The 62,628-nt window shown below is 39.3% G+C and overlaps 5 protein-coding genes and 1 long non-coding RNA gene across 10 annotated transcripts in view; 2 read left to right on the forward strand and 4 right to left on the reverse strand.

The window, feature by feature from the left end:
- Nucleotides 1–3,632, forward strand: part of LOC113461674 (uncharacterized) — a 6,991-nt gene extending 3,359 nt beyond the window's left edge. The window contains exons 2-3 of the long non-coding RNA XR_005509878.3: nucleotides 3,029–3,097; nucleotides 3,260–3,632. This is a non-coding gene — a long non-coding RNA (uncharacterized LOC113461674). The remainder of the gene's footprint in view (nucleotides 1–3,028; nucleotides 3,098–3,259) is intronic.
- A 1,912-nt stretch (nucleotides 3,633–5,544) lies between these two features.
- LOC103699099 (Leucine-rich receptor-like protein kinase family protein) lies at nucleotides 5,545–9,619 on the reverse strand. Its single transcript, XM_008781152.6, has one exon. The coding sequence runs from the start codon at nucleotides 9,230–9,232 to the stop codon at nucleotides 5,702–5,704; it is 3,531 nt and encodes a 1,176-aa protein (XP_008779374.5). The 5' UTR covers nucleotides 9,233–9,619; the 3' UTR covers nucleotides 5,545–5,701.
- Nucleotides 9,620–18,337: 8,718 nt separating this feature from the next.
- LOC103699619 (lysine-specific histone demethylase 1 homolog 3-like) lies at nucleotides 18,338–32,958 on the reverse strand. The gene is made up of 9 exons (XM_089929691.1): nucleotides 32,706–32,958; nucleotides 29,760–32,608; nucleotides 28,473–28,614; nucleotides 25,515–28,037; nucleotides 25,320–25,413; nucleotides 20,887–21,368; nucleotides 20,036–20,752; nucleotides 19,476–19,550; nucleotides 18,338–19,175 (listed from the first exon to the last, which is right to left on the reverse strand). The coding sequence occupies exons 1-9, from the start codon at nucleotides 32,877–32,879 to the stop codon at nucleotides 19,110–19,112; spliced, it is 7,122 nt and encodes a 2,373-aa protein (XP_089785817.1). The 5' UTR covers nucleotides 32,880–32,958; the 3' UTR covers nucleotides 18,338–19,109.
- Nucleotides 32,959–35,407: 2,449 nt separating this feature from the next.
- On the reverse strand, nucleotides 35,408–45,747 carry LOC103699632 (3-oxo-5-alpha-steroid 4-dehydrogenase family protein). 5 transcript variants are annotated; one of them, XR_015976394.1, is made up of 7 exons: nucleotides 45,424–45,747; nucleotides 41,717–42,069; nucleotides 39,131–39,365; nucleotides 37,537–37,632; nucleotides 36,849–36,935; nucleotides 35,922–35,993; nucleotides 35,408–35,806 (listed from the first exon to the last, which is right to left on the reverse strand). XR_015976394.1 is itself a non-coding variant. In XM_008781654.5 (6 exons), the coding sequence occupies exons 1-6, from the start codon at nucleotides 45,574–45,576 to the stop codon at nucleotides 35,719–35,721; spliced, it is 1,014 nt and encodes a 337-aa protein (XP_008779876.3). In that variant the 5' UTR covers nucleotides 45,577–45,747; the 3' UTR covers nucleotides 35,408–35,718. The 5 variants fall into 5 exon arrangements, 4 of the variants coding, with proteins under 4 accessions (XP_008779876.3, XP_088574596.1, XP_008779870.3 ...); XM_008781654.5 differs by lacking the exon at nucleotides 36,849–36,935 and having other exon boundaries at nucleotides 35,905–35,993; XM_088718470.1 differs by lacking the exon at nucleotides 36,849–36,935 and having other exon boundaries at nucleotides 35,468–35,806; nucleotides 39,131–39,193; nucleotides 41,848–42,069.
- A 1,640-nt stretch (nucleotides 45,748–47,387) lies between these two features.
- Nucleotides 47,388–54,210, reverse strand: LOC103699650 (cell growth defect protein). The gene is made up of 3 exons (XM_088718473.2): nucleotides 54,000–54,210; nucleotides 52,036–52,206; nucleotides 47,388–47,830 (listed from the first exon to the last, which is right to left on the reverse strand). The coding sequence occupies exons 1-3, from the start codon at nucleotides 54,150–54,152 to the stop codon at nucleotides 47,747–47,749; spliced, it is 408 nt and encodes a 135-aa protein (XP_088574599.1). The 5' UTR covers nucleotides 54,153–54,210; the 3' UTR covers nucleotides 47,388–47,746.
- A 3,035-nt stretch (nucleotides 54,211–57,245) lies between these two features.
- On the forward strand, nucleotides 57,246–57,944 carry LOC103699667 (histone H3.3). Its single transcript, XM_088718472.2, has 2 exons — nucleotides 57,246–57,404; nucleotides 57,499–57,944. Exons 1-2 carry the CDS (start codon nucleotides 57,333–57,335, stop codon nucleotides 57,835–57,837), a joined length of 411 nt encoding a protein of 136 aa, XP_088574598.1. The 5' UTR covers nucleotides 57,246–57,332; the 3' UTR covers nucleotides 57,838–57,944.
- The last annotated feature ends 4,684 nt before the right edge of the window (nucleotides 57,945–62,628 follow it).

Below are 62,628 nucleotides of genomic sequence, written 5' to 3' on the forward strand. Positions count from 1 at the left end.
TTCGTATAAGACAAACATAAGTGTGGGAGAAATATGGGCATAATTGGGTATACAAAAATATGCAAGTCCACACAAAATACATGACGTGCGCTTAAAAGTTAAACAAAATATGGACTTAATCATTAAATTACATTCTAACCAACAAGATCATGTATCTGCATGCATATTTGGATCCCTTTTAGCTATGTTGCTATATCCTAAAATTTGAGGCTTGGATGGATTTTACTTCGAAAGACATAATTAGCCAACAACCATACCAAAAGCCATGTAAGATAGCTGAGGATGTTGAAGTTATTTTGTCTTAGCATTAAATATGTACAATTCGATTGTGATCACTGTAGTCAATATTTCCTTTGTTTCTGTAGATCTCATAGATTTTAAGAGTTTAACAAGTTTGTTTTCTTTAACTATTTTTCTAAGTTGAGTTGATTATATGTTTGTAAAAAAAAAAGGCGGCCCACTGTACAAGGCTCCTGTCGTTGCAATATCTGGAGAGAGTCAGATGTACGCATTCTTACCTCTGTGTGCAGAGAGGTTGTTTTCATATTTCGAACCCGTAACCTCCGAGTCACAATGGAGCATCCTTTTTATTGTGCCAAGGCTCACCCTCTATCGTATCATATAGCACAATCTTCATATCAATGATTCTAGTAGTCATTTGCCTTCCTTCAAAACTAATTTATATCAACTGAACAAAATTTCACTTTAATATTATGGCATTCCTTTTATGCCATTGTGGAAGATAAGCAATTGATGATATCTATGTATTCCTTCTCATTGATCATTGTTCATCCTTTTTACTAGATGTATTTTGGAACTCTATTGTTGAATTGTATTCAAATAGTTGTCTCATAAGTAATTTCAAAATTGTATTGCATATCATTTTTTTGAGAGAAAGGGAGAGAGACCCACCCGCATTATAATTTTCTAGGTCTCAATACTTAGAGATGCACCACCCAAGACTTGAACACATAACCTCTGGATACTATAGAGAGAGGTACGGCCACGGGGATAAACCCTAATTCATAACTGTATTGGGTATCATTAAGTTGGGTTATTTATTCTTCTTTTAAGATTTATAGCATTCAATAGTACCATGTCGATCAAAGATGATTTAGAATATCTATAGTACCACATTGATCTAAACAACCACGTTGGGAGAATGAAAGTTTCAGAGAGAGAATGTAATGTTCCAGATTTGTGATCCTGAAAGGTGGAATGTCGTGTGTAGTGAGTGATAAGGAATATGCTGTTGACATGTGCATTAAAGTGAAAACAGCAAGGTGAACTATTATTATAATAATGAAAACATAAAACATAATTCGAGCTGATTTTTATCAATAAGCGTATACTAGAGTGTAGCTACGTGCAAGACTCAAGGATGTAGAGATGGAAAAGGGTTTGCGCCGCTTGTTTCATTCATTGGAGGACCTCAAGATATGAGACATTGTTATCTGGATCTAGTGGTGCAAGTCAATCAGTTTGGAAAACCACTTTCGTCATTACCATGATAAGCTATGATGAATGGGAAGAGATTGTTCATTGTTCAGTTTGGGATGATATACTTATAAAAGGGCTGATGTCACCACGCCATTTAAAGTAAAATGAACGATCCTGACCATAAAATTATGTGAGAAACTTATTTGGTTTTGTTATAGCAGGTCCATGACACTGAATTTGAAAAATGAGGCTTGCCACATGCCTCTCTTGATCATTGTGGATAATGAATGTAAGAAATAGCGATGACTTTCAACAAAATTGTCTGTATGGAAACATTGGACCAGTTTGATGATCCTATATTATATGTTACGATTAATCATACAATCAACAGCCCTCGGAAACATTGTTGTTAAAATCTCACGATTCACAATCCAGATCCCATCCTTGGATCAAGATCAATGTAGGATCACAAGATTTAGATCCATATGATGGAAGATACATTCATTTGGATCATAGAATCCAACTTGATTATGCTAAATACAAATTAAATCATGGGTGCACCCATTTTCTATAATTTATGCGACTATATGGCTTTTAGATTAGTTATCAACAATAAATCTCGAGTAGGAGAATTAGCAAGTATGTTATTGAAATTCTTAAGAGTTAAAAATAAAATGCAAATTTATCAAATTTATGGCGAATATGTTAAGGTCTTAACCTTTTTTTTCTCTAAAAAAATATACCTAAAACAATAACTAAATTGACAGATGGTATATAAATTATTGAATAACCAAACAAGTATCTCTTTCTATAGACTTGCTACATATGGGCCTATATTGGTGAAATCTAGAATTTTTTTATATGTATGGCTTTCTATTCACCATTTACCTACTTTATAGCTGACTCATATTTTGATTTTCATAATTCTTTTACATTTAGAAAGTTTGCAAAAATAAGAAAAATCTAGTCCCCTCTATGAGTTACGAATCCCAATCTTAACAACAGTCCTTGGGGACACCAAAGGCCATCACAATCATGTCTTGTTAATAGATAATGATATAGCCCATGTTTACCTTTTAGTTTCCTCGTCAGGTTTGGATTCTGATCTTTCATGAATGCAACTCCAGTCCAAGACAATTATATCTCCAGTCAATCCACATGATTGTCAAGTATTATGCAAGTGTTCCTCAATTACTTGATATTTTACCTGTTCCGTAGAGTGATTTATTTGTTAATTTTTAGACACAGATCCTTAACTGTAAATTCAAGATGCAAGGAGTTGCCATTTCATACATAGATATGTTTCTAGTTAAAAATCTTGATATCAGACTCTTTTCTCAATGAGATATAACCTGATTTTGTTGTGTAATAAATTGTTACTGCCAATATACAAGTACTATAAAAGCCAAGAGCTTGGGATGTACTTTGCAGAGGGTAACTAGAACCTCCAGTCTTTCAGACGGGAAAAATTAGATGTATGACACCTTCAATAATTGTGTACTTTGTATGTCATGTGAATTCCATTCCAACAGTCATGGAATTTATCATGATCATCATCTGACATCACCCTTCTTCCTTGTTTTTCTAGAATGTAATTGCTGTACGTCTGCCTGGTTGTATGAAGGGTTAAAAATGGTATTACCACTGCAACAATCAGGTCTCTCTCTCTCTCTCTCTCTCTGACACGCACACATACATCTTTTGCCTACACTATAGAAGATAGCAGGTTCCACTGCTCTCATGAATCTAAGAGTTTGTAAGTAGGTGGGTTCTTGTTCTTTGCAAATAATCTTCAAGTTGTGTATTTCGATGTCTGCAGATGGTTCATCAGATCGGCTCTTTCTTCTTTTCCAGCTTGCAAGCCAACCCAACTTCCCCTTAGGTGCTGCTTCCGTTAGTTGGTGAGGATGCTGTATCACCTTAAAGAGAAGTAATGTCAATTATGTGCAAGTCCTATTTCTCCGCAGGGCTATTATTTCGGTGTCCTACTATTCATTTCCGAGCATGGCAGTAGCACTTGGCTTAGCCCCTGCAAAGCTGATCAGCATCATTCTGTATAAAATTCTAGGCCCATTTATTCTCGCTTGTTGATCTTAATCTTTCAGTGTGCATAGACTGTAGCATTTTGGGTATGTATGTTTTTGCCGGGATCCATATATATGAGCAGAGCGTTGGAGTTTCTTACCCTGTGAGATGTCTTTTGTTTGTTTCTGTCACATGGGGATGAGTTAAAAAGCCGCAGTGGTCTGAAGCCATGCAATGATCTGGTCTCTCTGCAGCGTTGTTTTATCCCACGGGTGACCTTTACCGATGCTCCTCTTATTTTTCACCCCTTCTGTTTCTTACTTTTGGTTGCTCTGTACTCGTACGGTCAGCAAGCTAATTGATATCAGTATCGCAGTTATCCAACTTGGAGTCGTGGTCTCCTTGTTGGGAAATGTTGTTTGAGCGACCGGTGAAAGACATTTGGATCATGGCACTTTGTGTCGAGTATTATCTACCTCCTCTGTGTTGGAGATATTTGTTCTGTGAGTCCTGTTGATATGAATCTGGTTTCAGAAGTGCTTTGATGAAATGGACATCTCGCGCCAAAATGCTTGCACAGGTTGTGCTATTCTCCAGTTGCTTCTTAATCCGACAGTTTATGCAATGTTGTTAATTTGAAAGCCATCTTCTGATTTTTCTTTTGTCTCCATCTCGTCCCTAAATGGTTAAGAAGTTCATATATGAGATGGATAGGGTTTCATTCTACCACTAAACAGTTGAACGAGATGCCATTGATGATGCATCTCTGCTGCTGAAGCTACATGAGTTGTGAAACAACTGACAATGATTTTGTGAGAGATCTTAGCGCCGTGCATTCGGTTCCTCAACTGTGCTGTGCATTCGGTTTCATAGTAACAAAATTCAACTCAAAACATTGTGCGAGCTCGGCCGCTTGGCCCATCTAGCTAGCAGACCGCCTCGTTGAAAAGGGTCTACTTGTGTCTTGAGCGCGGTCGATGTCAACCTATTAACTTGACTCGTAAAGCACATTTATACGATGTACTATAATACAGAGTAACTTTGTCATATGGAGGATGTGTAGTTTCTTCTTCTTTTCTTTAAGATATATATATATATATATATATGTTTGAATACCTAACGGTAACATTGTGCTAGGGTAAGATCAGATAAGCGTACCAGGACAGGTCACACTGGTCGAGAGAGATTGGAACCGGACCGGGGGCTTCAGGACTTGATTCTTCTTGCTATCCTAAAAGGAAGGCGGAGAAGAGAAGGGATGATTAAAGCAACGGTCACCTGTATCGGGTTTGTCGCTTCGAGCTGTCCAGCTAATCCATCAAATTCCCAAACAATAGTCTATGAGAAAAAAATAATAAAAATAAAAAGAGCCGCTACTCGGTAGGCCCTGTTTCGGAATCTGGGGAACCAAATCTGGATGCCTGAAAAGATAAAAACAAAACCAAGAGGCAAGGCCAGAGAAAGATTGGAAGAGAAAGAACAAATGATACAATTCCAATCAATAAAGGTTTCAGCACCTCCCACCCCCACCAGCAGTATTACCTCCCGTCCCCATCGGCATACGACACAAATTGTTATACAATTAATTGAAAAAGACAAATCTACGGTGGGCCCCCATCTCACCCCCTGGTACTCGTCGATTCCAGAAAAGCAAGCCGGTGAGATGGAATCCTACGATCCCAACCCTCAACCACCATTGGTACGGTACTCGAAGCCGGCCTGACCACTAGGACAGAAGCTCCCTCCACCATCACCACCACCACTCGCTAGGAGTGCGCGCATAAAAAAATTTAAACACAGGAACGCAGCGCCTGGGCCGGGGGCTGCCCCAACGGCTACTTCACGAGGCCCTCGCCCTAAGTGGCCCTCTTCCTTCCGGCGGGAGAAAGGTTCCGAGCGAGCAAGAGGCAGCCGATGCGGGGGGCCCCCACAGAAGAGTCACTTTGACCATGCCGTACGTGCTTTCCTGCCCCACCTTCCTCTGCGGCGCCGTTCGGCATCCGATCCGTTGGGGGCTATAAAAAAAACATATTAAAAGAACAAACAAAGAGGGAACAACAACGGAAAAACCGGAAAACGGGAAAAATCCTACAAGGAAACGGAAATAATTCCTTTTTTTTTTTCAGAGAAAATGCGAGAGAAGGGAAGCCCCCCTCCCCCCCCAAAAAACAAAACAAAACAAAACAAAAAAAAAACAATGGCCGGAGAAGAGGACGCGAAGAGCCGTAGACCGGTGTCAGGCGGGGGAAGGCTGGGAGGTGGGATCGGCGGAGGAGGGGACGTCCGGGCCCACCCGGCAGCCCTCGAGCATGAAGACGATGTCGGCCATGGAGGGCCGGTCGAGGGGATCGGGGGCGGTGCAGAGGAGCCCCACCTTCACCCCGAGGAGGAACTCCTCCCACTCCGTCGACTCCGGGTCCAGCTCCAGCAGCCCGGGCTCCAGCAGCTCCGAGATCTGGCCCCGCTGCAGCTGCCGCTTCACCCACTTCACGATGTCCTCCTCCTCCCCCGCGAACATCCCCGGCCGCCGCCCCGTCAGCAGCTCCAGCAGCACGATCCCGAAGCTGTACACGTCCCCCTCCCTCGTCGCCTGCCCCGCCGCCGCCGCGTCCGGCGCCACGTACCCCAGCGACCCCACCGGCGTCGACGACGTCGACGCCACAGCCGCCGCCTCCGCCGCCCCGGCCGTCACCACCATCCGCTCCAGCCCGAAGTCCGACAGATGCGCCTCGAAGTCGGCGTCGAACAGTATGTTCTGCGGCTTGACGTCCCCGTGGATGACGCCGGAGGCGTGGAGGAATGCGAGGCCGCGGGCCACGCCGAGGGCGATGAGGTGGCGCATGGGCCAGGTGAGGACGTGGCCGTCCTGGTGGGACGCCTCCTGGAGGAGCGTCGCGAGGTTGCCGTTGGGCATGTAGTCGTAGACCAGCAGTCGAACATCTGGCGGCGGGCCGGCGTAGTAACCCCTTAGCACTGTGAGGTTCCGGTGCTTCACCTTCCCCAGCGACTCTGCCTCCTTCCGGAACGCCGCCTCCTCGATCACGATCGCCCCGTCGGCCGAAGTCGAAGGCAGGCGAAGGATGGATAGCACGGTGCCGTCGTTGTAGCAGGCCTTGAACACCAGCCCGTGGCGGCCGCGGCTGAGCACGTTCTCCTCGTCGAATTGCCGCGTCGCTTCGACCGTGTCCGCGTAGGTGGTCCGGTTGTCGAACATGACCAGCTTCGGCCCGCCACCGCCATTCTCTCCACTCCCACTCGACCCGCTGCCCCTCCCTGGGCTCCGCTTCTTGACGCCGGCTCTGCTGGCGAGGAAGCGGCTCCGCCACCTCAACAGGGTGATCACGAAGCAGCAGCAGAAGAGGACCAGAATAAGGACGGCGCCTGCCACCAGGCCGATCAACAGGACCAAGTTGCGCCGCTTCCTCCTCCGCGAACCTTTGCATTCCGCTTCCAGCGGCGGCCCGCACAGGTCCGGGTTTCCGGCGAACGCCGACGGGTCCCCGAAGCGAGAGCTCAGCATCCCAGGAATCTCGCCGCTGAGGTTGTTCTCCGAGACATTGAGCCGTACCAGCCCGGAGATGCGAGCCAAGGACGAAGGGACGGGGCCGGAGAGATCGTTGGCAGATAGGTCGAGCGTCTGGAGTTTGGAAAGATTGGAGATGGAGTCGGGGATGTCACCTGAGAGATGGTTGCCATCCAGCCGGAGCGTGACCAGCGACGAGCAGTTGGAAACTTCCGGCGGGATCTCGCCGGAGAGATTGTTCTGGCCGAAGTCGAGCTCCACGATATTGGAGAGGCGGGAAAGGTCCGCCGGAATGCGGCCGGACAATTCGTTGGACCGGAGCTGGAGAATGGTGAGATTGGAACAGTTGGCGAGCTCTGCGGGGATCTCGCCGGAGATGTGATTGCCGGAGAGAGACAGGACTTGAAGGGACTGGAGGTAGCCGTAGGTCGCCGGGATCGGGCCGGAGAAGGAGTTGGCCGTGAGGTTGAGATGCTGCAAGCTCCACAGGCTGCTGAAACCCTCGGGGACTTGGCCGGAAAACCAGTTCTCGGCAAGAGAGATCACCTGAAGGTCCGGCAGCCCGAAGAGCTCTGCCGGAAGATCGCCAGAGAGGTTCTTCTGCCCGCTGAGATCCAATGCCTTTAGGTTCAGGAGGCTCCCGATCGCCGCCGGAATGCTGCCGGAGAAGCCGTTTTTGCTCAGGTTCAGGCTCTTCAACCCTGCAAGATTCTCGATGCCGGACGGGATGTCGCCGGAGATTCCGTTCCCGGAGAGGTCCAAGAAGGTCAGGTTGCTCAGCCGCGTCAGCTCCTCCGGCACGCCGCCAGTAAGCCGGTTCTTGCCGAGGGAGAGGGTCTCCAGCCAGGAAAGATTGCCAAGACTCGCCGGAATCCTCCCGGAGAAGAGATTCCCGCCGAGATAGAGGTTCCTTAGCATGGCGAGCCCTCCAAGAACCGCGGGGATCTCGCCGGAGAAGCGGTTCTCCTCAAGATCAAGAAACTGGAGGGCGCCGCATCGCGCGATCTCTAGCGGGATGGGGCCGGCCATGGAGTTGCCCCCGACCCGGAGCTCCTGCAGCGCTGACAGCCGCCCGATCGCTGGCGGGAGGGCGCCGGAGAAGGCGTTGCCGGAAAGATCCAGTACGGCGAGGCCGGAGAGATCGGCGAGCCCCGCCGGGAAGGGGCCGGCCAGCCGGTTGGCCTTGAGGTCGACGACCTGGAGGGCGGAGGAGGCGTTGGCCGGCGGCGGCGGGGAGAGGGCGGTGAAGGCGTTGTCGGCTAGCTGGGCGATGCGGAGGGAGGAGTTGGAGAAGAGGGAGGAGGGGAGGGGGCCGGAAAGGCGGTTGTGGGAGAGAGAGAGGACCTGGAGGGAGCGCATGACGGGGAGGGCGGCGGGGAGGATGCCTTGAAGGTCGTTGCCCTGGAGGCCGAGGTGGAGGAGGGAGGAGCAGTTGGCGAGGACGGCGGGGATGGGGCCCTCGAGGCGGTTCCAGTCGAGCCAGAGGTAGAGGAGGGAGCGGAGGCGGACGAGGGAAGGAGGCAGGGTGCCGCGGAGGCGGTTGAAGGAGAGGTTGAGGAGCTGGAGGCGGGGTGCGGCGGCGGAGAGGTTGCCCGGGATGGGGCCGGCGAGGGCGTTGGAGGAGAGGTCGAGGAAGCGGAGGGGGGCGGGTAGGGCGGTGGGGACGCCGCCGGTGAGAAGGTTGCCGGCGGCGTCGAAGACCTGGAGGTCAGAGAGGTTGGCGAGGAGGGAGGGGGGAAGGGGCCCGGTGAGCGAGTTGAACTGGAGGAAGAGGGAGCGGAGGCGAGAGAGGCGGGAGAGGGAGGCGGGAATGGGGCCGGAGAAGGAGTTCTGGCGTAGGCTGAGCTTTTGGAGGAAGGGGAGGCCAGCAGCGAGGCGGTCGGAGATGGGCCCGGAGAGGCGGAGGCGTGGGAGGCGGAGCTCGACGACGCGTGGGGGGGCAGAGGTGGGTGAGCAGAGGACGCCGCGCCAGGAGCAGGGGGCGGAGGGGGAGGAAGGGTCCCATCCGTCGAGTGCGCCGAGGGGGTCGTGGAGGGCGACGCGGAAGGCGGTGAGGGCGTCGATCTCCGCTTGGGTCTCCGGCGTCCGGTTCCCTGGCAGCGCCGCCGGTGGCGGCGGCGTGGCGGAGATGAGGAGGGGGAAGAGGAGGAGGAAGAAGAGGGGAGAGGATGCCATAGTGGAGCGCAGACAGAGAGAGTGAGCTTTCTTGAAGGTGGGCTCGAAGGGACTTACGGTTTTATCCATGCATATTCGTTCATCAAGAAACGGAGAGAAAGTGGTGGTGGGTTCGTTCTTTTCTCAGATGGGATTTTTTGGCCCAGAGAGGGGAGGTGGCCAGTGTTTTCAGTGCGATGAAAGAAAAGAGAGAGAGGGAGGGATCTTGGACTGGTTTCCCTCCTCTCTCTCCGTCCGAGGCTCTTTTTTTGAAATAAAAAAAAAAACTGTGGCATTAAATAATAAGTTAAAGCTTAAAGCGAGATAAAAAGGTAACTTCCTCGATGGAGGCTGGCCAAGGCTAATGTATGCTGTAACTGGTCCGGTTTACTTCCCTTTTTTCTTCTGGGGTCAAGAGAGTTACACAACGGGTCGGGTAGGAGTTCAAAATTTCGGCTCTGTCGTTTTCTATGCTTTCTAAGTCAACCGAGACAGGGCCCCTTTAAATTAGACCTGGTTGGTGATGTATTTTACTTCTTAGCTAGACAAAAAAAAAAGGATTCCATCACATTAAAAAAAAAGCATTGCGATAGATCAAAATTATTTAGTAAAATTTCTTTTCAATCAGGTATGTTTATGATTTTTATCAACAAATCGAGCTAAAATCCATAAATTAATTTTTGATTTAGTTCAACCCATGTTGCAATAGTAAGCGAAATTGATCTACCTAGTGTTGCCCAAACTTAATTACTTGAGTTTGGCTTTATTCTTCGCTCGGTTCTTCAATCCTATGCAACGGTGAAGGATTGAAGGACAACTCAAAAATTATATAAATGCTAGCAAGGATCAAATCATTGCTAGACAATGTCATTTATTAATTGTCACATAAATAATAAGAGATGGAAGATAATGCGTAACAATTCAATTTATATTATTTGGCATCTCGGGTTTTTTATTTAATCTAGACATCTAGTTAAATCACTCACCATCCTGTTAAATTTAACTAATCAGTCAATAGCGAGTAACTAGCTAGGATAGTGGTGAACTTCATTGAGCGAGTCTAAATAAAAAAATAGACTAAAAAGATAAAAATAATTACTCAGCAAAAATACTTATGGTCGACCATATGAAAAATGCCGGATACTACATAGAGCTAGCATATGTGCAACTTTATTTGCTATTTTGCGGTTGGTAGCTTTTCATGCTCCATAAATATAAATTTAGCAATTGTTCATATTTTAGAATACACAAGAAATAAGTTTGCCATCAATGAGGTTACGTATACGAGCACCAAATAAATTAATCCAACCGTTACCTCATACCTCGCTGCCAGTTAAGAATAACCATTACCAATTTAAGAAAAGAGGCTGTCTCAAATAAGATAAATTTTAGAACACTCAAGTTAAAAATGAAAAGAAAGAAATGTCTCATGAACGTTATTATAGGAAGGAGTGGGGAGAACGGCGGTGTACATCCGTTTTCTCATGAATATGCAAAACCTCCTAGGCTCTTAATTAAATAATAATAATTTTATTTCTTAAAAAATAATAAAATTTAATCAAATAAATAATGATGTCATAAACTTCTGCAGGAGAAAGAGTATTTTTAGATTGTCTTTCCCCTACTTTGATGTGATGCTAACGAAGTATTGACATGGAGAAATCGTCCAACCCCACATCACCATCTGCAACATTTTGCACAATAAAACCTCATCAGTCTTCTTTGGATTGCGAGTACCAAAACGTAGGCCCACATTTCTGTTGCTTTTTTTTTTTTGGTCAATAATATTTTTTTTTCTTTTTTCAGGCTTCTAATTTAAAATAACACTCTCAAGAGGCTTGCATAAGGGCATTCAAAGGATAGTAAGCTTGAAAGCCGTTAAAAGTGCAAATCTACATGGAACAAGGTCCAAAGGTAAGGCAAAGGACTAAAGCAGAGAATATGGTGTTTCTCATAGGTATGATCCTCTGGTGCAGTATACTTTGAACTTAGAACCAGCCATCAAACGATTGATTGCAACCTCAGTCATAAGTTCAGCATTAGGAAACAATTCGGCTGCATCAAACGATCCACAACTTAGAAAACTTAAAAATTAATCATAAGAGTTTGGATAACAAAAATTGGAAGCAAAAATATCGAAGTTTTCTAAAAAAAAGCTGAACATTCTAAATATTTATAATTATTTTATTAAAAGTAAATTTAGGAGAGGTTAAAAATTACAAATCATTGATTTGTCCTATATATAAATATTTATAATAAATATTTTTAAATTCATATATAGCTTGAGAATAATCGATCTGGATTAAATTTAAATTTTTTTAGAGAATAATCTGAGAATCACTTGATCAACAGAAAAACTAAAAATAGTTTATAATTTATTAATAATTGATAAAAAGATCATAACTATGATTCCCCGGTTATAAAGGTGGGGGTCGGCAATGCGTAAGCGCCTAAAAGGAGGATGGTCGAAAAGTAGAGCCACAAGGAGGCCAGCAGGCAAGAATCCGACCCGAATTCAACTTGGCCGTCACATGCATTCCTTGGGATCCATTCCTGAACCTATTCTTTCCGTCAAGTCAGATTTGTATATGATCGAGAAGAAAATGTTTTGCTGATATGACTCATATGAAAACAAGGTCTACAGAGTTATTGATTTGATGTGTTTCTTTTATCAATTTGACGTCGATCAGAATTCATAACCTAATATTATGATATAAATTTTTGCAAATCTAATTAATTTAAGGAGATAGCTAGTATGTGATATCTGTGGTGTAATTTGATTATGATTAATTATTTGACCATAGCATGTAAGGCTAGATTGAACTCGAGCTCCTACTCAACTAAGCAACTGGGTGCAGTTTTTTGAATGGTTTGAAGTCTCGTAGCCATCTAATAATTAACTAACGGGGGCTCAAACTATATTTGAAGGTTTGGCATTAATAAAAGACAATCTAGTTCCCCAAAACAGTTGGCACAGAAAATATTTTTAATATTTTCTCTCAAGATTGCGTTTATAGAGTGATGGATCATGTGCCCTGGAGCAAAATAATAATTTAATGTAAGGCAAAGTTTGAAGTGATTGTTTGTCACCTTTTTTTTTTTGTTTTTGTTTTTCGTGATGTTCAATCATCTCAAGCGACTTGATCACATTAGAAGGAAACAATTGTTCCAAGAAAGCAGAAAAAAAACCGAAGGGGGAAATGAAACTCGGCAGAGTGCAAATTCTTTGTCAAGAAGAGATGTTACCCTCCTATATGTGCATGCCTTGGGTCCATATGCTGGTCCACATGGACCAATAGCAATGCGTTGATTAATTATATGCATATCTTCGAGATATTTGAATGATGGTGAGAGAGGGTGTTACATTTCAAGCAACGCATGTATATCGTGAAGCTAATAGGGCGGGCGACTGGGTGGCGGCATATGTAGCAAGCCATTCAGGAGGCACTTTATGAACTAGGGAGGGTGAGATACGCAGAGCACTTCGGAACCTTTTGTTTTCTAATTTCATTGAATGTATTCGTACCCGTAATATATGAAATGCCCGTTTCAGCCTAAAAAAAAAAAAATCCTTGGCCAAAAATGTGAAACAATGTTTTTTTTTAAAAAAAAACACTTCAATGTTGCATATTTTTTCGAGCCATTCTTCTCTCTAGCATTATAATTATATCAACATTTCATATTTTGTTTGAAAAATTATATAGTCTACGTACATATTTTTAAAAACTCATTTAGTTCACGAAAAAAAAAATTTACTAAAATATTTTCGTTTCTCTTTCTCAAAAATTCTAATGAAATAAGAGATTTTTTAATTTTCTGATGGACTATATTTTTCTCCTTTTTTTTTTTTTTTTTTGCGACCCAGACAAGCTTTTAATTTTGTCCCAAAAACAAAATAAAGAACCTTCGGAAAAGTCCTACAACTTACTGGGTCATATGAATAACAAAAATATAATTGGTTAAGTTAAAAAAAATCCCAATCTTGCATGCCACATCTGCATCAAACATGCTGTAACTCTGGTAATGCATGAAACTGATAGAACTTGGCGACCGCTGCTGATAACTTTGGGCTGCGCTCTCTCTCTCTCTCTCTCTCTCAGGAATGATTCTCTTGGTGTCAATAAAAGATAATTAGAATGCATCTGAGAAGCTGTGTGGTGACGCAGCCGATTCCACATTTCGGACGCAAAGCCAACTGAAAGAGTGGCATCCCGTGCATAACGGCAAAAGAATAACGAGATTAAAGAGAGCACCATTCTCTAAACCAGGAAGCAGATAAGGTGGGCGTGGGCTCCAAGGCTTCAGTAATTAGACCTGCAAGGATTCGGCAATTGAATGGCATTAGCTGAAATAACGGTCATTATTTGTCTAATCCAATCTTTATATATATATTATAAAAGAAAAAGTTGATGCTGTACGACTGGTGTTTAGCAATTGCTTTTACTGGAAGGGGAATAATGATTAGCAGCAATGACATTATCTGACTAAAATACTGTTCATGAATTATAATCTGAATTGAAACAACGTACGGAGTCGTAACTGTAATACATCTCCAGTTTGAAAAGCTTTTAACTTCTGGCTATGTTTGGCTAGACCCTTCGTTTATGTTCCTTTTTTTCTTTGACAGAATCATACTCTATTTTCTCCTATTTTTTTCTTGCATCCTCTCCACTTGTAAACATTCTGTTGTTTACTCAGAAATTATATTGGCCATAGAAATATATACCTTTTTTTTTTTACATTCTCTCTTCGAAATATATTAGCCAATAGGCTCGATAGGTAAAATCAACGGAGTGACCTGGGTTTAACTTATATAGGCAATAATGATGATTGAATTTTTTTTCTATTTTTTCAAAAAAATAAAAAATAAAAAAATTATGTAATCAATTAAGACTTGAGAGATCACAATCTTGCAAACTTATCTATTATATAATATAATATTCATTACACAGGGAAGATCAACTAACTACTGGTACAATAATTATATATATATATATATATAACAAATAATTAGAGGCACCCAACACTGGTACAATGTTATAACAGCCGTTATTTCGGAGGAGGATGGGACCTGCCGCGGTCCCACAACTGGTAGTCGATGGAGGCTGGGAAATTCCGATCCCTTTACCTCATCTCATCGTGTTATATTCTGCTCTCCACTTGAAAACGAGGCGCAGGAGGAAGCCTCATTTCTCGTAGTCCGGAAGGCATGAGCTGCTACAAAAGAGTTATGGTTTGTGAACAATAAATGAGAAGGATGGGGGGAGATCCGCCTGATTTCATTACAGGAGATAAGAGTTCACGCAGTCTGCATTTGGCGGGAGATAGGCTTCTTTATTGTATTCTTGCACAGTGAAGGAAGGGTGGAGGACTGCTGTTTCCATTAAAATCAAGGCAAGTGAAACCCCACCATTATATTTTTGAACTTCTCATCTAATAAGCCACTTCCCTTGGGTTCTAAAGGTCGCAAGAGTGCTCGAGATTCTATGGTTGCAGATGCAGTGAATGCTCATGAGAAGCTTGGATTTGACAATATTAGGACTTGTGTAGGTAGGTAGGTAGGTAGCTAGGAGTGGAGCAAATTCTGCACCTTATCAAAAAACGCCCTTAGATTTTTAAGCTCGTTCCCCTAGGGGGAAGAAAAAAAATCGAGCTCATTTTATTAGAAAACAAGCCTAGCTCAAAGTCACATATCTAGGCTCGGTGCATATACTTCTAGCATGGTTTTATACATGTGCATGATGAACCAAGCCTAAATAGCTGTGGCCGCGCTCCGCATGAGCACAAGCTGACCTTGGTCACCTTTTCCCGTGACCAAGCTGATGCTATGGATACAGGATTTTAGTTGATGTAGTTAGTAGAGGAATGACAGAAATTTCTCGGATAGAAAGCTGGTCATGTTTGAAAGTTGTCACCAAAGCCTACTTTATGATCAGAAACTGGAACCCAGTTTGCATTGGACAAGTTGATGATTTTGAAATGAATTAATACGGAAAACTAGACCAGAAGCCCTTTTTTTCTTTCTTTCTTTTGGTTTTTTTTTTTCCGGGTTGAAATGCGGCTATGTTGATGGTGAATGACCCAAACGACAGTGGGAGGAGGAAATTAGTGCATCCATTCAACAGCAGTGCTCAATAATGCATGGAAATACTGCTATCAAACGGTAGTATGTCGGAAGCTGAGGATAAATTTTAGGTATTGGTTATCTGGTAGTTGAACCCCTGAAGTTTAGTAATGCGTATGGCAAGGAACTAAGAATTCTATCATTCCATCAAATACAAAAAATGTTGAAAATAGGCCCCGGCGATGATATTATATGAGCTAGAAATATATCATATGAAATCACCACTTCTACTGATCTCGTCTGTATGGCCTTTTCCAGAGTTCATTTTGGATAGATGATAACAAAGAGGGCCCCTTTGGATGCTCTATTGGCTTAACCATAGGGAGGGTTAGTAGGTCGAGAACTACATAGCGCATGCAGCACATATGGATAATTTGGACAAAAGATGCCAGTTTTTGTTCTTGCCATTCGGAAGCAAGAAAAATATGATCATCTTTTCGGCTCATCGCTCATTAAAAAGCAAAAAAAAACTATCAGATTTATCCATTATTCAGTTATTAGATTTATTACTGCTTGCAAATTAAATGAAATAATACCTGTCCAACTTCAGAAATATGTAAAGCTGCACATCAAACTTGGGCCTCTGCTCTCTTTAATCCAGAAGGGGTTTGCCTAGTGCAAGGAGAAAAGAAATGACTGATGATGAAATACCTGGAGAAGAAATAAGAGATCTGAAAGTATAATGCAGAAGAAACAGCATGAGTAGGCCAGGAAGATGTGATTGCTTGCAATAGTGGAGAGAATCTTAGGGATGGAAACAAGGAGGATGTCTCCCCTAATAATTAATGGAAAGATAAGACATTGCGTCCCCCACACGAGATTATAATATAGAGTTTGTTAAACAATAATGAGCTTGCTTGTTTTAGGCCCAAGACTTCATAAAGTTGCTGGTATTATGGGATTTCATGAGAATGCGCCTGCTAAAGCAACCCACCACCTTGTTTATTCTCATAATCTTTAATTGATGCAAACTTTTGGAGGTTTTAACTATCATAAGTAATGGTCAAATCCTGACCTAATCTTTAATCAAGCATGCTCTTTCAGCATCTTTATGATATCGATCTTGGTGCTAACAGACATGTTAACTATATTTCAAGTCTCCACTACACTCAATAGATAAGCCATGATAACTGTCCATGGATAGGTCCTTTTTGCATGCACTTTCAAGCATGTAGACCCCATCAAAAAGACCTCCGAACCATCCGGCTGATGTTTCTTATTCTTTCTCTCAACTGTCGGACAAATCATATGCACTCGTGATGAATGCATTAAGGTTCACACGCAGCAGTGGAGCTAAAAAAAAGAAAAGAAAAGAAAAAAACCTTCTAGATGGAAGAAAGGGAGAATCGTGGAAATGATGACAACAACTGCGGCACTCTGACCAACATGAACTCACCCTACAACTGCAACGAACAACAACCCTCTTCACTGACACCAGGCAAATAAAGCTTCCAGGTGATCCTTTCCAGCTCTTGGCTCAACTTTAGAGGATCAGTAATGAGATCAAACTATGATGGGTGCGTTGCTGCAATTGATAGGAGTCGGAGTTCGTAAAAGTCGAGAGAGAAGCCGATCTTTACTCTCACTGTAACCTCACTGTAACCTGACCATTTTCTCAAGGAGGGTGTAGTCCCATTTTTACCGGACATCAAAACAGAGAACAGGCTTCTAGCTCCTACAAAACAACAGAAGGATGCTATTAAAACCTGAAACTTTAAAGTAGTTATGTACTACGGCCATAAATTTCTGTAGTTCATCCACGGGATTGCATTCCATCACGAAATAAAAAAAGAAATATCAAAAAAAAAAATAGAATATTAGAGATGCTTGCAAAGTTTCTCAACTTTCTTTTTTTGAGACGAAACTTATCGACTGGCATGGACAAACTGAGATCACTTGCATATTAGCATGAGCTGCAAACTCTCCTGCAACAAAGGAAAAGTTTGTCAGTAAAATAAACACCAGAATGAGTAGTCAAACCGGCACTAGCACCTAATGCAGGCATGCTTATGTCACCAGCGAACTGGCTTGTGCACTGCTCATAAAACCACAGGAGTAAAATGCTGGGCCAAAGGTAAAGGCTTACAGCATCAGAAGAGGGCATAAAATGGAGAATAAGCCTGTCTTGCACACATAGCTTATCGTTTATCTGAATGTCAAAATATTACGTGAACATTTTCAGCATTTTACTCAGAGATTGTGAAGCTTTACAAAGGCAAGCATATCTCCGACACACAGAAAACTTTCGGGTATTAGTATTGGGATAATACTCACCATATGCTGCCTCAACCAACCAAAGCACCAGTGCCATGGCAAAAGGTTTCACAGAAGGCTGCAAAGACGAGCCATATCATGGTGATGGAGGTATGGAGAGAATTCAGTGCTAGGGCCTACAAGGAAAAGAACTGAACATCTATTTAAGAGGACACAGCCAGCAGAAGAACACAAGAAATTATCAACACCAAGTTTCATATCAAAACACACGCGGAATGAATTCCAACATTACCGCAAACTCAAAATTTTATATTGTAAGTACTCGAGACAGCAAAACATGGTCTAAAAGAAACAGATTCACTTTGGCCAGCTCCAGAGCCCCCATAATATGAAGACAGCGCAGCGACATTGCCGACTGTAAGCATTTTTCAAAGTCCACATAAACAAACATAGTAAGGTAAACCATATAAAAGGATGGGCATTGCAAAAATCAAACTCATTTTAGGTCCAGAATCCTTGTTGCCAATTATGAAATGGCAGGTGAATGAGATCCATTCACTGGGGTTGTGTCTGGTTCATAAACTACATTTATAAAAAGCCAGCATCACTGGAATAAACACCAAAAAGTTTAAAAATTTCAGCCTGAAACCTACCTTTCAACATGTTATTTGCAATGTTGCCATTATCACTGTTAAGGAGGAGGATGACCAGAACAAGCCTGTTCCCAATATTACTATTGCTGCCACATGTTATGCAATATATTGTTTAGGATAGGATCCATTATTCAATAAATCAGAACAAAAGAGCAAAAAAGCTGGCAAGACCAAAATATCTAACTTGTCAACCAACATAGGGTATGAGAAACTGCTATCATCAATGACCATTTGCATGAAAGAAAGAACTGAGGGGTCACATCTTATAAACCTGCAACAAAAAACAATGAAAAGTTGCAAGGAACTTCTTTTTCAATACAAAACTAGATCAATGAACCGCTACTTCAGGTGAAGGATGAACAGGTTATGTAAGTTGTCAGTTTTAGAAACAACCAAAACTGTACAAAGATTGACAAAGAGGAAAAAGATCTGGTCTCATGTATGGGATCCCCTGAACAAAGAATAGGGTTAATCTGTCTTCTAAAGAATACAAGCTCCAGACGGTACTCAATGGAACAACTGCACCTGAATCCAATTGATCCTCCAATACCACCAGTGCGCTCAGTCAAAAATCTGTTGCTTCAAGCCCAGCACCAAAAACCAATTGGTCACCAAAGTTCCTGACTTAAACTTGATTCTCTTTCCTCTTGAGCATCATTGTGAACCAAGAAGCACATGAAAGAAAGATCGATTTTCCAAGAATTTTAGAATGTTGGTGGTCCATAGATTTGCTCCATACGGTTTGACAACTTTCAACTACATGCTTGTGCCATATCCTAGTGTGTTTCAGCATTGACAATTTAAGTGTTCTGCATGAAAATTAAAACAGATGAAATCAATTGGCAAGCATTCTTCTGATTCCATCCACCACTGTAAAACGAACTTGTAAGCCATTTTGATTCCTCACCCAGGATGCAATTTATAAATAACAGGCATCACTTGCAAATGATTTGTTTCCAAGACAACCTTGAAAGCATCAGGACTGTGCTTTTTGATTCATTGCCATGTATCTTTCAATCAACTTGTCCACAAAAGATCGAATCTGCAACAATAAATGTAAAGCAGACAGAGTCAAAAGATGAACTAGAGCCACCAAATATAGTTCACTTTGGAGAGGAAAATGTACAACAGGTCAAAGGACAAATTTCAGATGACTAGCACGAGGGAAATAATATAACTACACCAGGAAAAAGGGGCAAAGCAATGGCAACATAGACAAAAACAATGACCACAGCCAACATAAATAGTTGTTATTCTGGAGGTCAAAAATTTTTAGCATGATTTATTAGGTTTCTGCATGAAGCAACATGGAAAATATCTGTATAAGATCCAAAGTGCAGACCTTATGCTTCCTCTTAGAATCAAGAAACTCAAAAACTGCCATCACTTTTTCTGCTTCTGTACATTGTTCCATGACCTGACAAAATTAAAGCAAAGAAAATAAACATAAGACATGCCAGAATTGCAATTTTGAACTTATGAAAGAGGGAGGGGGTGTTTCCAACAACCTCAATGTTTGGACACCTAGTTCCCAAATGCTAACTAAGTATGAAGAATCTAAATGCCATGAACATTATGACCTTTGATGCTCGTACTACTTAACTGCAACTCATCTAATGAACTAGCAAAGTTGGCAGAAAAAGTACATGACAGACAGAAGCATAAGTGGACTATAAAGACAGTCCAATCAGAACTTAACCAGAATCTACAAGCATGCTCACAAGAAATAGAATGAAATGAAGAGGAGAATTTAGCAAGACAAGGACTCTTCTCCCAGAATTTATAAACGATGAAATATGAAATACTAAGGAGTCTGTACAACTAACATATGCCAGAACTGCAGGTGCCAATCCTGACCTAAATCCTCCGAATTTTATGGAAAGATAAAATACAAGAGTTTACCTTAGTAGCAGTTTTCTTCATTATAGACTTGTATCCTTCTCTGTCAATCTTCCTAGTTTTATACAAGGGCATGAGTAATGATGTCACATAGTCCACCACACCTTGTTTAATATGGTCTCCTCCTCTAGGTTGACCATCTAATGATGATCTGTTGTCTGCAACTTGTGAGGCAATACTTCCTCCCATGTGCCGTTGGTGCCTTAAACTGGATACAGTTGACATTTTATTTGAATCTTCCTCGTCCCTTATGTGCATCTGGTGATAAAAATCAGCATCTGCATCCATTGCTTGAGACTGCCACCTCTCAATGGCAAGTGAATCCTTGACACCTCCACTACCAGCTGTATCTGTATCAACCCATGCCTTTGTCAATCTACTATCTATTGCTCCACTTTCTCCAGAATGTTCTCTTAGATTTGAAGGGCATGCTATTTCATTTGAATAACTCCTTTGTGTATAGTTATCACCAGACAATTTTGAGTTGTCGAGACTGGCACAGGTGGCAGTAAAATCAACAGTCCAATTTCTGACCCTGCAGTTTCTTGAGTCTATTTCAGCTATACAATCTTGCCTTCCAAGAACGCCACCAGACCATTTCTTTCTTATGTCAGATTCTTCCATCTGGGAATATTGTTCGCGTCTTGCAAATTTATGAAATGATGGTATCTTTGGAAGCTCGCGCAATGCACTGACCTCTGCTTCTGAAGAAGCAAATGCCTACAAAGAACCACCAATATCTAAATTCAGTCCAGTTGATGTTAGAACAAGAATATTGACAAGAAAACGAAAATATTTCTAATTGATAATATAAAAGAGATAGGCTAGTTGAAAAGAGGGTTTTTGATACAGACCTCAGCAGCTTTCAGAGCAGCAGAACGTGCAGCTTCAGCAGCAGCAAAGGCTGCAGCTTCTTCATCAGACATTACCACATTATCCTCCAACTTAGATTCCTGTATCACTCTCTGAGAGCGTGACAAGTTAACCTCAGAATTTGTGTCCGTTATGGGTTCTAACTTGGCTATCCTGCTATCAAATTTCTTATTATTTGCTCTGGAAGGTGAATGGGTTGTAACAGATGGAGGAACCTGCAAATTGCCTTTACTATCCAATGCTTCATTAGCCATACGTAAAGGTGGCTTTCCTGATATTGGTTCTTTAGATCTGACCTTTGATGATTCTGATGCTGTTGTTTGCCTCAATAGTTTCAGCCCACCATTTGTGGCCTTTTCCCTACGGAAAACTTCAATCCACACGCTGACCAGCTGACTTGCTATGGCACGGATATCTCGACTAGTGTGCACACAGACCTTCTCCTTTACAGTCCTTCCAATACCTACAACAGGGAAAACACATTATTTGTACAAAAAATTGACAATAGGCTTGATGATCATTAGGATGCAAACCAAAACAAATTTAAAAAGAAAATCATCACATAAATGTGCTTCATAGTTCAAAATGCATCAATACCACCATTTCAAAATCATGCAACAGAAAATGCTAGAAATTTGTACTATATATACACATATATATAGTGACACAAAAATTTAACGCTTGTTAACTAAAATGTACATTTTGCATATTAAAAAACAAAAAAATACATGACATCACACAAAAATATGCAAAAGCATGCATAATAAGTTTTAGAATAAATTTGGCTGGTTCAAATGAGAAAAATATACACAACTTGAACATATTAAAAGAACATGAGGTTTCCAAATGAAGCCCAGTATTTTAGGTCAAAACAAGCAATGCATGCTCCCTATTCACAATTACTACTGATAACACTAGTATTCAAAGACAAAAATCCTCACTAAATTCAATGCTGCACATCAAATAATGAAAAAGTACATCAAACAAAGAGAGATCAGAATCACTGTCCTCGATCCAAGTCACATTACTTATTACTGCTAGACATTTTGAAGATTCTCCAACAGTTGCGCATCACAAGATTCCACATTTAGACACTTTGGAATATCTGTGAGTGATACTGATACTAGTTGAACATTCCCTGATGCAGAGTATGACCTCTGTACCCTACTTGTGATCCCTAAGGTTATATGAGCAGAAACAGAAGCACCTCAACACATAATGCTCATGTCGTCATAACTCTCAACCTTCCCTTTATGTACTTGCGTCACCATAAGCATTTTCACTGATATTCATGAAGACTAACAGCTTTATGTCTCAATCAACCAGGCACATTTTGTACTACCCAAGTAATATTGTCATGTGGGGATGGTCCCACTTTGGAAAGAAAGCTATCCTGCCACCTATATTCCTTCACTTACAACTTTCATAAGGTAGAAAAGAATGCATGAACCATCAAGAATTATCCCAACAACTCAGAATCAGCATTTGAAACCCTCATTTGCCAATCATTTCCATAAAGGCAGCCTTTGAAGTTACTGCAAGTTTTTTCAAATTTTTTATCACAACTTCCATCTATGTTAGTTTGTGTCTCCCCACCTCTTTCTAGACCCCAAGTACATTCCCAAGCACCTCTTCTAACCTTTGCCTCCTGTAAACTTCATTGCACATAAATTTCAATAACTATAAAAACTATTGTTCACAACTTTTTATAATGTAATACTATCACTTACTGGCACGTATTCTGTTTTGTTTTTTCGGTTATCAATCAAGACATAAGGATCTAATAAGTAATAAACTTATGTGGCGATAGAAACTTTTAAGTGGCAACTGGAATACTGAACATATTTTGATGCATTTATGCAGGTATACTCTTTCAAGAGTAACAACCTAATTCTTACCCTAAATTAAGTGAGCTTGTATATGTCCTGGTAGTTGAAATAAAGATACATATAAATAGATTAATTTTGTAAACTTGTGTTGAGGTGTGTTGCAATGTACTGGCTATGTTTAGGCTTGGAATGATATTGGACCTGTGTGCAATATGCTCCATGTACGTGGGTACCTTGATAGCAGCCTTGATAGCATATAGTTTCCCATATGATACATCATTAAACATATAATAACCATTATTGTCATTCATAGAAATCTTGAGAAATGAACCAACGAATGCCTCCTATGCGCATTTATGCTGATGCATGAACCCATGCATGTCCACTCAGTAGTATAAAGTAACATCTCATGCAATATTACAATAAAGAGAAAGAGGGAATGGGTATAACACATCATAGTGTCCAGAAACATAAATCAACATTGTTAAAAAAAAAGGTAAAGATACTTTAAGTTGCAAAACAACATAACAACAACGTCAAATGCCTTTTGCTAGCTACTCAATGATCGTTCCAAGTGCCAACAGTTTAATCCAACTTAAGCAAGATACTACTTTTTTGGGGTGCCGAAGAGTGTCATGTCTTGGTATCTACTTGTCCTAAATTGTCAGCATTCCAAGAATCCTGCAAACTTTGCAGTTACACTTAAAGATTATTCAATGCCAGTACCTCTCAAATGGCACTTATAAGGAGTTGATTGCTTTAAGAAGACAAGCTAGTCTTATATATTCCTCGGTGCTTTAAATCAAGAACTCCTCAAGGTGAAGAGAAAACATGCCAAATCCATTAGACCACAACGATGAAATTTGATGCAAACTGAATCAGAGACTGTAAGTTAGTTCGAGATCGAAAGAGTCCCTGAGAGAGACTAGACTTCTAGTAACAGTAGGTGCTAAGCCTTTTGCCAATGCAAAAGAATTCTAAGGGCATCTTAAATCTCAGAGTTTTGCTACAAAACTCTCGGATTATATTTGGAATGTACTACAAAATCATGATCTTTTGTGATTTGATATTCTGTTTGAATTTACAAGTTGTCTTTATACCACCACAAGTTTCGTTTTGCAACAAAAATTCATAACTCAAATCATAAATGGGAACTTTTCAACTTCAAGTAGAAACTTTTGAATCATGTTTCACTCCCCATCATCTTACTTTTTTCCATTAATTTTTTTAAACTAAACGCTTCCTAAAAATTCTCAATTCTCAACATTCAAAGACTTCAAATATAAGAAAGGATAAATCACAGTTTTGAAATTAGAAACCCCCAAAAGCAGCCCTACTATTGAAAGCTAATACTAGCAACCACAAATCATCACACCCTGGTGATAAAAAATGAGAAACTTTCCTGTAAATAATGGAAGAGAATATTTCCTTCAAGCATCATCCACTCAATGAGGTTTTGTATAAAGACTAGAAGAAGGGTAAACCCCAGACCCCTGACCGCTTGATGTACATTTTAGGATTTGAAGATGAGGATTTATGCTAAAGTGAGCAATACCCAAACAGGTGTATTAACTAGAGAATGAAAATTTGTTTTGAGTTAAAATAACTACAGCCATTAACCTTGACCTAATTATTTGGAGTAAGCTCTGTAGCAACTATAGTACTACGTTTAACAGCAAGTTTTTCAATTTCTTTGTAACAATTCATACTAGCTTTGATCCTTTTTCACGATCCTATAGTACAAATTTAAATACTTCTCCTTGAGGGTGCTTCCTCATATCCTCAACTTATAGGCCCATACTTTATTAATTAGTTATTTATCACTTTTTACTTAATTGGTACAACTTCTGCATCTCCTCTTATATCCATGTTCTTTCCCCCTAGTGTTCCTCACTTTGGTCCCTAGCTATGATATGAAAGTTGAATAAGATAAATATGTCTTCACCAACATGCTGACTGTTCACTGGAATGAATACCCGAGAATCTCCAACTTAAACAAACAAGGAGAACACCTCAATTTGTTGAAGTCAAATTTACACCACCCAAGCAAAAGAAAGCATCAGTAATACCTCGAAATAAACATCAATAAGAACAGAGATCCAGGATCTATGATTCTCCATTTCCGTAAGTACCAAGAATTTCTCCACTAATAAAATTATAGTAACTCAGAATCACAAGCAAAAAAGTGAACCATTTGAATGAAATTTGATTCTCCAAATTAAAGATCTGTCTACACATAAAATTATACTCCATATTGTGGAACACGGATATAACACACTGAATAACGAGAAGATAGTTCATAAGAACACCCCGAAAAAGAGAGGATCAAGTTTGAAATTGCATCTTTCTTTTTGGCAGGGAGTATGATTTCTACAAATTTTGAATTTGATAACATATAATCATCTGCCACAGGTTGACATGAACATCACAAGAATTACATAATACACAACACAAGAGCAACAGATGCAACTTGGTGGCATTTATGAGTTACAAGATAGGCAAAGCAGATTAATTTTATTTCAGTGATGAGAAAGTTCATGCTTTTCTGAAATCTTAAATAAAACATCAGATAGAAAAATGCCTACCAGACAAACGAACAGCAAGGAGATCTGTCGACACAAGCACAAGCAGGCGGACACAATGACGCAAGAGCTGAGTAGCATTTTTGCCCAACGAATCCTGATTTAAAATGGTAAAGAACAGTCTTCAGATATTCAAGGATCTTAGTAACCTGATACTGAAATTCATTCACGTAACAATTAAAAGAGGAATCAGCTTACAAGGATCCAAGTGTTGAGTACGCTAAGTCCCTCCTTGGTCCCAGCAAAGGACTTGAGAGTTTCAACAGGAAGGCGTAACAATTCTTTAGCAAGATGTAATCGTCCAGAAGTAGTCTTTGCACTAGAGAACATATCTTGCAGTAAGCATTCCTTTGTGGGCAATGCATGCTTGCCATCTGAGTTCTTGCAAAGAACATTGGAAAGTTTGCATGCATCAAGTCTCTTTGACATGTCTCTCACTTCATTTCTTTCACTATCTGCCTGTCTTTGTACCGGCTCCATTGCATCAACCTCTGTCAGACAATCCATGCCAGTAGTGAAGATGTCAATAATACGAACTGCTTCTCGAAGACCACTCATCATTGCACCACCAACAGTATCTGGGTGCTCTTTGCAGGTTGCCTCACCAGCAAAAAATAAACAGTTCAAAACAGGTCTCCCCAAAATATCATAGTCCTCCCCTGAGGCACCTACAGCAACGTAGGAATAAGCACCCCTGCTGAAAGGATCCATACCCCAGTTTGTCACAACAACCGCTACAGGATCTGGTACAGAAGCTTTGCCAAAAAGTTTGCGAAGAACCATCAAAGCATGATTTACATGATCAGAGGTGCTCCTACATTGTCCATCTATAGCCGCCTTCCCAACCACAAGTGCTATAAGAACAGGAGCCCCAACAGTCTTCTTGACATTCCAAAACATAAAACATTGGCCCCTCCGACTTGTTTCTTCTGCAGTCGCCCCAAAGTAATCTACAGTATCATCCCAAAATACTTTAGGGAACTCTAATACTACTTTGTTCAGCACACCAAAACCAAGCCTCTGAATAGAGGATTTCTTCCAGTCTGGTAAGGCAGGAGAGAACTTAATGCTATCTGCCTTTAGACAACCAAGTGGCACGGTGATCAAGACAGCATCTCCCACAAACTCACCACCATTGGATGTACTTACTTTCACTTTATTTTGCTGTTGGCCAACTTCACCTGAGTCCTTCATGTCATAGATGACTTCTGTAACGATTTGGTTTAAGTGAATATCAAGTCCCTTACCTAAACTTTCTATAATAGTGCTGTAACCCCCTTTAATCATACAGTGAGCCCCTCCAAATCCTCCATAAACATCATCCTGGTTCCAGTAGGGAAGAGATACCTCCTTAAGCAAGGCAGCACAACCATACTCCAAATTTGCGAAGTGCCAATCCATCATTCTTCTCTCAAGAGGACTCAATATGTCCATTGTAAGACTGTCCTCAGCATTTGTGATTTCAGTAGCCATGGGAGCATTCATAACAGTATTTACCATTCCAGAGTTGCAAACCATCTTAACTTGATCAGAGTCTAAAGCAGCTGATGTCAACTGAGCCATTCGACGTCTTCTAAGAGCATATTCTAGCCCATCCTCAAGTGACATCCTCATTGCACCTTCACCATTTTGTGCAACAAGTACTACCATGTCATCAAGGAGACTATTGTATTCAGCTTCCAGAGCATCATCCAATTCAGCAGGAACTTTATGACCTGTCACTACATCATAAAGAGGGCAATCACTGTTCAAAAGAGTTAATTCAAGTCCCAGCTGCTTACAGATGAGAGAGGAGGGGTCTGGCCTTCTTTCAGTTGCAACATCAGCCTCTACACCAGTGATAATGCTGGCACCAAGATCTACAGGAACTGAAAGTGATTTGTGGTCTGTATACACACGCCCCCCTATTCTATCACGAGCCTCTAGAACAGTGACAGAAAAGCCTTGGCGTTGAAGATGGCGTGCTGCAGTTAAGCCAGCAGGACCAGCTCCAACAATGATAATTCTCTTTTGAACTTTTAAATCAGATTCAGTACTATTGTCCACCTCGAAAGAGTGCACTGGACTAGACTGGGCCCCACTATTTTCAATGTATGCAATATTTTCTCTTTCACTTTCTACAGATTGATGCATATCACGGAAATCTTCTATCTGCTTCGGAGAAACATCAGGATTTGGCTCACGACCAAAGATCTTTGAAGACGAACCACAAATTGGACCACCATGTGGTTTCGCTTGTGGATCATTGTGCTGAATCTCTTGGTCATCTGGTACAACATTGCTGTACCCACTCCTTGGATTGCAGACCCAATCCATGCACATATCAATTTCAAACTTAACACTGTTGAATGTTTCTGGTTCACTTCTTCTACATGCAGACTGCGCATTTACTTCCATGTAGCCAACTGTTTGCTCATTTGATTTCACCTGAGAGGACAATTCTGATCCAGAACCAGGTAAATGGAGATTATAATTTTCATGAACTTCTGAATCAAGCTTCAATTTTGTGTTTTGAACTATAAAGGGCATGCCATTCTCCTTCATCTCTGCATTTTCAGTAATCTTAAAATAACTTTGAACCGAGGGAACTTCAAGCTCAGAACCAGCTGTCTTCACCCCATAAGTTTTCTTAGGTTTGAATTTATTCGGAACTTCAGAATGAGGCATACCGCACAGATCTGATGTCTCCTTTTCTGATGCAATTCCTGAATTTATATAACCCTGCAGGGAGCTTGTTAGAGGCTAAATTTTGTACTCTGTAGACGATCTTGTTTTTGAAATTGAAGAAAAAGAGGGAAAATACAGAAACAAAGATGGTTATTTTAATGTACAGCGATAACTAATGACCGCTGGAAAAGTAGGTTGTGCCTGATAAAGATATGAGTAGAATGTGCAAGTTGTTAAGAAATAACAACTAAATTTTCTTTAAAAGGGAAAAAATCCCTAAGCCAGTCTTTCACTAACAAGCTTGGTGATAATTGAACTGTTATTTGCCACCTGTCCATCACAATAACTGACTTGATAATTTAATGAAGAATTGCCCGAATGATGAAATTTTCAAAAGAAAACAGTGACCAGTGTAAGTCAGTCAGCATTTGATCTCACTCATAAAAATGAATATCTGGAAACATGTGGATGGGACCAAGGAAAACTTACATTGCGGTCCAGAAACAAGTAGATTTCACGGATGAGAGAATCACGTGGTGACTCATCTTCTAAAGGAGTATCAGATACACCACAATCTACAAGAGGCAATATGTGCTTCACATCTTTACTCCAGCGACCCAGAATTAAATTCCTGGGATGAAATGCAAAAAAAAAAAAAAAAAATCAGGCATATTTGGTGCATCAAGATCAAGTCAAAAAGCCACCAATGCTAGATCTAAATAGTCCTATGTCTGCAGAAGATCACAAGCCACGTCTGATACAGATCAATTGTTTGAGTTAAGAAGAAGAAATGCCTGAAGAAAAAGAATGTTAAAGATTTAAACTGTGCTACTACAAGAAGATGTTGATTAAAATATAGCTCAATCATTTACATCGATCATTTCAAAATAATATGAACATGATATACAGTGGTGGGGAAAGGAAATTATACAGATTCCCTGTCAATTTATAATATAACAGAAGATATCAAGAACCAAGAAAAACAGGATTCCAGAAGCCATTGACATCAAATATTGTAAAAAATTTATTACCTTTTGGCATGCAGAAATCCTTTTTCCTACTTAAGAAATTCAGTATATGAATAATAAATAGATAAACATTATTGAAGGAGCTAAGGACTGAGCAGTGCTGGTAAGTAAGGCTTAGATAACAGATTCGGATTTTCCACATATTCAGAGGATAGTCTTCCATGTCATACTCAATGCTGTAAAATATGCAAAACCATATTTTATGGACTGTACCCGATACATTATCCTTCAAATTATACAACAACTTGCAAGTGCCAAAACAACTTTTACATCCATTTAACTCCAATTTCAGCTCCATTGTAAACAAGCCAGTAAGTCCGATTTTCTATTCCAAACAATCAATTTTTGTTAAGACTTTATAAGGAAAAAATCAATTTAACCCTACAAAATAATAGTACTAAACAACAGGTGCACTTTAACTGGTCATGCGTTGTAGCTGAGAAAATATAGAAGTTGACGTACCAAATATGTCAGGGAATATAAAATTCCGAGCTTAACTGTAAGAGAGTTTAAACTATGATTGATACAGGAAAATTAAATTTTCTAAAAAACATGAGAATTTAAACTTAAAAATACAAGGCCATCGTATAAGGTGGTGCAAATGCCAACCTAGCTAATGAGGACAAGTTAAAAGTTATTACCCACTAAGAAACTTACACTCTAAGAACTATCATCATAAAGTTAAGTAACTTTTCAACAGGAAAATCGTGCGGACAATTTCCAACTTCAAAACGAAGGAGCAACAGACCTGCAATCCAGATATTCCTGAAGACCACCTTTGCGTTTTAAGACATCTTTAAATTTGATCTTTTCAATTGGAGTCACAGCACGAGCTTTCATCCCAGCTGCTACCGCTGCTGTACGAGAATCGCCTGCCTCCTCCAGAATATTTGAATGGGGATCAGATTTCTCTTTTGCTCTGACAGATCGGTTTCCATCATCTGCAGAAGTATTTGTAAACAATCCTTGCTCATGCATCAGAACTTCCCAGTCAACATCTCCCTCATATGCCATATCACCATGCCTGCGCCTTTTTATACTTCGCATCACCCGGGGCACCCCTGACAGATTATCTGCATTGTCATGATCTGATATGACAGCTGCACCAACTCGATAAGTTTCTTTTAGATCCAATAAATTGGTCCGAGAAAAGGCAGCACCGCTGTCCTTGGTCACAAGAAGATGTTGACTTCTTGCAGAAGATGGCTCTTTGGGGGCAACATCTAAATCTTCCAACAAGTTATCATCAACAAATTGGTCCAAGGATTCACCAGTCACAGGTAAATCCTTGCAGTTGATGGCAGATAAAAGAGCTGGTTGTTTATCTCTTTGCGAAAACAAAACTGAAATATTTACATTGGAAGATGGTAATCCATCACTAGGTCCCAACTTCTCTTCTAGTTGCATGGTGACTGGCGTCGGTTGTGACTTAACAGATAGGGGAACATCTCTTGGTGGGTTTAAATCATCACCGTATTTGTGAATATCTTCTGCTTTTTTGCCACCATCTAACAAGGACACACCATATGAGAGACTATCATATTCTTCCTTGATCCAATTATTAGGATCAACATCCATCTTTTCTGGTGTAGAAGAGTAAGTGTTCTCATATAGAGAGCTCCGCAAAGACTCCTTCAGATTTTCAGAGTATGGACCTAACAGAACTTCAGAGCTGTCGCCATCTGCCAATTGCTTGCTTCTTAAAACAGAAGATACCTTTTCAGTATGAGGAGATGGTTTTCCAAATGCTTCTTTGGAAGGTAGATTTAGACCATCAGTTCTCATGACAGTATCCTTGCTCATTGTTTCTTCACATGGATCATCGGTGGGATCATTATCTAAAGACTCAACAATTTCCTTCCTCTGTATTTGCATCAAAGAGTTTTCTCTAGAAGCACCACCAATTATTTGATTTAATGCATTGCCAGATTCTGCACATTCATCTGACATCTTGACTGGTGGCACAGTAGATGAATCTTGAACTAGCAGATGAGTGCTATCAAATGTTACATCCTTAGATGGTGAGGGGCATGTGCCAGTAACTTGTTGAGAACATGGTCTAAATTCAACAACACTACCTGTCCATGTTGATATTGCGTCAGAAGCTGATAATTCAGCAACCTTATGCATCAAGTGACTCATATTCCCTTTGGAGCATTGGTTCGAGCTATCCTCTAACATCTTCTCTTTTACCCCGTGAGGAAGGATATCATCGGAGGTTTCATGAGAATTTTGATTCAACTGACCACTACGTCTGATAAATCTAACCAATCCATCCTCTTTGGTAGCTGCAGGTCTTGTCCTTTTAGTTTCCAGAACAGAATCAGAACTCAATGACTGAACTAGAGAAGGTTCCGAACTATCTAAATTTCTTTCAGCAGATCTATCAAAACCTTGAGCATCATGCCTCGCACTGTCTACTCTAACTTCCAGATGGGAAATACAAGAAGATTCCTGAATAGGATGTGATTCTTTCACAGTTCTTCTAGAACTACATCTTGACTCAAGGGGTTTTCGAGATCCTGCCTGCCCTTTCTGAATCAAAGAAGAGCGGGTTTTCCCAACAACAACATACATTTTTTCTTCCAACATTTCATCATTAGAAGTCTGATCCACACCCTCAACAACTGCAATACTAACCTCCTTCATATCTGCAACAGGTGCACCACGAGGTTTTCTACCCCGCCGTCTGGCAACAAGACCTTGTTGAGCTCCATCAGAAGGTGAACTTAACCCACCATCCAAAGAAGGGACTGCCTCAACTCCTGGTGAACTCGAATCATCTGAGACCTTATCAGCACTTTGCTTCAACTCATTTTCAGTACTTGTAGTTACTTCTATTGCCTTCCTCTTCTTAGAATCCAAACGAGTTCTCTGTACTGAAGACGAATGAGCTTTCTTGAGAAAAGCTGAAACCAAATCTTCCGGACAGACATCTGAAGAATGGCCGGAACTCTCATGAGACCCCGAAATTCCTTTTTTCTCATTTTTCTTTTCCAAATCACTCTCAGATATTTTGCTTCCAGATTTCCCTGCATCCTCCAATGGCGCATCTAAACCTGAATCCTCCATTCGGTCCGGCACTTCCACCCCACCCGAAGAGGAAGAAGCTTTTCCAACCCCAGATCCGGCATCACCGGCACCGTTAGCCCTCTTCGGGCCCTTCAGCTTCTTCCTAAAACTAGCCAATGTATCATAAAACTCATCTGAATCTCCCTTCTCATCCCTAGGGTTTTCTGCCCTATCTTCTGCCACCAGAGGCTTCCCCTTCTTTGCAGCCCGCGGCTTCTTCAGCTTGAACAGCGATCCAATAGGACGCTCCTCGTCATCCAATTCGCCTCCCATCCCTACCGAAGGCAATGATTTTCTTTTCTGCTCCTCCACATCATCACCCATCTTCAAGCTGTCCGAGATAGGTTTCAAATTGGCCAGCTCTGTGGTTCCCAACCCTACCGCCCCATTAACATCCAAATAACCACAAAAACCAGATTCTTGGTCCATCCGTTCTTCGCCAAGGCGACACCTTTCATCGTTCATACAGCTATTCCCCTCGTTTTCTCGATACCGATCGCCCAAAACCTCCAAATAATCACAAACCTATCAAGAAAAGAGATCAAGAAGAAGGCAGGATGAGGTTTGGAGGCAACGGGACCCCAGAGTTGCCATTTGTGACAAAGAAACGATGGAATCCTACCGTTCGAAGGAGGAGGAGGCGAGAGAGGAGAAGAGCGGCTGACCTGAGAGAGATTTGTGGCGTCGGGGGGCGGCCCGAAGGCGAGCGATGCGGGAGATCTCGGAAAGATATCGGCAGCTCGGCGCTCGGGGGACGGACGATTCGGAGGAAAATAGTGTGAAAGAGATAGAGCATGCGAGGGGCGAAGAGAAGAGGGTCGTTTTTATAAGAAAAAGATAGGAGGGCGGGGTTGGGGTTCCCTTCGCTGTTTCCTTTTGGTCTATGCTTGCCATGTTGCCTCCTAGCGGTGGGTTCTGTTTATATTTTGCCATCAGCAATTTTTTTTAAAAAAAATAAATATTGTTTTGTGAGAAGAGGGTTCTCATGAGAGGTGAAAGTTGAATGAAGCTATGTGCATGGTGAGTTTGAACATGAAAAGAGAATGATGGAAAACTTCAGAATAATTTCCAGCAAGCCTTGTGACAAAAATATATACCTACATGAATCTAAAAATTTTACAAATTTGGAAAAGCTAAAGAATTAAATATTAAGTGAAGCAAACAGTCAAGGACTTGCATTGCAATGTAGATGGAATGAAGGTATAATAGGCTAAAGGAGGCGTGGAAAAGATGGCGAAGGTTTATTTGGTGGATAATTTCAATTAAAGATACAAGATTCTAAGAAACGTTAACAAATTTTTAGCTGTCTATATAATTATAAATAGAACCATGTAATAAATGAGTTTCGCTTATATCCCAGTTCTACCTCTATATTCCCGAAAAAAAAGGGGGAAGGAAGGTTACCGTTATTTTTTTTAGAAAGAGATAACTGCTAACGAACTTTTAAAATATCCAATCAGAAAAAATGACAGATGGTATAAAGGGATTGATTTAGGTTGCTATTGCAACTGCAGTGGGTTAGAATACAACAATCATGAGTACTCAATAAAAGAAGGGGAGAGAAGATTGTCGTTATCTTTTTTGGAAAGAAATAAGCACCGACAACTATTTGAAACATCCAATCGGAAAAAACAATGTGGCGCAAATGTAAAACAACTGATTCAAGTCGTTATTGCAATTGCAGTAGGTTACACGTGGTAGACAGGAGCGTCGAATCTTAGTTTGCCCTCTGTACAGATATCGACAAAAGCATATTATAAATGGGTCCCTCCTCGCGTTTCACCTTCTACGCAGTTGCCTTATTTGTTGGAACTTTTTTTTGTCGGATGAACTAGTCAGGTTGAATTCTTTCCAGCCTCTACGTAGGATTGGTGATACCTAGATCCTATGCATAGATAATTTACTTAAATATAAGGTAGCAACTAAAGAGTTTTAATTTGAGAAGTTAGGGTTTGTTTCATCTTGTGCCCAATAGTTTTAATTAGGGTTGGAAGGTGAAGGCACATCTAAGAACTATTGTTTTCTCTAGAAATTAGCTTAGGGGCATCTACTATGATCTGATATTCTTGCTACACTAGGTTGTGCAACTTGTGGCACATGCAATAAAGAATTTGAAAGTATTGAGCATGCTCTATTTTGGAAATAGGTCATATTTGGTGCAAAGCTTTTGAGTTTTGCATGGGAGAGATATCGACATAGTTGGGTCTCAATTATAAGCATAATATACAGATATTTCGAGTCTAGGAGAGAGGTCCAAATAGACTATTCTATACAGCATTTGGATAGCACAGGAGTTTATCAATACTAGTTAGCTCAGTCACTCAATTTTCAATTCAGACATCTGGAGTTTGGCCACTCAGTCTTCCTCTTCTTCTTCTTCTTGTCTGTTGAATAACCCCATAATTCAGCCAGCTAAAGGTGAATTTTCATAGACTAGTCAACATAGTGTCTCTAGAGATAGGTTCTTTATTAGAGATTTTGAAGGGAAGATCCATGCTGCAGGGGCCATTCCTTTGCAAACTAATATGCTTCTTTTTCCTGAGATCTTTGCGGCTTGGGCAAGTTTTAATTATGCAGTGGACGGTTATCTATATTGTCATATTCTGGATGAATGAAGCAAGATGGCTATATCTTCCAGTCATCAAGAGAATGGTTGATCATCAAGGACAGATTCAAGTTTCTGATGCATTCAGAGAACGCAATCAGGCAGAAATATTTTAGCCAGGCAGTGCACCTCGTAGGATTGAGCATCGAATTAGACAACTAATTTTCCTACTGCTTTGAGCCCTTTTGGCATTGCTTGAGTTGCTCTTTCCTTCCGACCAAAAAACGGACAGATCAAAGAGCTTGCCAAATATTTCAACATCCCCAAATAGATACAATAAAGATGACCAGTTTCCCCTTATTAATCCTTTTGCAATGATTTAAATCATCACATATCCACCATTCTTATAGCCTTTGCCATAATGAATCTTAAATAGGTTATCCTACCAGTCCAACCATTACAACCGAGTCGAGCAACGCAGAAATTTGACTCCACCAAGACTGGCGCTTAAATAAAATTCAGAATATTACTTTTCACAAATGACCTAAGATAAAATTTAAGGATTCACCATAAGTAGAATTGTAAAATCTAGATTTACAAATTACTATAACAGGATATGGTAATTTCAGAATATTACTTCTGGCACTTCATCGATCTTATATTAGACACAACAAATCAACCATCGTTTCACATGGCGTGCCCTGATTATCTTTTAACTAAACAACTAGGACAGATTATGATGAATAAAATTCTCAAAATTTCTTGATGCAAAAATTCCATTTTGTGAAGAGGAAAATTTTTTTTCATTTGGAAGTTGAAAAATGGCAGTCATTATCATCTTGTTGATTGCAACACATGCGAGAGTAAAATTTATAGCACGATGCTTTTGTTTTTACATTCCTTTTGTTTTACAGCAACGGTATCAATGTACTGATTCATCTCTGAAATATGAATATTCATGTGTTTGAAACTTGGCCAGACAATGTTCGAAGACATTAAAAGAAGTATTCAGTTTGTCCGCCAGGTGACCTTTGCTTCTAGCCCAATAGTTTAGATTTTTTAAACCACCACTGCTAATATATAAATGGTATTATAGCATGCCTGGACTGAGGGTAGCTCTCAAACTTATGACGGTACCATCTATGAGTTTCTGCTGCGGCAAAGACAAGATTGGATACCTGTAGACATAAAGAGACAGAATCAAGACCCAACCAACATTTCCTTTTAAGTTTTCATATGGAACAAAGTGTAATTTCCATATGAATTTATATCTCACCAAGGGGCTAGACATACCACAAACAAGAAAAGCAGCCACACTGTAATGTTCAATCCTCCAGCAGCAACCAAAATGCCGGCATATATGACCTGCATGGCAAGTTCGATTCAGAATACACCATGAAGTAAAATAACAATTTTGAAGTTAACAGTGTCTTCAGAATGATTCTCATGGTCCCATTACAGATTTTGTGCTTTCTATGACTTTTTCAGTATTACTCAGACAAGGAAAGAGACTGTTGAACACATAAGTAATATCGAGTACTTCAGATTGGGTTTTCTTTTTTTTTTTTTGGTGGTGGTTTTGTCGGGTTGGGTTGGGGGGGGGGGGGGTGTATTGTACAATACGTGTGTAAAGTTACTCTATCTCAAGCAAAAAACTCTTTATGCCCTTGCGATGCATGAATCTCAACAAAAGAAAATCTGCCTCGGTAATGGGTGAAACTCGACAAAAGAACATTTTGTGTCAAAAACTTATATTCAATTAAAAAATGATTATACTGTAACAAAGATATTTATTAATTTTTATTCAGATCTTAATCAACAAAAGTATACTCACTGCTTTTATAAGTTCTAATTTATCTTGAGTGAAAATCTTACATTTAATCAAAAAACGATTTTACTAAAACAAAGATATTTATGTGATTTTTAATCAGACCTTAATCAATGCTACAACATACAACCAATGAGTTTATTATTGTACATCAACAGTTTGTTTCACATGTAATGCTTTCTTTTCTTTTTTACCACTCTTAACTTTTTTTCTCCCCTTTTTGACCGTTCAAAAGGTTCTATGTTTAGCATCATACAAACAAATAGACAAAATCATTTCTTCTGGAGGCAGTAATGTGAGGATTTATGGGATAGATTCCCCCTCCCAGGTATCAAAAGCTAGAGGTAAGTCTAATTTAGTGATTTATATAGAGAAGGAACCTCAAGAATCACCTTGGCAGAAGCGAGGGATTATTAGGTGTCCTAATTCACCAAATAAGGTTTGCTGAACAGCTGAGAAAGTCGAACTCTTCACATCAACTACATCACAGGATATCAGGCTTGAGGGTCCTTAAATAAGAACAAAAACAGAAGAAATTTCTAAGCTAATAAAAATCATTTTATTTAGGATGTTTTTACAAAGCATGGATGCTTAATAGCACGCAAATTCTTATATCCAGCCCATGTTAGACTGTGGTGAACAGGCTAATAAAGGGAAAATGCTTCCATTTGCTGTTTTTCTGTCAATGGCTTTAAAATAACTATAAACTCGTTAAACTCTAAATATGATAGGTCTAAATTAGTTAAACTAAATTCAGACCACAAACATCATTGGCCTAAACAAGTCATTGTTAATATACAAGTTAAACCCGAAAAAGTTAATTGCATAACTCTACTTAAATCGAATCCAGCTAAAATTGAAGCAGGTTTGCCATTCACAGGCCTCAACCTCAATTGAACCGTGGACAAACCAAATAAAATACCAGATAGTGGCACAAATAGGAACAAATAATTCCTTGACTAAATTTGAAGTCTGCAGTTTTGCTTTTTCTAAATTCAAATTTGTATATGTTTATTTGTAGGAATCCAGTGAGCTCAATATGTTTTCAAGTAAAGAAACAAATGAGAGCATGAGAATTACTATCTCAGCAAGATAATGGGGGCATGAAACATATTCAAACCAGTCGCCATGAGGGATTACATATTCATCAGCTCCTTTGTTCTCACGCAAAGAACCCTGTCAAGATTTTGTAAGCGATATGAGAATGATGGACTAAAGGTTGCAAATGAGCATATTATTCATGAAAATATAGTGAAACATATACTAGACGCAGACAAATAAAAGGAAAAGAAATTTAAACATTCGAAGTGAAAGAATCATAGTAATTCAACAGAATCATAAAGGAGACAAACCTAACTCAACATCTTAGATCACAGAGACAAAAAAGGGGCCAGGAGGAAATGAAATTGTAGTTGGAACATATTGTCTTCATCCAAGGAACCAGAGGGAAAAATACATGTGGCACTGCAGATAGAAAATTTTGAGCTGGGGGAAATGTCCATGCTCTTATCGTGGGATTGGAATATCTTAATTCTTATTCTATGGTTTCAGAAAAATCTAACCGGAGGTTTAGGGAAGTAAAGGAAAGAAGTAGAAGAAACATATAATCAAGTTAGGTAATCTAGGATGGATCATATCATATCACTAACTAGAGAATTGGACCCTTCAAAAATTGCCTGCCAGCCTTTTTCATTTTGCTGGAAGAGCTTTCCCAAATGAAGAAAGGCATACTGCAAGCAATGAAGCCTTCTAGAAGATCAAATTACTTACAGATGCATTCACCTAGCAGATTATTTAAAGGACAAGTACCAGCTTATTAAAAAAGATTCTAGATAAATTCGATGCCACTTAATGTGGCAGTTGTGGCATGCCAGCTTTTAAATACCATCTTCCTCCAGAAACCACTGCTGAGTTCAGTTCTTCACAGCCTACAAACAGTTGCTTCTAAATTATAATTTGCAAGGAACTAACAGTATTTCAAGGAAAACTAGGTATGATTCTCATGCAAATGCATGCGGCCGCTAAAGATTTTGTATATAGGATACGTTTTTAAAAGATTTAAGCATCGATTACATGTTAATATGTCTTCTTCATGAAGTTGCATTTATTTGCTATATCGTCTTCTTAATCTAGATAAGTTTTTAAGTTCCACCATGACCGAGAAAGGACTACGAATTTAAATTTTGGTGGATGGGAGACTCTTATTGTGCACAGAATTATAGAAATCCTAATACAAGGAGCGTCTCCCCCTTGGACAACTTCTAAACGTCCAGTAACATTGGAATTTCTTTAGAAGTTTAGAACGGTGCAAGATGTCAAGGGAGAAACTATTTAGGGTTACCATAGGAACTGAAAAGTTAGGTAATATAGCCACTTTCATATAGTGCTAGGAAGAAATTTTGACTGTATGAGCTGCCTGTTATCATCTGTAAAAGGACAAGGCATTGTTTAGATTTTAGAACACAAAGAAAACAACTTTATTAAATTGGTTGAATAAGCTAAGTTTCCATAACTTTTGCTCATTGGCCAATAGATGGTTTAAGGATGTTATGACACACATTGCCGGGTAACATACTGAATTAACGTTTAATGAAATAAGGATAGCCAAAATGTTCTGAATTACAGACAAAAGGAACAACTCATGGTCCAAGTAAATTAAGAGAGTAAGACTTACAAGAATTGCATGACAACGAAGCTGATGTAGCCAACCCCAAATAAAAATAGCTGCACCAATCCACTGGCACCATCCCAATTTAATAAAAGGCATCAATAATTTCCACAAATCAACCTCAAGATCTGGCATTCGAGCCCGACCTTTGACTATAAATTCAGCTATTTGATCACCTGCATAACTCAGTGCCTCTGGAGCACAGGAGCTACCAAGTGACAATGGTGCCATTGTGTAAAAGCTAGCATAAAAAAAACGAATGCAAGTTGTCATTTAACAGAAAAATGACACAGTTCTGTATCATCTTAATTTCTTATTTCATCCTAAAGGCATGATATTATGATTGACATGATCCAATAGTTTAGGCTTATCAAGTTAAATTGCATGGCAAGCGAAGCTAATAGTAAGATACACTAGAATTACTATAATCTGCAAAAAGTCAAAAAGAAAATAAACATTCTTTATCAATGGTTTATCATTCCAACAAGCTCTAAGTTCAAGCAAAAGATTACTTGTTAAACGGAGGCACAATTAACTTCTCAAACAATACGGTTTAGGTGGTATGGAAGCCACACAACACATGATATAAGAGCCTCAAATACACTACAAACCAATAAGCTTAATTAAAAATTGAAAGCATATCTGCGACCTATATTAGAGAGACACAAGATAATATTTTCTACCAGATTCTCTCTAATTTTTGCCTCATAAATCTGTTTTGCCCAAGTCAAGCTATTTGGCTAATTTGGTCATGCCTGCCCTCTAGACCTGTTGTTTGGGTTCAACAAACGAGAGTGTGTTGATTCATTTACATTGGATCTATCCATTTGTATGCTATACTATTACTAAAAACTTCTCTCTCTTTTTCTACTGTACACCCGAATGCGCCCCTCTCCAAACCAAAAAAAAGACCCTCAAGTACATTTTCCTTTGCCTATCTATCTATCACAAAAAAACCCTCTTATCATTATTCCATAAATCATGCAAAGATACATGAGTGGATACGGTCAACGTTTTAAATTCCATGGGACGGGGATGTCCCAATTTTTCCATGGAGTGGGATGTGCCACCGTCCTACCCTCCCCAACACTTGGGATAGGGAACATCCCAAGATGCGCCAATTGGGATGATAGGACAGTAGCGGGATGGTCCTATCCCAACATTCAGGATAGTACCCCATCTCAGTGTCTCGTGAGACATCCCACCAAGACTTGAGTCAATGGATATGGTATAAGAGTGGGAAGTAGAGCTGTCAAAAAAAATTAGGGAAACAAAGCTCGTAAGGAGCAGCTTTGTGAGCAAGATTTACTCTACAGCATGTGGAGCGCCCTAGGTAGGATTTTATCGACACTAAGTTCTTATCTATCAAGAAAACCTATAGGTTGGTTGGAAGATTGATTAGCTGGAAGACAGCAAAAGCGGAACACATACTAATTTTATGTACAGATTGAATTCAAATATTTCACTTACAGAAGTTCTTTGACAGTGTCTTATCTGGAACAATAATCGATATTACAAAATATAAAAAGCTACCTATTTGATAATTATTATATTCATTAATTTAGAACAATGAAAAGTGCATTAATTAATTAAACAAGGTTAACTTGATAAAATAGTGGAACATACAAGCTCTCTATTTGAAGATAAGTGGAAAACTTGGGTTGTGTGCAAGTCCAAGTAAGAATGCAAGATTCAGGAATCCGTGCAGGCATCATGGTTAGAGACTCCTGCTCAATGGTTATGACATTTACCATTGTCTTATAAAAACTTTACAATAAGAACTTTCTTGATATCAAGTATGGTGAGCTTTCTTCGACATACTAGAAGTTTAGATTACTGGCACTCTATTACTCCAAATAGAGTGTAAAAAGCATTCGAAAAGTAAATTGGCTGGTCCACCAAAACCAGCAAAAAATGAATTAGAAGTTTATGTTATGTTTATATTTGTTATTACTAGAGTTAGTTTCAAAATTAAAGTTTAAAAGCCTATTGCATGATACAAGGTAAAGTGAGAAAAGTTTTGTTTCATCTATTCAACTCAGTTACACATGGAAAATAAGAATCTTAGACTGACAGATGTAACAAAATTGTATGGCCAATTAACTGCATGGAATGGTAATTAGAATGTTTGATTATAAACTATCTATCGAAAACATTATTCTAGCATGTTTCCCATATATACATGAAATGCACATGCAAATCAACAAATATTTGAAACAAAGAAAAAACAGCCAATTTCATTTAAAAAAGAAGAATTCACTGGATCCTTTGTTAAAGTTGCTTTAAGATATTAATATAAAAAATTCTACAGCAACAAGGTTGAGTACCACTTCAGCAAACTAAATGATAACACAAAAAAGAATGTCTGAGATATTCAGTATCCAATAACACATTTCATTGTGAAAAATGTTAACTAATATCCTAAATGAACTATTCATAAATGAATTGTTATGAATCTACAACACATGACAAGCATCTGAATCCACATGAAAATATTGTGAATCTACAACATAGTCAGGATTGTCATCATTTCAATATTTAATCTAAAAGGCTATGCAGAGAAAAACAAAGAAAAGTGTCCATCAGACTTACAACAAACCAGCTAAATAGCCAACAATATGCATTCGAGCTGAGGGACTATAATTAAACACATTAAGTGTCTCATGCAAGCGCCTTAGCACCTGAGCTTCCATCAACAAAAGCACAAAAACAGTCTGCCATACCAGGTACTTATGCTCCACAGAAGCTGCTGGGACTTTGTGAATAGAAAACACATGTGAACCTCCAGTCAGGTGGCTAGCAATCGTGGAGTAATGTAATGATTCAGAGGATAATGGTAACATTTTCCTATATGCGTAGAACCATGTGGAAACTACCAAGCATGTTGTCAGCATCACAGCCACTAAATAAAAATGCAAAAAATATCTCTGCGGAACGGTGAATTTCTGCAAATCATAAAACAAAAGCATAAATTTTCTTTGAGGTACCTGAAGTGAGCATGTGACATACGACTTAATGGTTAGAGTATTCGAGCAAGAACTCTTTAAGAGTAATATGTGAAGCATATGAGGAAGCTAAACAAATTTATCTTAAAAGAATGCTTTTCAACAAAGCAAAAGACATAACATCCAGCACAAATCCGTAAAACTCACTTGTAACCATTCTGTTTTTAGAAAACTCACTTAAAAATTTACCACCCACAAAAAAGAAACAATTAGTTTATTAAAAATTAACAAATAGCCTAAGAAATTCTAATTTCAACAGCATGACTATATTAAAAAATAAAAATGGAAAAGTGTCATAGTACAAGATTAATCCACACAAACAAATGATGCACAAGAAACGTATCTCCATCAAAAATATTTAATCCACTGTATCGGCTGCTTAATAGAATAGAGAGGATTTTCATTATCATTCAGATTTAACCATCTATGAATAATTCAAAATTTCAATCTCATTCTGTCGAAATCTACTTTATATGATGGTGCATCTTGAGACAACATCAAAGTGACACACGAGAAACATTAACAGGAATCCTTTCTAAACCAGCTGGCATACTACAAGGGTCATATTTTCCTTATTCATGTTGTAATTTGTTGAAGTCTTGCCTCATTTTTCTTCATATTATCTTCAAGTAGTCGTAATTTCATTAACATTTTACCACCAAAAGCAGAAGTTTAGGCATGTAGCCATCTTGGACAGCATCAGGTTTACCCAAACTAAAGAAACTTATATCCCCAAATAAAAAGGAAAAAGAAAATCTTTCACTAATACTAAAGCCCAGTAACTAGAACCAGACTTTCTTGAATTTTTCTACAATTCCTGATCAACCATAACCAAAATGCCCCCAAAAATCCTGTTTTTCTTTTAACATGCAAGTCTTCAGCTTAGGATTTATTACCAAATCTCCCATAATCTTCATTTTAAGTAATAATGTTTAAGCCAGCTTTTGGGGTTTGGATCAAGGCATTTGTATGAAGTTTTCTTCATTGCATTCTTGAGGTGAAGGAAGATTCATAAAGCATAAAATTGTCTCTTAGGTTAATGAGTGTGGTTAGATTTTGGATCTTCACCTTCTACAACTGAATCTGAATAGAATTTTGATTGTACACTGGTGAGACAACAGAACCATTGGCCTCAATTAGATGAGATGGGAGCCTCTGTAAAGAAAAACAGTAAAGATGATCAATCAACTGTGCTCAATCAAAGAAAAGGGAGGTAATGAAGCAGCAGCTAAGAACCATACCTCAGGGTTTTTTTTTTCTGCGAATTAAAAATCAGAAAGATAATGCAGCAAATGGTTGATGCAAGATCTAAGAGAAAGAAATACCAGTGCCAATCACATATGTCTCTGAAGATTCTACATTGGAATATTCAATGGTTAGTGAATTAGGTCAAAGAAGAATTGTTTATTATGTACTAAAGTCAGTGATTGCATCACAAGATTGCTTAGGGTCACTAGCATGTGCTATGTTGATATTTAAAATATTCAGATTTAACCCAGGACTCTAGAAAGGTGAAAAGACTTCAGAAGTGCAAAGGTAAGTTTTCTCACTGTGGGATTTATGAATCTAGCTGATTTTTCATGATAGGTATTGATTAGGTTATACAAACCCAAAAAGGAAATAATCTCCCCCCAAAATTCAGTAAAATTCTAAGAATGGCAGATTTCTGCGTATCTGGCCATAGAAAAATAAATATGGAAGGAGGTATCAAAAATGATAAATGCATGATATATTTATTTAATTTCGCAAATGGTACGGATATTATTCATAATGCATTATTTATCTGTAAATAGAGAAAAAGTTAGGCATCGACATGTTTCATATTTCAGCATTTCAAGAAGCAAAGCCCCCTAACTCAGCAGTCAAGATTGTCGAGACCTATATCTGATTAGATCCCCCTATAATTGGATGCTGTGGATTACACATAGGACTGGGTTCCATGACCACTGAAAAGATGGGTATAAGTGAATGTCATACCAAGGCAAAGAAAGTAGAATTGATGGCTCAACTAATTCATATGTTCAATATATATATTAAAAAAAAACCAAGAATTACAAGAAAAACCTAAGCTCTGTGAGGGGAAAGTTTGGCAACATGGTTGACAAACAAAGAAAGGCTATCAGAAGCAGTAGGGACAACAGATTGGCCAAAGAAAGGAAAGAATCTTTCAAAGTGAAAATTGAAGTCAAAAGGTCAATTTGATCAGTGAACTACAAGGGCACATGTAGACAAAATTATTGGACTGTATGGTCGCAAAGTGGAAATGTATTTGCTTTATTTCAGTAGCAACTAACACAATGAAAAATTATCCAACATATGCATCAAAGTTGAACATTAAAAAACTGAAGACTTACGACATAAACCAACCTGTCATGTATTTCTCTTCTTTTTATCTTCGGAAAGCTGGAGTATCTTGGTTTTATTACATCTTTGCAGATGGCACTAGAACAAAACTTAGATTTTAACAAGGAAAAGATGAGGAGGACCAAGATCTAATAGCCCCAAAATGTAATCCATCAATTATTCTTGGATATTATTGAAGAGCATTTGATGAAATTATTTCTAGAGCATCACATGGAGAAGAATACATACTCAATGAGTGCCAAGTCTCAATCATTGTTTGACTAAGCAATGACAGAAGATCCAGTACAACTCAACTGATAAGATCATAAAGTGGGTCTAACGGCGATAGCATACAAAATGATTTAGAAATGTGTAATGTAAGTTAACTCCAATACACTTTCTGAGAAGAATAGGGAAGCACTAGGACAGTTAAACATGGTGTAAGGAGCCTTTCTATTTCCAAGAGGATAGCTTGAAACAGTAAATAACTGGCAGAGCACAATCCATGCGTTTATATTCACATATATGTACGATTACCTCGACCGGGTCGATATATTTGCTTTCCCACTTCAAAAGTTTTGTAGCAAAAACGACAAAAAAGAGACAAATTTATTTAATCCAAAGCATATCTTACTAGTAATAAACCTGGAATTGTTGCATGCTTGTTACTTCATAAAGTTCCTTTCAGTGCAATCTTTAGAAGGTTAAGCTTCCTCGGCCCTTCCTTCAACAGAAATTTCACTAGTTTTAACCTTGACCCCGGAAATGGCACCTAATTAATAATTCCTAGCTCTTCTATAGCTAAACAAGTAAGCAAATCATTAGAGAAAGATACGAACAATCTACAAACCATAAGCAACTTCACAAACTAGAACAAGAAAACAGATCGACATTACAAAGAAGGGAAGCATAAATTTGGCGCATTTTCTCCACAACCAACCAAGAACTTACACTGGAAGAACTCCTGGTCTTTCCCCTGGCGGCGAAGCCCGTGAGCATCCGGTGCAGGAACCCGAGGGACCGCACCGGAAGGGACGCGAGGAGGATGGGCGCGATCGCCGCGACCCAGGCTAGTCGAATCAGGGCCGTGAGACCCAGCTCCATAGCCGCGGGAGGGGGAATACACCAAGGCGAGATAAGAGAGGAGAAGAGCGAAAAGGAGCTCCAGAAACCCTAGGCCCGTGCCCGAAGGCCAGAGAGCGGCCGGTATTTGGGGCGAGGGAGGGAAAAAATACCATGCGTGGCGAGGGAGGCTTCTTTACTTTGCGGGCAGAGCAGTTAAGTGCTTCTGGAAACGATGGACTTCAAAAAAAAAAAAAAAAAAGAGAGAGTGACACGTTGGACTCGATGGTTGGGCGATGGGCAGTATCTGTGGCGAGCTACTGTCATCTGATCGGCCCGATCATAGCCGTCCACACCTGAAAAGTAACTTCATGCCACATTGCAAGAGCTTTATGGAGGAAAGAATGGGTGGGCCCGAGTACTTTGCCAAGTTGATCCTGATGGACGGTTGTGATTATGCTGAACGGAAAAAAAAAAATTATCAAGGTTGGTTGTTAGGATAAAGCTTAGTTAGTGTAACTAGAATAGCATCCGAAGATCCTAATTTGCAATTCGATTTAGTACCGGAGGAATTGATCCCAATGAACTTTGTAGCGTGGATAAGGTTTTGGACGGTATCTTCGCACGAGCAAAAATAATTATTCTTTTGCAGCATAGACCATTAAATCATACTCTCTGTATAGATCTCAAAGCACTACAAATTCTTTACCTCATCCACTTATATAGATCTTGAAGCGGCCATTGCAAGATCCAACGGCGAATTTATGCTAAGGTGAATCCTCCTTCTGCGCAAAAGATACAACCATATCCTCCGGAAGGAGGGTGGAAGGGCATATTGAAAAGGATAGCTACTGTAGACGAATATATCTTAATTAACCTGAAGAAGTAGACAAGAATGTCTAACTATCAAGCAGATGGAGTTACAGGAATTCGGACAGGAACTTTACATTTTTTTTATGAAAAAAAAAGAACAAACTCACTTTATTAATTATTATCACTGTCTCTACTTTGCTGTCAGAAAGCATACCATAATGAGTGGAGCTGCATCTACATTTTTTATTATTTCCCCCATCACCATATCTACTGTGGTCTCTACCTTGCATCTCAACCAAGTGACCTTCTCTCTTAAATATGCATCCTTTTTTGTGTTTTCCAAATAACAGGCTATGGGTACTGTAAACTTCAGCTGGAATCCAAACCTGTGATGATAACTTAGGAGATCATAGATGTCATGCTTTTGGGTAGGAGGCAGGGATCTAAACGTACAGGGATTTGTCGGGAATTAGAGAAGCCATGTTTTAGGATAAGGAAGCTTACATATGCGTGGGACTGGAGATGGGACGTGGCTTGGACTTCTGTAGCCACGCTGAATCACCATTTTAAACCGTTGTTTTTTCTTCTTTGTCCTGGCTTCTCTATAATCCATGGAATCTTTAGGTTAGGATTATCTAACTCTTTTCTCAATCAGAAAACAAAAAGAAACTAATGGCTTAGAGAGCAGTCTCATCCACTGAATTTTCTAATTGGCGATGGATGGTTCCCTAATTTGAAAGATCAATCATTCTTTCGCACGAATCACAGACGTTCTCTTTTGATCGATGAACATGTCCAAAGATTGAGATTACTTGAGCTGTAGCACCACAGCGGTGGCTTAGAATGGTCGCATCATCTTTGTGATTACTGGTATGCAGATTCAAATAAACCCCATTAATTAACAAGAGAAGGAAACCAGAAAGCCAACTGACTTTGTACTGACTGATGAGGTTGAGAGAACTCTATTCAACTCTATAGAAAAAGCAATGCAAGGGACGTATCTCCTTAAAAATATGCAGTATTCTCTTCAAGACATTGCATATTCGGAACTAGCAAAAAACTAGTTTATTCTGGTCTAACTAAAGCTTTACATTGTCTGCTTTCAAAGAAAATTGAAGGAAAAAAAAAAGCGACTACAGCTGATGCCATCTAAGCACTGCATGCTCCTCGCAGGCCAACATACATGGTACTAGCACCTATTACATCCCCGGATTTTAAGTTATACATACTCAATTGATGCTTGGAATGGTGTTGCCTCCATTGTTCCAGATTTAGTTTAAAAAAAGGGCAGTTCCTGTTCTTTTCAGCTGATGAAATTTCAAGCTGTATATGAAACTTATTCATCACTGAAGAGAGATTCTAGGGGATGAAACAGGAAACTTGATGGTACCCAGTTTGTCTAATCTGAACTCGACTTTCTTTCGATGCTGGATTGGCTGAGGATGAAAACACCAAGTATGATAAGAATAGCACCTGCAAACCACTGGTAATCCAGGGTTTTCCAATCAGTAAGGAAATACATATTGTCCATATGCAATAAATGATCAGCTTGTATGGCATAATTTAACCTAAATAAAACAATATTTTCAGCAGCCGATGTTAATAAGCAGAGTGAAAACACTGACAAAACGATAAAATTCAAAGTTCATAAAAACTTTATGATATGCTTATCATGCATTGAGATTCCAGATAAGCTGATTGCTCTCTCTCTCTCTCTCTCTCTCTCTCTCTCTCTCTCTACACACAAACATACACACACATACATACATGCGTGCACGCACATACGCACACGCCCCCCCGCCCGCGCGCACATATATAATATAGACTAGGCCAACATACCAAAAATAAAAGATGGGTGGCAAAGAGCTAAACATCATATGAAAGGGATGAAAATAGGTGAATTAATCAAGATTTGGGTGCTGCAATTGTTCAAACTGAATCTCCTTAACAGAGAAAATATGAAAATGCCACCCTATGCCGCTAGATGTTTACTGCTGTCTATCAATATTTATCATAGCTTCAAGACTGCTGTCTATCAATATTTATCATAGCTTCAAGACAATCTTCGATGCAGCAAATAATCAGATGAAAGATGCTGCAGATTATGATCGAAATAAAAATCGACATTTGCTGCAGTTCTTGTTTTGTAACAAGCCATTTAGGGAATATCCAGCAGTTAACTTGGAGTCTTTAAAGTGCTAGGATTTAAATGTTGTCTTAGGAGTTTCTGAGAACCGACTAGTTCCTAAAGCATTAAAGAAAGGGAAAACACTCTTCGTAAATAGAAAGATGCAAATGGAACTTTGTGGGTGGTCTGAGAGTTACAGAAAAAAGCACTGGACATTTTAGAGTAAACATCATTTTCAGTTGGCTTTGAATTATGTGACCTTAATGGATACTGCTGTTGGTACAGTGTGGTACTGTCAGGTTAAATTTCTTCTATATCTCTCTCTATTGCGCTTCCAATAAAGTGACCTTGATGTAAAGCTGAAAACAGATTAGATATTGATATATCCATATTTGTATCCTTATTTTTTAACGAATACGGATACAGATAAGGATGTTAAATGGATATCAAAATTAATATCCATGTTTGTTCTAAAAGGATACAGGTACGAGTCGGATATTAAGCATATCCATATTCATTATAAATGGATACGGATACGAATCGGATATTAAGCATATCCATATTTTTTTATCTAAATAAGGATATAAATCAGATACTTTTTCGCATATTAATCAAATTTGAGCAAAATTCAATAATAAAAATTAGCAATAAAGACATGATCATAAAGGAAGATTCAATTAAAAAATATATAATTTTAACAAGCATTTATCAATAATAAAACCTAACAATTTCATAAAGGATATACTGCTCAAGGTTTCTCATCACCAAAGTAGATAGGATCTATGGCACCTCCAAGACATCTCACTGCTGCCGTCGATTGTAATCATTGGTAGAAACTAAAAAATAGACAGGACCTTCGAAACCCTAATTGCTTCGATCCAAATCGGATACAGAAACGGATATGGTCGAATATAATCTGATTCGCTTTCAGCCCTACCTTGATGGGTACTGCTAGTGGCATTGTGAGGTTCTTTGTGTGTGTTCATATCTTCCTCTTACTTTCCTCCATGATTTTCTGGAATAAAACTCTGATCAACAAATAACTCCATGTGTTTAATCAAATCATTTTAAGAGTTCTTTACTGTCTTTAAATGCCCCAACATCAAAGAGTGGCATAGGGTTTCTTCTGTAAACCATTTATATTAGTGAACTATATATATTGAGGCTTCATAATACTTCTTCAGTGTATGTCTACAAGTAATTTTGCTAGAACATTGAAGACTAACAGCTCCAAGTTTGTCTTTGAATTGAGCAACCCTTATCATGCTCTGATTATTTGGAGATGAATATGGGCACCACTTCTGTCCTCTGCTAATTGCAGCATGAAAGGGTATAGTCCCATTTTCCAATGATCTTCAATGGAAGGTCGTGAATTGATCATACAGGAGAGCAACGACCAACTCTTCATTGATTACAAACTTATCCACAAATGTAAAGAAGACCATCTACCTGTTGGGATATATAAGAGGTTCAATAGTTACTTTGCTTTCAATAAACAAAATTCACAAAAACCAATCTAGTAAAGTTCTGCTAATCATGTTTTGTAAGATGCAAACCAAGGTTTTAGGTCAAACCATCTAATAGAACCCAAATTTGAGTTATCGAGAAACCTGCCTATTTCTCAAAGTTGTTTCTTTGCCATCCCGAATCCCACCTTAAAAATCAAATCTCCATTCTCTAGTCACATAATCTCATCACAATGACGAGCCAGTAAAGTTCTGTTAATCATGTTTTGTAATCAAGTGAAAGATCAAGTAAGAAATTTGATGATAACATCTCCAAGACAACATTTTATAACAGAATTACTGAGAAAGTAAATATTATCACCCTAAAAACCTTAGACACCTGTAACAAAAATGACAACACTGATAACTTATGAAGAACAAAAGTATCCCAGAAAAGTTGGTTCTGCAGAATGTGATGATGCAAAAAGTATTCCATGTGGTTTTCACCGATGACTGCTGATACAAAATATAACAAAAATAAAATGGATTCATAAGGCTACTCATCTACTCCCTATTTTATCTCCAGTTACTTCAAAATGACAGATAATACTCTTAAAAATGAATATATGAAAACCATAGACAGTGAATAAAATATGACTTGAACATTAACAAGAAATCAGGTATACCTTTAGGCTCTGTGTGGATACTGGCTAGGTAAATCAAATGAAAATAAGAAAATTGGGGTTTACTATGTTTGGATGGGCAACTAGTTTTGCCATGATCACCTAGATTCCAACCCCTCCTTTTCATTTTGTTTTCCTTTGGTCCCCCAACATTCTAACAGAGCCTCAAAAACCTATAATGATCATATTCTACCTACTTGTTTTCAATCTGACACAACAACTTGATAGACCCTCACCGAATTTTCAGCCAGAGAACAGATATGGGCTAAAAGCTAAATCAAAAGGAGCTCAATCAGAGTGATAGCTGAGCATGCTTGAAACAAACCACCCACAACTGTTTTCCTCTAAAACAGACATATCAGATTGAGCTCCTACCATAACCTAAATAGCAACTGATCCTAATTAACAATCTAAGCCAATGTTAGCCGAACTGTGCCAAACCAGCCAGTTCGGGGCAATTTAACCAAACCAATCGGCTGCCAATACGGTTCATATATTCAGCTCAGTTGATTAAAGTGCCCTCGCCTCAGCCCCTGCATGTTCACTTCTCTCCTTCGCCCCATCCCCATTTCAAAACTCTCATGGTCGCCATCCCCGGCCGGCATGACGACGCCGTCGCCTCCACCAACAAGGTTCCCCCAAATCTCTCTCTCCCTCGACAACTATGATGGCCTCTCCCTCTCTATCTCTCCATCCCTCTCCCTCTCTTCTTCCCTCTCCTCTCCCTCTTGACGATAACGACGGCCTCTCCCTCTCTCGCGCGGCCTCTCTCTCCCCCCTCCCTCTCTCTCCCTCCCTTCCACCCTCTCCCTCTCCCTCCCTCTCTCTCTCTTTTCATCTCTCTCCTTCTCCCTCTACCTCTCCAGCTCTCCCTATTTTAGTATGATGCCCTGGAATAGCACAATACGGACCCGTACCATGCCAAACCAGTCACTGGCCATTACGTCCTCCAGTATCAGTTCGGTGAACCTTCCTAAATGATTTACTGATACTTGCATCCGGCACCAATGTTTTAGTTGGCTAACATGTTGATCCTGATGAAAATGTAGCATGGGTCATTACTTCTAAGATTTTCTTTCCATTGAATCTTTTTCTTGCGCCAGTTTGTATCAGTTTTTCATGTTCAGTTAGAATGTCCTACATAAAGCAGAGGTACTAAAAGGAGAAGAAAGCAAGATACTTGGATCAGGCATTGCTTACATAGATAATAGTTTTTTAGGTTAAAACAGACAAACAGCGCATGGTGATTTCAGTCCTTTCACATGGAAATATGTTGGTGCTTTTTTATACTCGTACTGGAAAAGAGATAATTATGCATTTTAAATAATACTTTGTCAGAACAAGCAATCTTGAAGAACTAATACTTATGCTTAGAGATCCATGCAGTGAGAAAATTTATCAAGTGAACACTGAATAGTGTACTATTAGTTACCCGAGAAGGTAGAGGCTCCTCAAAAATAAAGTATCCTGCTAGACCTGATGATAGAAAATTTGTTGCGAAGTTTGTGACTGTAGCTTGCAGAGATGAGAGGGCTTTAAGGCTATTCACATAGCATCCCCACATTGTGATGTTGAAGAATAAGACCAGGCCATATTTTAAAAACTGCAAGGAGAAGAAGTATACATGCATACCCATTAGGCCTTAAGTAGAGCAACAACTGCTTTTGAGTAATTACAGATGGTAACTGATGTTAATAGCAGTAACAATAAATAGAAAGAAAAAACAAGTATATCGTAAAAATGCCAGAGTTTCTAGTTCCTGGAATTAAAGGCGTTCGATTTACAACTAAAGCAGTCATATCTAATGTAATAATGCGCACCAAGTATTTCAGAACTGTGCTACCATAATGTTCAACCATAAAACATTTAGTATAATGGTATCCATGGATGATTAGCATATAGTCAGGATGAATAAGTGAGGCAATGAAGTTCTTGTTTACAAGCCTTGATAGCTAAGCTCCAAATTGGAGCTTCCTCCCAAAAGCTGTTTTCAGCTTCCCGCAAAAGCTGAAACAGCTTTTTGAAAAATTTACCAAACACAGTTTTTCATCTAAAAGTACTTTTGGAGGGCCAGAAAGTGCTTTCTGACCCTCCAAAAGCTCCCCCAAACAGGGCCTAAATCATCTTGAAACCAAAATTTAATATTATTTGATGAAATTAACATTTTTGCTTTATATTTAGCATTTAGCTATATTCTACCAGAAATAGAAACGTTGGCCAAGACTTGTTACATTATGCTAGTGCCAGTATGGCATGGGATTAGAGAAGCTGGCAGTTTGGCTTTTGGTTGGACTCCAAGTCTAGAATCTAACTCTAACAAGATTTCTTCCAGATAACCGCAGTCTAATCATGTATGATACTGCGGTGAGCTTTTCGAAATTCCTTCTCACAACTTCATAGCTTGTGTCTTTCCCCCATCTTTCAACTGAATGCTTGAGATATTTCAGAACTGAATGAACTGATGTTCATTTGAAAAACCAAACCTAAGATTCATTATTTCAACTGTAAAACGTTTTTTGCAATTCAGATGCTAACAGCAGTTTGACTTGACTGGAGCTAACGCTGAAACAACAAACAACCCCAGATTGACTTCATTTAAAGATAACTACTAACAATAACAATAACAACAACAATAATCAAGAGCTCAATGCTCAGCAGTCCGTAGAAAAAAATGTCATAGTAATCTGATCAGAAAGTTCCAAAATTGGTGCATATTACCACAGTCATGCCAGAAGTTGATAGAGAAATAACATATGTGAATGTCTGCATTATAACAGTGAATGGAAAAACAGAGCTGAAAATAGGTAAGTCGCGAATGTATCCTCTATCCAGATATTCATCAAGTGAAATTTTGTAGCTATGCATATATGGAGCTAACAGCCGTGATATAGACAAATCACTATAAACACATCCAACGTAAAGATAACCACAAGAATGCTGTGGAACTTAAGAATCGCTACCAATCCAAATAAGAACTGGAAATCAATTGTACTAACTATCAAATCATATATTGGATTTGAACCTTAGGGAAAAAAAAATATGAGCCATGAACCATCTATCTCACTACATTTCTTCGCATTTTAAAATTCAATCATGTATAGATTTGATCGGTTATTGCCTCAAGAAATTTCACCATAATCACCATGCATGTTGCTCAATGCCTGACTTCAACATCAACGCAAAACGCAGTTTTTGACAGGACTAGTTCATTCGTCTAATACAGAATCCATCTAATAAAACGAGCAAATCTCAATCTATGATACTAAACTTTGGCTTTGTTAATAAATAGCTAGTATGACACTGGATTCGAGGCAACTGTTGTAATTGAGGCAGAAGAGGATAGATAAAAGAGATAGGAGGAGAAGGAAAAGAGGAAGGGGGTTTGAAATGATCTACCGGAAAAGTGAAGAGCTTGGCAGAGACGGCGGCCAGGGCGGCGTTCAGACCGGCGGTCACGGCCCAGGCGTAACCACCAGGATTGACTATGGCCATAGACGGAGAGAAGGGAAAGAGAAGGGTGGTGGTGGATAGATTTTTCCCCCAATTCATATTCGTATGTCGTCCGAGACAGGCCGATCCGCTTGCCAGGAATTCTTCGTCTCATTGGCCCGGGGAATCCGATAAACGTCCAGTATCACAAGATCAAATAGGTTTCATAGCCCGCCACGAGAACCCGAACCAATGTGGCTCCGAAATCCGGATCCGATCTATCTGAGATCCGAGGCGGTGATTCTGCAAAGAATACGGTTATTTAGATAAATTGACTAAGAACTATTTAATTATTGTTTTCTTTCAAAATTATTTCTAAACAAGGAATTTTCATAGATTGCGAATCAATATTGTCATGTATCGGCATTGGCATTTGCCATATTACTTTCTTTGATTAGTTAATATTTTTCTAGATTTTAAAAATCAAAAATGTATTCCGACATTTGAATATTTTTTTTGTATTTTACATGATTTCTGAATCTTTACTTCCAAATCAAATTGTTTTGAATTATTAAAATCGTGACTCTGCTTCCTAGCATATGCATTCTTATTAGTGCTTTAACTTAACCTTACCTAATATAGTTTTTCCACCAAAGCATGACAAAGCAAATCCTTATGCTTTTTTGCTTTACCCTTTTCATAGCGGTCCTCCTTACTTTTTCCAAAAAAGTATGTTCAGTCTTACCTGCATTATCTTTGCCTCCTTCATCATTTACCATTATATTCTATTTTACTTGTATTAACTTTGGCTTCTTTATCTAAGCGGTCCTTTGACTACCCTGCCAATTAATCAATTAATATGCCCTCTAGCTTAGAGAAAAGTGACACATTGAAGTTGCGAGACCATTAGTGGTAATTCTTGTTGCAAGCTAGAGGGCATATTGCCATTAGTGACGCATTGCGATCAAATATACGAAATAACGTATAATGTGCTAATTAATCAATTACCACTAATGGTCTCGCAACTTTAATGTGTCACGTATACGTTCTTTCGTATATTTGATCGCAAAAACTTTTACGAGACTAGAGAAAAGTCCTCAAACTTAGAGGCACATTGTTGCTTTGAATGGAGGAGATAGTAGGTTCAAAATTTTATAAACCTTCCTCCTAGTATTTAAGCTTGATGGTTCCACTAGGGCTCGTTTGGTTCGCGGGAAAAGAAGGGGGGAAAGTATGGTCAACGGAAAAGTAATGAGATGCCTCTTGTTTGGTTGAAGTTTTCAAAAGAGAGAAACGGAAAAGTTGTATTCCCATGAAAATATGATTCAAACATGCCAAAAGTACTTTTCTAGGCATCCTCTTTCTGAGAATTTGTTTCCCAGAAATTATATTTCTAGAAGGAAAAATGCTTCCTGTGAACCAAACAAGCCCTAGATAAGTTTACCCATCCTTCCTTCTGGAAAAAACATATTGACAGAAGGATCTAGTTAAAGCTCAAAAGCAAACATCAAAGTTTACAAGTCCAAGTAAACTTTTATACTTCATCATTGCCCCTTGTACTTATCCTTTATACATTAAAACATGAAGGAAGTACCTTACTTCCTCTATCATTTTCAAAAAAAGAAAAAAGGTCTAACTAAACCTAGTATTTAGATTTAGTTTCTGCACCCTGGCACATAGTTATCTAGTAGACTACTCCAACATTTTATCTTAGTTCAGGTTTAGATTAGCTCGTTGATAAAAATTTGGATTCATCAGGCCTATAATTACTTTTTTTCACGAAATTTTTTTTTCAGTTGCTACAACCATATGATTGATTAACCCACATAGTAACTGTTTCTTGGGATCTTGACAATAAGAAGAGGAGAATTAGAATATCTATTTCTATTAATTTGAATAAACTTGCTGGAAATATTTAAATAAATAAAATATGGAATCATTTTTTAAGAGAATCGCAAAGAGCTGCACGGAAAAAAAAAAGATCATGTAGGGGCTTATGCTATACAGAGGTATAAATGGTCCTACACAATATATTTTTATTTTACTATTTTAGGAGAATAGGTTAGTATGGCTATAATAGAATTATCTTTATCCTTTTGAAATAATTTTTTTTCATCATTATGTATTTATAAACATATAAAACGTGGATAGATGATTTTGTGTTTTGCGATAAAATTCAAAACATCTTGAAATTCATTGTATATTAAATGTATCTTACACTTGTTTCCTCCATTTTTTGCTTCAATCAAATACCAAATTACTCCTATACCATTTAATAAATTTAGGGCTCGTTTGGTTCGCGGGAAATATTTTCCCTCCTAGGAATATGATTCCTGGGAAACAAATTCCTAGGAAGAGAATGCCTAGGAAAGTACTTTTGGCATGTTTGGTTGATCATGGGAAAGTGACAAATTTCCAAAGTGCTTATGTTTGGTTGGCCATCCACTTTCTTAGGAAAGTTATGTATAATTCCTATTATGCCCTTAATAAAAAATAGGTTGTTAATCCCTCTTTAATGCTTCTTTAATGTTGAAGGGACTTTTGGGGAAAAAGTAAAAATTGAGTGATTCCCGCTTCATGGGAAAGTAACTTTCCCATGTTTCTTATGGGAAAGACTTTCCCATGAAATGTGGGAATCATATTCCCATGGGAATACAACTTTCCCTTCTCTCTCCTTTGAAAACTCCAACCAAACAAGAGGCATTTCATTACTTTCCCGTTGACCACACTTTCCCCTCTTCTTTTCCCGCGAACCAAACGAGCCCTTAGTTTTTTTTCAAATATCCTTCTAACATTTGTCCTACAATCAAACACTGCCTCATATCATATGATCATATCAAATTCGACTACGTATTGATTTGATTTCTACCCATTTACTGTTTGTTGCCTAATTTAGTGATTCGAGTATTATCTGAGCCGTTCACCGCAATACACGAAAACCTTGATCTTGTGCGCGTTTAGATGGTTTCCGAGTCTTCTGTTCAAGTTTGACTCGGTTTCTACATTTGACCCAAACAAATATTGCCTTGTCATCGATCCGGGTCTCGAAGTTTCAACTAATAAAAAGAAAGCACACGGATCGCCTGCTTCCCCGAACAAACCACAGCCGCCGATTATCCCATCAAAGCGTTCGTTATCAACGGCGGGCCGCTTCCGAAACTGCCGACTCCACGTCCCCTCTCTATATAAACGCTCCCAACCGCTTCTTTCCCACCAATACCTTCTCTCGTTTTCCCCCGACTCCGAGGCGGCAAGCGAAGAAAGTTCCTCAAACCCTAACCCTAGCCTGCCCGTTCATCCATGGCTCGGACCAAGCAAACCGCCCGCAAATCCACCGGCGGAAAGGCTCCGAGGAAGCAACTCGCCACCAAGGTATTGATCCTTCCTCTATTCTGCCTATCAGGTCGCAAAATTTCCTTCAAACATCTAACCTTTTTTGCCCTTTTTCGTTGATTTTGTTGCGAAGGCGGCGAGAAAGTCTGCGCCGACGACAGGGGGAGTGAAGAAGCCCCACAGGTACCGGCCGGGGACGGTGGCGCTTCGGGAGATCCGGAAGTACCAGAAGAGCACGGAGCTGCTGATAAGGAAGTTGCCGTTCCAGCGGCTTGTGCGGGAGATAGCGCAGGACTTCAAGACCGACCTTAGGTTCCAGAGCCACGCCGTTTTGGCTCTCCAGGAGGCCGCCGAGGCCTATCTCGTCGGGCTGTTCGAGGACACCAACCTCTGCGCCATCCACGCCAAGCGCGTCACCATCATGCCCAAGGACATCCAGCTTGCCCGCCGCATCCGCGGCGAGCGCGCCTAAGGCTGCTTCTTTCTTTTAGGTTTCTTATTTAGTTTTTATTTTTTTTATATAAATAATTTTGATATACATGGCTTTCCTGGTAATGAGAAGATTGGAAATTTAGACTATGAAGGTGGTTATTTTATTGTTCTGAATATTTTTGCGAAAAAGTTTTTTTTTTTTTTTTTTCTGTAGTTTTCTGTCGATCGGCGATATAGAGATTGTTGAGTACTGCGGATTGAAACTGTTAGAGCCCATATTTTTGGGCCTGGGCCGGCCTTTGGGCCATGGCACCTGGCTGGCGCCTGGGCTAGCCTCTGGGCCACGGCGCCTGTTTGGCCCTTGTAGCAGGGGAGCGGGACTCTTGATCGGAGTCTTCGTCTTCCCCTTCTCCGTTTCCCCTCCGATCCCTCCAGAAGAGGGAGATCAGGGCTTACCAAATTTGGGCCAAGCCTTTGTCTATAAAGGCACTTATCCTTCTCTTCCTTGTGTGTTAATCGGAGAGTTCGTCGATTAGAGATTTGGAGCTTTAAGCTTGCCGCAGGAAGAACTCGGAATGTTTGCTGTCGGGCTGGTCGGGAGAGCTTGCCGGAGGCAAGGTAAGCTCTCTCTCCTTTTTGGGCCACCGTTTTCTTGAATTCGGCTGGCACGGATTGATGTGAAATTGGACTTCGCTGTTTTGGGTTATCTTCCTCCCGTTTCGGTTGGCCATTACCGAGCGAGGCGTGCCACTGACACCGCCATGGGCGGTCGATCATGGGGGTGTCGCTGACCATAGGCAACTATAGAGAGAGAGACCATCATCGAATACTATTAGAATATTATCATAAATTTTTATTGGTCATCGATCATGGTCAGATTTTTGTTTTAATGGTCAGAGTGGACCGACTTGATTATTCTCGGTCACCATTGAATTTATAATTAATAATTTTTTATTAGATATATGTTTTTTTTATCAGATGAATTGGTTTTTGTTGTGTTGACCTATTCAAATAATTATATATTGTCCTCATATATTTTTCTATACTAATTTATTTCACAGCCAGCCACCGTTTTGTACAAGACTACGGTCATTTGGGTAGAAAGAAGTCCAACAAGATTTTATACTTTAGTTTTTTTCTCTTTTTATTTTATTCTATTGGTATTTTTTTTCTCTAGCTTGATTCGAGAAAATTTTAGTTAAAAAGAGCTTAGAAGGTAGTTTTAGATTGCTATGTGATGGTAAATTTTTTTTGTAAATCATTAGAGGGTTGTAGGTTGTTAGACACATTGAGTAATTTTTAATGTTGACTAGGTTTTATAGAATAATAATCTGTTGGACAAGAGGACGTTGAGTAGGATTCTGGGACAGATAATTAGTCTGTGTGGTTGTCAATGAATATATAAAAATTTTTGTATGCTGACTTGCGTGATGTAGATATTTTTGTACCTATATATGTATGATATTGTTATGATAAAAAAAAAAAAAGAGTAAGAAACAAGAATAGTTTTATGATGGTTTTGGTATTAAATCGTATTTTGATCTTATTTATTGGTGATTGATATTATGATGTGTTTATATATGAGTATAACTTACATTTATATAAACAGACTAATGGATGTGGTTCTCTGGATTAACCATATGATTATTGTTTGTCCCGTCATGAGCTGGAAATGCAATTGGCGATGGTCTAAAGCCGAAAAAAAAAAATTAATGTGTGGATGTAAACTTGATTGAATAATTAAGAACTTTGCGCTTAACTCGTTACTGTGGCAGGCTTTGCTACAAGCTGGAAATGTAATACTTTGGCAGGTCCTATTTTAGGATAAAAATGTGAAATTATAGTTGGCAGGCCTTGTTACAAGCTAAAAATGTGATACTTTGACAGGCTCTTTCACCGGTTGGAAAATAAGGCTGAGATTTGGCCCAAATTTGATAAAATAATTGATCCGGATTAAATTAATAAGAAATGAAATAAAAAGCATTGAAAACTCTACTAAAGATTTATGAGATATATTGTATGATATATCACTTTTAAGTAGTCGGGTTTCTATTGATATTTGATGTATATATTTATATCGATTATTCAAGCATTATTTATAATTAGTTTGTGATTTTATGATGAGTACAATATTTTCTTGTAGTTTTCAAATATATTATTATTGTGTTGGTGTGGATGTGTGGGAATTTTTAATGGGCTATAAAGCTTACAATTCCTTCTTTTTTTTTCTTTTTCAGTGTTATAAGTTGCATAGTATATGGTTATGATTGAGATCACAGGTAGAGAGGATGATTAGATAGAGTATTACTGATACTGGTTAGATGATTAAATTTCGTAATTGAAACAACTTTACTTTTTGCTATGAATTGAGATGATATTTTATTACGTGAGGTTGTAATATATTTTTGGGCATTACATTTTTTTTTTAGCGCTCGGCACTAAAGAGTGTGTGGCCGTGGCGCGTGTTCGGGGCCTGATAGAAATAAAGCGTTTCCAGCGCTCCTGTGTTCGATAAAACTTGAGCCCTGATTGATTCAGGGCAGGCACAATATATCTCGGTGTTGCAGACCCTGTGTTGAAACTTACCTATTTTTTGGGCTGGAATTAATTTACGCGATAACAGAGCAAGGAGGACAGGCTGCCAATGCATCACATTAAAGATGTACAACTTTAGTGGTTTGGTGTGGGATTTATCTGGATTCATGTCAAGTTTGGATTGATCAGGTTGATGAGTACAAATATATGATATGGGAAATAACCAATACAATTAGTATGTATTCAGTTGGATCAGATCAAATTATTTCGAATTTCAGTCAAGTTATGGTTTGGACCTTTTTTTTTTTTTTTTTCCCCGAACGGGTGACTCATATCTGACGAGTATGAATATACTCAATAAATTTAGAAAACATAATATCTCAGAGTGACCGGGGCAACTTCTTATCTCTAGCCCATAGGGTATCATTCAATTCGCAGTCTCATTGGCTTCGTAAAATACATGCTTGGCCTGAAAGACTTCTCCATCCCTCGTCATTGTCCAGATGTTACGAAGTAACGGATGGTTGCCGCCGGCACCCCTCGCACCCTTCTGGATCTAACCGATAACCGTGGCCGAGTCATCTTCCAGAATGACTGAGCTGGCTCGTAACTCAAGCCGGGCATGTCGAAGGCCTGCCCAGGCAGTCCTCAGCTTCGCACCAGGTACGAAGATATCGAACAACTGCCTATTGCCACTACCTTGGCGTCTGGATCTCTGATAACAAAATCTGTGCCTCTCCTCATACCTCCGTCGGAGACGAACTAAACAAAATTGACCTTGAGGAAACTCGGGGGTGAGGACTCTCATGTGAAGAACATCGTATGAGGTAGGTTTGGACCTGTTCATCTATCTAGTGAGGTACAAGTTTGATGTCGATAAAATTCCTCGGCCCGAACTTGGTTGGGTAGAAGATTAGGCTTGGTCGGGATCGGGATGGCCTTAATTGGACCCATTTGGCTAGGATAAGTGGGATAAGACATTAAGACATTAGAAATTTTATAATTTGCATGACATTTATAAAATTTTCAATTCATGATTTATTTTTTCTGGATTGTATTTGAGTGAGTTGAGTTGGACTAATGTTTGGGTCTGAGGTTGTTGGTTGGGTTTCAATCTGTTATCTAATTGTTACTTTCATTTTTGGTTAGAGTTATTGGTTCTTAGTAGCTTAATAGTTTTGGTTTTATTTTACTAGCTGTTGGTGGACCTTAATAAGTTTAATAATTCTAATTAATTCTTTTGGTAGTTGTTTATGTTCATTTTAGACATTGTATTAGTTTGATAGGCCTTGATGGTATTGACCCTTCGAGATTATTACAAAGTTTCCTAGGTTTGTCTATGTCAGAGAGGTCTATATAAAAAAGATGTGTTTTATAATTTTCTTTTCTTTTCCTAGGTGACCTAAAGATGTATTATTAGTAGGAGTTTATTGAATATCTGTTCGAATGTCAGCACTACAAATGCAAATTGTGTTGGTTGTATGTTTCAGAGAGGCTGATACTACAAGAAAAAAAAAAATAATTTTTGATGCTCTTTAATGAATATACTGGTGCCTGTAAGCGTCGCAAAAGCGTTGACAATGTAAGCATCGAAATTTTACATGCCGGCACTTGGAAAAGAAGAATGCCACAATCTACCTAGTTGATAAACTAAACTGCTTGGACATGGTGGAGTCGAACTGAAGCTGCAGCCCTGTCCTTTTACCCAAGCTAATTTAACTGTTCTTTAGCTTCCATTACCCTAATCCAACCTATCTAGTCTTTATGTCTCGATCTTGCGCAGACCATTAAGAATTAATCCGAGTTTTGGAGTGTCTAATGAGAGAAGGGAAAGCTGTTCAAATTTCAGTTTTAAAAGCCATTGACTCGTGACTGCGATTCTCACCAACGGTTAATCCTCTCTACTTAGCAAGCAGAGGTTCTGAATCCAACGACACGAGCAACTGTATATGGCACCACCGAGTCTCCCTCCCTCCCTCTGAGAAAAGAACAAAAAGAACCTTGAAACCGATCAAGTTTCGGGTCAATATCACAAGCCAAACTAAACCCGTGACCCCCAATTTCCTGGTCACTATAGCTTCTGTAGCAACAAAAGCAAGCAGACAAATATAACCATGGAAGATGCTCTCTCTCTCTCTCTCCTCACCCCCCACGATAAGCGCACGCGGCACGCTGTCCCACCTGCAGAATCCTCCGTGTAAAATAGCAATGAACCAGAATCCGTACGACGTCCCTGGCCTTTGTTCTTTTGTATTCGTGTTTTGTTATTGGCTTGCAAGCCTTTTTTTAATCTTTA

The sequence above is a fragment of the Phoenix dactylifera genome, chromosome 3 (assembly GCF_051530095.1).
Source record: "Phoenix dactylifera cultivar Ajwa chromosome 3, Ajwa_hap1_PhDact_Kaust_v1.1, whole genome shotgun sequence".
Classification (NCBI taxonomy): Eukaryota; Viridiplantae; Streptophyta; class Magnoliopsida; order Arecales; family Arecaceae; genus Phoenix; species Phoenix dactylifera.

Coding starts and splice junctions, on each gene's coding strand:
- LOC103699099 (XM_008781152.6), bottom strand. CDS start 9,232: ATGGATAAAACCGTAAGTCCCTTCGAGCCCACCTTCAAGAAAGCTCAC.
- LOC103699619 (XM_089929691.1), bottom strand. CDS start 32,879: ATGCTCTATCTCTTTCACACTATTTTCCTCCGAATCGTCCGTCCCCCG. Junction 28,615..29,759: donor CAGGAATATCTGGATTGCAG/GTCTGTTGCTCC, acceptor ATTTCATCCCAG/GAATTTAATTCTGGGTCGCT. Junction 21,369..25,319: donor CCTTGCTGTTCGTTTGTCTG/GTAGGCATTTTT, acceptor TCCCTGTTGTAG/GTATTGGAAGGACTGTAAAG.
- LOC103699632 (XM_008781654.5), bottom strand. CDS start 45,576: ATGGAGCTGGGTCTCACGGCCCTGATTCGACTAGCCTGGGTCGCGGCG. Junction 42,070..45,423: donor AGACCAGGAGTTCTTCCAGT/GTAAGTTCTTGG, acceptor TATGATTTGCAG/AAATTCACCGTTCCGCAGAG. Junction 37,633..39,130: donor TTCGTTGTCATGCAATTCTT/GTAAGTCTTACT, acceptor AAATCTTGACAG/GGTTCTTTGCGTGAGAACAA.
- LOC103699650 (XM_088718473.2), bottom strand. CDS start 54,152: ATGAATTGGGGGAAAAATCTATCCACCACCACCCTTCTCTTTCCCTTC. Junction 52,207..53,999: donor CCAAGCTCTTCACTTTTCCG/GTAGATCATTTC, acceptor TTCTCCTTGCAG/TTTTTAAAATATGGCCTGGT. Junction 47,831..52,035: donor AGGAGCCTCTACCTTCTCGG/GTAACTAATAGT, acceptor CTGGATTACCAG/TGGTTTGCAGGTGCTATTCT.
- LOC103699667 (XM_088718472.2), top strand. CDS start 57,333: ATGGCTCGGACCAAGCAAACCGCCCGCAAATCCACCGGCGGAAAGGCT. Junction 57,405..57,498: donor GGAAGCAACTCGCCACCAAG/GTATTGATCCTT, acceptor TTTGTTGCGAAG/GCGGCGAGAAAGTCTGCGCC.